This window comes from Myotis yumanensis, unplaced genomic scaffold, assembly GCF_028538775.1.
Source record: "Myotis yumanensis isolate MYYU_CA2020_CCGP unplaced genomic scaffold, mMyoYum1.0.hap1 SCAF_13, whole genome shotgun sequence".
In the NCBI taxonomy this organism is placed as follows: Eukaryota; Metazoa; Chordata; class Mammalia; order Chiroptera; family Vespertilionidae; genus Myotis; species Myotis yumanensis.
The window spans coordinates 54563913-54634608 of NW_027223764.1; the positions used below are offsets into that span (position 1 = coordinate 54563913).

Sequence of the window (70696 nt, forward strand, 5' to 3'; positions counted from 1 at the left end):
GAAAACAGATGGCTCACTCTAATCAGGGTCATTTCAGAAAAGCTTCATAAAAGGGCTCTTTACAAAAGCACAGGCAGGACAGTTAAGCAGATGCAAAGTCAGGCACCCGCTGCCTCTGGACAGAGCCCGGACCTTACCGCCCAGCCTGTGTGACCTGGTCTGAAGGTCCCAGGGACTAATCCTGACCTCTCCTCTCCCGCTTCCCTCACCTCCTGCTGCTGCTGCAGACGGCAGTGCTGGCCAGGTTGGCCCGGGGAGTGGGCCTGGGTCTGGAGGGTAGCAGATATTCCGCAGTCTCCCCAGAATCCCATTCCATAAAGTAACCTCTTTGGGTGGTGTGGTCTCTAAACAGGATACTCATTTAGCCCAGAATGTCCCCCAAAACCCCTCTTACCGCCCCCCCCCCCCCCCACACACACATCTAAGTCCCTGCAGCCAGTTCTAAAGGAAATTGAAGGAATAGAATGAAATCTGTCGAATACCCTCTGAGAGTTGCATTAATTGAATGATAGCAATGACAACACTAGTAGGGTGATAAGAGGCTGAGTCCACAGTGATGGGCTGGGAAGTGGAAAGGAGGAGGGTACCCGGTCTGGAAACAGCAAATGGGCTGGATGCTTGCCCCCATCATGGTTCCAGGCCTGGTCTCCACCACTGTCTCTGGACATCCCTCCCAGCCCTCCACTTGCCAACTCTGTGCTCTCTCTACACCAAACATGTCAAACTCAAAGGCTAACATGGGCCAAATAAATGAGGCATGTGGTCTGCAGGCCGCAAGTTTGACATGCTTGCTTTACACCCTCTGAAAGCTCCCAGTGCAGTCAGATGGGGCAGCAGGCAAGGCAGGTGTGATCAGGGGTGGAGGCCCAGAGGGTTCTTGGAAGCTGTTAGAGAATTTGAGTTTGATTTAGCATTTAAACAAGCCCTGTGGCTCTGTTGATGGTTGGATGGGGGGGTGGAGCTGTTCATCTGAGGGATCATGGGTGAATCTGTGTTTTGGGCTGCAGCACATGTGTGATACCTGAGACAGGATGACTGGGAGAAGAATATATTCAACCTGAGCAAGAGGATTGTGAAAATCAAGATTACGGTTTTGTCCATGCAAAGTTTGAGATGCTTTTGATATCGAAGTAAGGAATTAAATGAGTTTGAAACTCAGCTGAGAAGTCAGATAGCAGATATTCCCATGGAACTCTCAGCACCTGGACCTCAGAGGTGGCCGCTCTGAGGACCTCAGCAGCTGGGGTTCGGGTAGGTTCACGTTCTTCCTCATCAACTGGAATAATTCTGTCTCTCCTGCTCTCTCTCTCTCTCTCTCTCTCTCTCTCTCTCTCTCTCTCTCTCTCATTCTAGCAACCCCAGGTCAAGTAAGAAGCCCAGAATGGGCGGAAACACCAAGTGGGTCTAGGATGCTGTGTTTCTAGGCATCGGAACAGAGCAAAGGGTGTGGAAATAAATCAGAAAGAAGGGAGACTGGGAGCAGCTTCCAAGCTGGAGCCCAGGCCCTGTGCTCACTGCCAAGCCCTGGATGGGATAGTCTGGACCAGGGTTCTCACCAGACTTCTTAGGGCCCGCCTGAGAAAGCATGGCGTCAGCCCCACCCAACCCCACAAAGTCTTCCATTCCACAGGGAGAGAGAGAGAAGAAACCAATGGGTCTGAGATGGTGGGTGGTTTCCTTCAGCGATAAGGGCCAGGGCTGCCCCAGTTTCTGACTGCAAAGGCTCAGGAACAAGGAGGGGTTTTGATAGGGTCTCATAGCTAGTGACAGAAGTGGAATCAAATTTTACATACATGACCTTCCCTCCCACCCCAGCACCATTGTACTTGATTTTGTGGAGGGCCAGGAGTCACAGGGGCATCCCTCCTGGGCCCCAGGACGGAGTTGGAGGAGGGGAGGCACTGGAGTGTGAGCAGGCTGAGAGCAGGCCCCGCATGGGCGGGTACAGGCTGGGAACCAGGGAACCCAGGAACAGCACTAGCACCCCACCCAAAGAGGCACTGAGGAGATGTTTAAATGAGAAACCAAGATGATAATCCCCTGGTCTTCCTATCACCTGGATAATGTAGCCTTTTTAAAATTTTTGTGGATTTTTTGTTGATGTTATTTCTAAATTTATCTTTATTGTTGAAAGTATTATATATGTCCCCCTTTCCCTCCCATTGACATCCTCCCACCCCCAGGCCTTCACCACACTATTGTCTGTGTCCTTGGATTATACATATTCTATATGATAAAAGGCTAATATGCAAATTGACCAAACGGTGGAATGACTGGTCACTATAATGCACACTGACCACCAGGGGGCAGTCGCTCAATGCAGGAGCTGTCCCCTGGTGGTCAGTGTGCTCCAGAGGCAGTGTTAAGGGGCAGGGAGCCCGGCTTCTGGCTGAGTGGTGCTCCCACCGAGGGAGTGCTGCTCAGCCAGAAGCTGGGCTTACGGCTAGCGAGAGCCTCTCCTGCCTCCAGGGCAGCGTTAAGGACCCCTCGGGGGATGTCCAACTGCCGGTTTAGGCCCACTCCCCTAAGGACATACCCCGAGGAATCCTGGACTGCGAGAGAGCGCAGGCCGGGCTGAGGGACCCCCACCCCCAGTACACGAATGTCATGCACCAGGCCTCTAGTACACATATAAGATCTTTAGTTAATCTCTTCCCACTCACTACCTTCCTCCGCCTTCCCTCTGAGATTCATCAGTCTGTTCCATGCTTCTATGTCTCTGGATCTGTTTTGCTCATCAGTTTATTTTGTTCATTAGACTCCACATGTGAATGAGATCATGTGATACTTGTCTTTCTCTGACTGACTTATTTCCCTTTGCATAATACTCTCCAGGTCCTTCCATGCTGACTCAAAGTGTAAGAGGTCCTTCTTTTTACTGCTGCATAGTATTCTAGGTTGTAAATGTTATTATACAGCTTAAAAAAACCACATTTGTCATTGATTTTTAGAGAGAAGGGAAGAGAGAGAGAAAGAGAAAAACATCAATGTGAAAGTGAAGCGTCACTCTGCTGCCTCAGGCAGGTCTCTTACCAGGAATGGAACCAGCAACCTTTGGTGCACAGGATGATGCCCAACCAACTGAGCCACACTGGCCAGGGTGGATGATGCAGCCTTTACTACCAGGTTTGCTGAGACCAATGAGTAGAAGTTATGGCTGACCAAACTCAGCTCTGTTCAAGAGAGGATTTCACAATAATCAAATCTGGGAGAAATGTCCTGGACCCCCTGGGAGAAAGGAAGCTCCCTACACCAGAGTGAATGAGTGTATGTGGGGGGGCGACAGCGAATTAGGGTCCACTCTCCAGAGGCTGAGCTACTTCCACTCCTGAGGTCTGGGGTTCTCTTACCTCATGGCCTCGGGACAGTACAAGGTCAATGCCTATGCACCATGCAAAGCCTTCAACAAGGCGGAATGCCTGAGGGCCGAGCACAGGCTCTCTCTCGCCCTGCAGTCCTGGACTGAAGCACCTGTTAGCCAGTTACTGCTTAGGTCTCACCCAGACCTGCTCAGCCAGAAGCCCCGGGGGTGTAGCCAAGAAATCTGTGTCCTGGGAAGCCCTTGGACAATTCTGATCATCTCTCAAGTTTGAAAACGATTGGTCCAGAGAAGTGACTTCCCACAGTGAGATTAGCTTCAGAGCAAAAAAAAAAAAAAATGCTACCAACGGATGCCACCTCAGGCCCTGATTTCATCAGTGACAGCCTGGAGATCAGACCCTGGAGAGGAGCTCAGGCTAAGAACCCCGCCAGGCCCCACCGGGAGCACCACTGCCTCTGGACTTGGCTTTCACCCCTCTGCTTTTCTGTGTTTCTTTCCCTAAATGCACTTTTTATAAATATATTTTATTGATTTTTTACAGAGAAGAAGGGAGAAGGATAGAGAGCTAGAAACATCGATGAGAGAGAAACATCGATCAGCTGCCTCCTGCACACTCCCTACTGGGGATATGCCCGCAACCAAAGTACATGCCCTTGACTGGAATCGAACCTGGGACCCTTCAGTCCACAGGCTGACGCTCTATCCACTGAGCCAAACCAGTTAGGGCCCTAAATGCACTTTTTAGATTTGCTTTCTTCTCTTTTCTTTTATCTACTCACTGAAAATGAGTTAGAGCAATAATCTCCTTTCTAAACATTCACAGAAAAAAGTGCTAAACAGGATAGATACTTGTCAGCAAGTCCTTGGCGGGTTTTTACAAGTAGGTTAAAATAGTATATTCCACTATTCTTAATGCTTCAATCTGTAGTCCTGGGAAGTTATGGTGTTCTGTATTAAACTTGCTAAACAACATTGTTTTTATTTTTTAAACATATTTTTATTGATTTCAGAGAGGAAGAGAGAGATAGAAACATCAATGATGAGAGGGAATCTTTGCCTCCTGCACACCCCACACTGGGGATAGAGCCCACAACATGGGCATGTGCCCTTGACTGGAATCAAACCCAGAACCCTCAGTCTGCAGGCCAATGCTCTATCCACTGAGCCAAACCAGTTAGGGCAGCAACATTGTTTTTAATAAAATCAATATGATAGTTTATGTAAATATAACATATTGACATATATTGCAAATGTAACCGCATGGAAGTGTTTAGAGAAATATTAGCTTTCCCTATTATTCGAATTATGATCATTTGACCAAGGCAAAATCCTCAGGGCATATGGCAACTGCAGCAAAAAACAGGCACCACTTTGTGAATAGTTAGCATGTGTCAGGCTTGCTGCCTTCCGTCTTGGGATGGTAAGTAAGGCTTTGACCAAAGAGAAGGCAGACAAACTTGGACTTGACTGTGTGATTGGAGAGACTTCCAGAGAAGAGAGGCTGCAGATCAGCCAGCTGCGCTCAGAGGGTATCCTGTCGGGAGCAGCTGGGATGTGGAGGCACGAAACTGTCTGCTCTTGGAGCTGGAAGCCAGTGGGAGGATGGGCCACAGACACTCAGCAAAGGAATGATGGTGCAGAGGACTGTGCTGGTGAAGGAAGGGGGAGGGAGCAGGACGGTTAGCAGAGAGGCGTCTTGGTGGACAGGAGGGTGCAGCTGAAAAATAGCAGGAGTCCTGGGTAGAAGATCTAGGAAGAGGCCTTCGACAAAGGGAAGGGTATTTGAGGACCCTGGGGGAGGCAGGAGGCAACCAGTATGATTGAGGATGGGGAGGGGGATTGGGACAGAGCGGGGAGTCATGGGAAGTTCTTAAGGTTTCAAATAAAGGAATGGTGTGACCTATACAGAACCTTTTGATTGAGTGCCTACTTTGACCAACTTTATTGGGCAGGAGAGGGAGCAAGAAGCAAGGTGAGGCTGGTCTTTCTGCTCCAGAGTCTAAGACCTTGCTACCTATGACCTTTTTAATGTTCTAGGAGGAAAGAAATTGATAGCATCCAACATTCTAAATAACTCTAGACCAGCCGTAGGCAAACTATGGCCCGAGGTATTCATTTGAAATGAATAAAACTAAAACTAAAAAAAAAAAAAAAGACCGTACCCTTTTATGTAATGATGTTTACTTTGAATTTATATTAGTTCACACAAACACTCCATCCATGCTTTTGTTCCGGCCCTCCAGTCCAGTTTAAGAACCCATTGTGGCCCTCGAGTCAAAAAGTTTGCCCACCCCTGCTCTAGACCATTAAAGGCTCCCCTCACATTGTTTAAAACTGAATGTTTAATATTATTTAATAAATTCTACTGCCCACCCATTTCAACCTTGCTTGTTTTTTCCTTTATACTCTCCTCACATCGCTTCTCACCACCATGCAGGTGACCTCTGCTGGCCATACCCCAGGGGTCAGGAAGAGTCTGCGTTCTGTCCCTAGTGCTGGGAGGGCAAGGGGCCAGGAACCTCCTCTCATCTCACGAGGCATCGGACGTGACCAGGCAATGGCAGGTCAAGGCCAGAGACGCCCCCAAAGGCTGGTGGCAGCAGCCTCTGGCTCATCCAGTGTTGGGGTTTGGCTGGGTCTCTGAAGTGGAGTTTCTCACATGTGTCATTAGTTCCTGTCACAGCTCCTGTCAGGATGCCTTTTCTGTATTGTGTCCCTTTGATACTGAGCAGTGTGAACCTGTAAACAAAAACAAGGGGGATGCTGCATTTCAGTGCTGGGACCTCATGAGTTTGATCGACTGCTGTGAAAAGGCTCCTGGTATCCTGGGGGCAGAGGAGAGGGAAGTCTTATTTCTGAGCTGCATAAACATGTGTGTGTTGCCCTCTAAGCAACCTCTAGATGGAACCATCCTAAAGGTGGGGGAGCCTGGAGAGGGCTCTGTCTGTCATCTGTCTATTTAACTTGGAAACCGTTTTGGGAGGAGAACATCTCTGGCTGCTCAGAGAAGAATCTCTGTGTTGGTTGCACGGGGACCCCTGGCAGCTCAGCGGGTGCGATGGATTTGCTGAAACTGGAACAATTGGGAGTGAAGGATGAAAATTGGGAATTTAAACTCGCAAGAACACTATGTTCAATGCTGTGGAGATCTGTGCTTTGTGAATCATCAGCAAAATTGAGAAATGGTGAAATCCAGATGAAAGATTTTCAGTTCACAGATAAGGGAGCACAAACGGACTCCCAACCACGTCCTTGGCAGCCGACTTACGACTGCTTGCGCTGTGTGCCAGACCTCAGGGGATGGCGGCTCTCTGGAGGGTGGGTGGCCCAGCCCTCCCAAAGCTGCAGGGCAGGGAGCTGCAGTGGGCAGTGGTTACATAACCCCAGCGTTTGTTTAAATATTCAGTTCAGCAAGTCATTAAATGTTCTCACAATAAGTTAGTGGCGGCCCAGGATGGGGACTTAGGAGCTGGAACTTACATGAATCTGGCAGAGCTGGCGACTCGCCCTGATGGACCCAGGGCCAAGGGGAACAGGGCCCAGATTCATTAATTAAGACACGGGTTTGATGACAAATGAAGGACATAGGAGGCTGCTTGGAGAACAAAGGGGCAGGCCTGCAGGTTTTGAGGGGCACAGCCAAGAGAGAACCGGGCTTAGTACTGCCCTCTCTGGCGCTCAGGAGATCAGCTTTCCGGGTCCAGTACCCTGCTGATCCCTAAGGCCTGGGAAGCCCCTGGCTTCCTCCCTGCTGTGCCCGGTGATGGAGCCCTGTATCTAGAGCAGCCAGCCCCAAGTCTGCGCCTAACCAGCTCCTGGGGACCTGAGCTGGAATCGTTTCTATCTGTCTTCCCCCCATTACACTAGCAGCCTCTGCTCTGGCTCCCGCCTCCCTGCTGACTGGTCAGGGCAGGGTCTGAGCCTCCCTTTTGTCAACCCCAGAATGCACTTCCTTGGCCCAGCTTCCTGAGCCCATGCTGCTGATGGGTGTGTCTGTCAACACTGTCACATGCAGAAGACACTTCCATGTGGCTCCTGTGTGCCTGTCCCCTGAGAGCATGAGTCCTGTCACCCTGGGTCCAGGGCAGGCCCCCAGAAGGTGGAAATGTACCCAGTGCCCTTTAGGCTCCAAGTTCTCCCCCAGGTCATCACAGCCCCTCCTTCCCCAACCCCCCTCCTGCATCTCCGCCTGGTTCTCTGCCTGGCTCCACTGGAACGCACAGGAAGGAGGACTAGCTGCTGACACAGGGGCTCAGTGAAAACACAGAAGCAGGTGCTGCCACTTGTACATGCATGGTTTTGGAAAGGGCTGTAACTTGACTGTTCTCTCATCAGTACAACAGGAACGCCAGCTCCCAGCAGGAAGCATGGGGCATTGGCTGGTGTGTGCTGTGCCCAGCTATGGGAGGGTACCTTGAACTCACCTGGTATTCTTACCTGCACCGGGTACAGCCCTGCCCCCACTTTGGGGCCATCCAGGGCCGCCCCATCTCCCACTTTATGACCCCAGATGAGGAACTGCAGACAAGGAGGCCAGAGCGTAGGGAGGCTCAGAGACCTCCCCAGGTCTCAGGTGTGGTCCGTGACAGGGCGTGCATTGCGCACAGGCCCAGGGATCCTTCGCAAACTGGGGGTTCTGGGCTGTCCTTTTCCTGGGCCAGGTTCCCGGGCTTGTATCTGGTAAAATGGGGAACCCAGGGCCAGGCTGGGGACTCGGCTCCAGGTTCGGGTGGAGACAGGCGGTGGGGGCCGGGGAAGAAGTGGGACATGGACCCCAGGTGGAGGTTCAGGCTCTCCTGGAGGGAGAGGAGGGGACAAAGCAGGAAAAGGGTGGGAAGGGGCAGCATCCTTTGCCATTTTAGGCACACGCTCCGCATACCTCAGAAATCCATTTATTGTTTGATTAGGCGGCCATTGAATTTATCATTCCAACTAGGACATTCTGAGAGAGAAAGGGACCCATTGGTCATTTCCTGGGAACACAGGCTGACACTGGGATTGTCTGGGCCCCTCAGGGTACGTGGTTACTGAGTTCTTTAAGGACTTTGAAAAGGTATCTGATAAGCTGGCTTGCCCAGGGGACGATGCCCTCAGAGGGGAATCTTAGGGTTCAAGTCCTCTGCTTTCTGGAACCTCTGGCTCCCAGCCCCTGCCCTTTGCACCTTCCTGGGTGCAAACCAAGCACCCAGGCCCAAGAGGACCAGGCGCGCTGAAGTCAGCAGGGCCCCTGAAGAGGCACCCTGGTGGGGCCTGGCCTGGCCTGCTGCCAGCTGGGAGCACAGGCCTGGAAGCTACGCGGAAAGTGTCTTGAGGGTGAGCTCTGTTTTGTTTTTCTAGAAAATCACAGCCTTTTCCAGAGAGCCCACAGATGAGTGGCGGGGGCCTCAGCTGCTGGTCCTGCATGCTCCCTGCCTTCCAGAACCTCTGGTCCTCGCCTGTGCCAGGTCAGTGGCGTCTTTATAATACAGGTTAGTCAGATGCTCTCCTCTTGAGGGACTGAGTTCAATAGACTCATATCAGAGCACAGAGCAGGAGGCCCAAATAAGGGAGCAATGGGGACCATGGTGTTTTCGTTCTGAAATGTCACCAATTAATTGTAAAGCCTATAGCGCTTTAAGAATGGAAAAAATAGCCATTAGATGAATATTGTGAGTGTAAATGTATCCTGATTAGAGCATTATTTAAACTCCTCATGTCAAGGACGTCTGGTGTTGTACTCCAACTTCTTCCCTCCTGCCCAGGGAGGGGGTCACGGTCATCGTCGGGGTCACGGTCATCTTCCTGTGCGTTCCAGCGTCACGCCGTTCCGACCACAATAGACAGTAAAAATTGCATGTGACGTTGTAATACACACACACGCACGCACATGAAAATGGTTCTTTCTCTTAATAGGTGTGACATATGTACATGTTTTCCATACTATTCTCTTCCCTGGTTTTTTTCTAGTCAATTTCTATTTTATTTTTTGAAGTTGCTGCTTCTGAGAGGCTATATGACTTCACAGCCTGAGTTTGCCCACCATTTCCTCTAGATGGACTCTCATTTAAACTCCAGAAATGCCTTTGCATACAGCAAACTCAGAGCTTAGTCCACCTCTGCCCAAGGCACCGCTTTGCAAAGTGCAAGAACTGGTGGCTTGGTTCACTGGAGCCAAGCAGCCCAGGGTCAGGCCCAGCTTCCAGACCTCCTGGCTCTGAGGCTCAGAGGTCCTGCAGCCGCCTTGGGTCCGCTCTCTGTGTCTATCACCCAGGAGAGGGCTGGGCTCCGGTGGGGTGTTGGGCAGAATGAGACAACCATGCTGGGGCCCTCAGTGGGCCTGGCCATCCCAGGCTGCCCTGGAAACATCCCCCGAAAACAGAGCGCCTGGCCAAGGTGTTTGTCTCCCCTCCTGGGAGCTCTGTCCCACTGGCTAAGGAAGTGCACAGTGAATGCAGGAGCCTCCAGTCCCCCTGCCTGAGCCCCGCCAGGCCCGCGGGCCCCTGGTAGGTGCTCCTGGAGGAAGAACTGCAGGAGCCAGTCCGGGGCAGCCTCACTCCAGGCACCCAGGCCTGGGACCTGCAGGAGTAGCAGGAGGGCTGCCTTCCCCAGCACAGGAATGTCCAGAATGGTTGCTTCCTCACGGCCTGCAAGCCCATGTGACCTGGGCTGATGGTCCCTTGTTCAGGGAAATGCCTGTAAGGAGGCCCGGACAAGGGGGGCCTGGGGTGCACCTGGGGCCCTCTGGACTGCCCAAGGCGGGTCACTGCTTTTCCTCAGCAGCCTCCTGGTGGCCGTGCAGAGCTGGGCACAGCCAGCCTGTGGCAGACCTTCCTGAGATCAGCCCTTCCCCTCACCCTTTCCAGGGGGCTGACCATCCCGCCTGGTGCTGGCTGTCAGCAGCAGCAGGTGGACTGAGGCCTTCATCTGGCAGGATCATGGGAAAGGTGTGGGGTCCCCTAGAAGCCAGGCAGGGACCCTGTGTGGAGCAGGCCTATGCTGCAGTCCCTACTCTGCCAATTCTCATGAGTCATTTGTGGAAGGCACAGCCTTGGTTTCCAGTAGAGGATCCCATTAATTGCCCTTTTACACTTGGCAGCATCCCTGGCTGGATTCCTGCTCCTCTAGGGCCCAGGCTGTGTCCCCTCCCCCAAAGGCCTAGATGACAGCAGAGCTCTCATCCTGGGCAGCTGCACTGGCTGTAGCTGTGTCCCCTCGACCCCAGCCCAGCACTGACCACCCTGAGCTCTGCACAGGAAGGATGTGCGGGTCCTTACATGGGGAGGAGCACTCAGAAGGAGGTGCCTCTGGGGGAAGGGATGATCCTCCCCCACCCTCACCCCAGTTTTATCTTACCTAATAATAGACAAACATGTAAATTGGCCGTACCTTTGCTACACTAACCAGCCAATCAGGAGAGTATGCAAATTAACCCAACAAAGATAGTGGTTAATTTGCATACGTAGGCACAAAGCAGCAGAGCGAAGACCGAAGGTGGCTCCGGCCGGAGTGAAGGCCTGGGTCCCGGGTGCCAGAGGAAAACCGGTGCCGGCAGCCAAGGGAAGGGAAAGCCTATTGCACGGATCTCTTCTTGCAACAGGCCTCTAGTTGAGAGATAATTGATATACATCACCATATAAGTTTTAGGCATAAAGTATGATGATTTGATTTATATATATATAGTGAAATGACTACCACAATAGGTCCAGCTAACATCATCTTCTCATATTGACACAATAAAGAGAAAAGAAGGAAAAAAAGAAAAGATGCCCTAGCTGGTTTGGCTCAGTGGATAGAGCATCGGCCTGCAGACTGAAGGGTCCCAGGTTTGATTCCTGTCAAGGGCACATGCCTGGGTTGCAGGCTCAATCCCTAGTTGGGGGCGTGCAGGAGGCAGTCAATTAATGATTCTCTCTCATCATTCATGTTTCTGTCTCTCTCTTCCTCTCTGAAACCAGTAAAAAATATATATTTAAAAAGAAAAGAGGAAAACATCAAGTTCTTGTGCACTCATAGGATTATACTCCTAACAACTTTCCTCTGTGTCATCCTGCAGCGGTAGCCATAGTCATCATATTGTACCTTACAATATGATGGAGTTTGGGCCTTTTGACCACCTTCCTCCAATCTCCCCTCCCCCAACCTCTGCCTCTGGTAACCCCGATTCTGATCTCTTTTTCTATTAATTTGTGTGTTGTTGTTTTTTAACCAATTATGGCTCAATAACATTCCATTATACTTATGGCTATCACAGCTTCTTTATTCATCCACTCATTCATGGGCATTTATGTTGTTTCCATGTCTTGGCTATTGTAAATAACGCTGCTATGAAATGAGGTGCAGATAATTTTCAAGTTAGTATTTTCCTTTGAACATATTCTCAGAAGTAGAATTGCTGCATCATGTGGTAGTTACATATTTAATTTTTTGAGGAACCTCTACCTTGTTGTCTATAGTGGCTGCACCAATCACATTGCACCAACAGTGCATGAGGGCTCCCTTCCTCCACATCCTCACCAGCACTTGTTATCGCTTGTCTTTTTGATGATAGCCATTCCAAAAAATGTGATAATATCTCATGACTTTAATTCGCATTTTCCTAATGACAGGTGATGCTGAGTATCTTTTCATGAACCTGTTGGTCTTCTGTATATATTGCCTTTCTTTTGAGAAATGTCTATTCAGGTCCTTTGTCTATTTTTTTTTTATTGGGTTATTTTTATTTATTATTTTGCTACTGAGTTGTATAAGTTCTTTATGTATTTTGGATATATGATTTGCAAATATATTTTCTCATTCCATAGGTTGTCTTTTCACTTTGCTGATTTCTTTTGCTGTGCAGAAGCTTTTTGGTTTAGTATAGTCCCCCTTGTTTATTTTTATTTTGTTGCTTGTGCTTTAGGTGCCGGTGTGGCCTTGAGTATGCCAATAAATGCACAACCTTGTGAGGTGAGTATGGGTATCTTTATTTTAGAGGTGTCCAAAGAAAGCATTACCAAGATTCATATCAGGAAGCTTTAGTCTTATGTTTTTTTCTAAGAATTTCATGGCTTTAAGTCTTAAATTTAAGTATTTGATCCATTTTGAATTAATTTTTATGAATGGTGTAAGTTATGGGTCCAGTTTCATTTTTCTACCTGTGAATATTCAATCATCCTGGCATCATTTATTGAAAAGACTATCTTTTCTCCATTGAGTATTTTTGGCCTCCTTGTCAAATACTAGTTGACTGTACATGTGTGGGTTTATTTCTGGGCTTTTAATTCCATTCCATTAATCTATTTGTCTGTTTTCATGTCAGTGCCATACTGTTGTGATGACTGCAGCTTTATAGCATAGGTTGAAATCAAAAGTTTGATGTCTCCTGCTTTGTTCTCCTTTCTCAGGATTTATTTGGCTATTGGGGATCTTTTGTGGTTTCATATAAATTTTTCTACTTCTGTAAAAAACCATTGAAATCTTGGTAGGGATTGCATCAACTATATAAATGGCTTTTGGTAGCATTGACATTTTAACAATATCCATTCTTCCAGTCCACGAACATGGGATACCTTTTTATTTATTTGTATCTTCAATAATATCATGTAGCCTTCAGAGTAGAGATCTTTTACCTCCTTAGTTAAATTTATTCCTGGTTTTATTGTTTGTGGTGTTATTGTAAATGGGACAAATTTCTTTATTAGAAAATTCATTATTAGTGTATAAAAACATTCCTGATTTCGTATCCTGCAACTTTACTGAGTAAGCTGGTAAATGAATTAATTGGTTAAAACTAACAAGTTTTGGGGGCGGAGTCTTCAGGATTTTCTCTATATAAAATCATGTCATTTGCAAATAGAGACAATCTTATTTCTTCCTTTCCAATCTTGATAATTTATATCTCCTACTTGCCCTATTGCTCTAGCTGAGACTTCTAGTACTATGTGAATAAGAGTGGTGTGAGTAGGCTCCTTTGTCTTTTCTGATTTTAGAGGAAAAGCTGTCAGTCTTTCACCATTGCGCATGATGTGGGATGAGTGAGTCTTTAATCTTGGCTCACATGAAAAGAACCATTATCCTTTGTCATGTTCCGGAGACTCCTAGAGGATTCTAGAAAAGGGACAGTGTGTGTGACCCCTGATATGTGAACATTGGAGTAAGATGAATTTGGGTCCAAGTAATGACTTACCAGTGTGACCCTGAGTATGGAAATAAGTGTACAGTCTTGTGGGATGAACTTAGATATTTTTATTTTAGAGATGAGCAAAGAAGCATTCCGATGTGTTAACGTCCTGTTAATTTATTGGGAAATCATTAGGAAATATGTCTTTAGTGCCTTCAGAGTGCCATTCACAAAGAAAACTAGTAAGCAAAACAGACTAAGCCCCTTTCTTCCAGCATTTGCTATTAGTCCTCTTTGTGGGGAAGCAGTCAACAAACAAGTAGACATGACAGGTGTGCTAGGGAGGAGAGCAGCAGAATAAGGTGGTCAGGGCATGTCAGGCAGGGGGGCTGCTGTTCAGGACGGGGAAGTCTACAAAGACTTCTCTAAGAAAGTGATGGAGAGTGTAGACTAAAGGAAGGGAGGGGGTAAACCATAGTTCTAGGCAGAGACCACCCAGTACAAAAGACCTCTGCCACGGGTGGGCCTGACCTGTTCAAGGGAGAGGAGGCCAGTGCGGCTGGCACAGAGAAGGGGTAAAGTCAGATAGGTGACAGGGGCCAGGGAGTGTGACTTCTGTTGGCCACTGGAAGGTCTGAGTAGGGGTTACACTCCTGCTGCTATGGAGAGGATCTCCCAGGACTTGACAAAGGGCCGGCTCAAGGGCTAGTGCAGAGATTCAAGTAGAAAACAGCTGTGGCTTGGACTAAGATGGTAGCCGTGAGAAGTGACTGGGTTCTGGGTATATTTTTAAGATAAATAATTGGGTTTGTTAATGGTTTAGTGCAGAGCTGTAAGGGAATAAAGATGACTATACGGTTTCAGCCTGAGCAACTTGAGGGATGGAATTGTCATTTGCAGAAGTAGGGATGAGCAGTTTGGGGGGGGGGAGTGAAAAATAGGCATTTTATTTTGCATATGATACATTTCAGAGGAGGAGCTGGGTGTACCAACCTGGAGTCTAAAAGCGAGATCACTCTGGATTCCTTAGTCTTTACATGGTGTTCAAGGCCAAGGGAGTGAATGTGCCCACCTTGAGCTAGAGGAGAATGTCTGAGGACTGAGCCTGGTGCCGTCTTTTGTTTAGATGTCTGGAGGATGAGCAGGAAACAACAAACAGAAAAGGACTGTATGAAGCCAAAGGAACAGTCAAGGGTGGTGCTGAGAGCCAACCAGAAAATGTGTTTCAAGGATGGTGATTAATGATTCAAAAGATGCTGAGAGACTGAGTAAGCTGGGAACGGGTAACTGACTATTGGATTTCCCCACAGAGCTTAGTGATGGCCTTGACAAAGAGCAGTTTAGTGGAGTGAGAGGTAGGGTCAAATTCTGCTGGAAGTGGGTTCAAGAATGAGAGAGAGTGAGAGAGCAGGGGACAATGTGGGCGATTCTTTTGAGAACTTTGTGTGAAGAGAAGCAGAGAAATGCTGCAGAAGCTGTAGGGGAGCACGGAATAGAAGGATAGAGACTAGGACTTTTTATTTTTACTTCGTTTTTACTTTTGATGGGAGATATGCATGTTTGTGTGTTGACATAGAAAGTAAAACATAATTCTGGTGACGGAAAGAGGGGGAGTCAGGAGAGATGTCCTTGGGATGGTGAGGCATCCTGGGCTCCACTTCCCAGTGCAGGGTGGCCTGGACCATGGCGCTCATGTGGGTGATGGCAGAGACGGTGGATACAGATTGAACAGACAGTGGATGACAGGCAAAGCCCATGGGAATCCCATTCTTATGACTCCCTTTTATTCTGACATAGAAGGCAGACCAGGCTGGGCATCATGCCGTGCGCTGAGGGGTTGCCGGTTCGGTTCCTGGTCAGGGCATATGCCCAGGTTGGGGCTTGATCCCTGGTGGGGAGCGTGCAAGAGGCAGCTGATCAATGTTTTGTTCTCACATTGATGTTTCTCTCTCTTTCCCTCTTCCTCTCTCTAAAAAAACAGCTGTGGCTCTGAGAGAGAGAAGAAAGTGTGTGATGAGCACCTAAAAGAGGAGCAAACAGGACAGAGCTGTGCGAGAGGATCCTGGCAGCACTGAGGATGCACTGCTGGCGAGTGTCACGAATTCAAAGAGACCAGACAGCAGAGATGCACTTTTCCTGAGCGCTTGTCAGCTGTAGAGGTGCCGGAGTAGAGTGACTGAGTTAGACTTAACGGAGATGGATCGCCCAGCAATGAGCAGAGACTCACTTTCGCTACAAGTCCAGGGCTCCTCCCGTTCAGCCTCCCACTCCTTGAGCACCTCTTGCCACTCCTCTCTCCCCCTCTGTTCACAGGAGAAACAGAAGGGCCAAAGGTGTAAGAGGCTTCACTCTGCTTTGTTTCTGTTTAGTTTCATGGGCCAAGAGTTTAGATGCAACTCATTTGCTCTAAAGGAAATGTTAACTCCTGAGAACTTAGAGCAACCTCCTTGAAATCTGAGAGTAGCTCCAGCGTCGGGTAGGAGCACCAGGGCTTGGCTGTGTCTTGCCGGGTGGCTGCCTCCCAAGGGCCTGTGGATGCCGCTCAACCTGAGGAATCCGCTTGCTCCTCAAATGCTGATTAAGCCCCCACCAAGACAAGCACTCTTCAGGGCACTGGGAACAAAGCTCCCCGTCCCCAGTAAGACAGTACGGAGCTTACAGCCTGGCAGGGGCTGCCCCAGGGATGGACGTGCCTACAACTGCTTGTCCCGGTTTGTTTTCCTCATGGGATGCACAGCCCATGGGGCAGACCCCATGACCCCTCCACACACCTGGAGCTGGGTCGAAGCGCCCCACAGGCTGGCATGGTCCAGCCATCTCACAACTGATGTTGGGCAAATTAGGTTGGTGTTGGCGGGTCCCTTCCAGGGGGGAAGAGAGTCTAGGCCATAAACCAAATCTGTGAACCTTTTATGAGGAGGCTCTAGGGCAGTGATGGCGAACCTATGACACGCGTGTCAGAGGTGACAAGCGAACTCATTTTTTGGTTGACTTTTCTTTGTTAAATGGCATTTAAATATATAAAATAAATATCAAAAATATAAATCTTTGTTTTACTATGGTTGCAGATATCAAAAAATTTCTATATGTGACACAGCACCAGAGTTAAGTTAGGGTTTTTCAAAATGCTGACACGCCGAGCTCAAAAGGTTCGCCGTCACTGGCTTAGGGGATGCCTCTGAGTCGTTTACCAATCCTAACAGGGCAGCAGGCACATCTCTGAATGGTCTTTCCTTGGAGTTCAATTGAAACCAAGAAAACAGGCAAAAAGACCCTTGGGGAGGCTGGGCAGGGGAAGGGGGTAGGAAGTCTCCAATATAATTGTGTGCACCAGCCCACGGCCTCCTTCTGCCCCACCTGCCTTGTCCGCTCTGCCTGCCTAATTGCCCCTAGTGTGGATATGTGGGTGCAATGAGCAGAAATCCTCATTTTAGCTTTCAATCAGGGATTTTTTAGAGTATACAGACCCCATGAGAAGGACAAATAGCTGGACCACTCAAGGGACCTTCCCAGCCACTCCTTCCCCCTGTGGGCAGCCCCATCTCACCTCCCTCTAGAGCTAACAGGTCTCTCATCCCCACTTCTCTCTCCAAACCCATTTCATCCAGTTGTAGCTCCCTCTGCTCCTCTGTCTCTACTACCCACACTTCCCTATCCAGGGTCTCAGCTGTAAGCAGAGAAGCCTAGGGCCCCGAAGAGGTCTGAACCCCAGCTCGGTGCTCCTGGACAGAAAACTGGGCTCCCATGGGAGCTGCACCTCTGGCAGAAGAAACTCCTGTTTCTAACTCAGAGCTTGGCCTCACATGGGCTCTCACTGGCAGTCCCCGTGGGTCAGGTCACCCCCAAAAGAGCCTGCTCCCCTCAGGGCTCAGCTTCACCAGGGCTGGATGGCATTCTAGCTTCTCTGACTCCTTCCCCACCCTTAGCATGCGTTAGGAAAATGCTCCCTGAGCTGTAAGTCCACCCCCTGACTGCAAGGTCCATGAAGTCAGAGAGGAAGCTGTCTTGCCCACCACAGTCTCCATACCACCTAGAACAGGCCTGGCATGGCAGCTATCAACTGACTAGAACAGTAAGGACCAGCAGCCATGCAGGGCATGAAAGACCAGGGACTTTATTTTTGACTAGAGACCCGATGCAAGAAATTCATGCAAGGGGCTTGGCCCTCACAGCCCCCAGCTTCATCTGGAAGGTTGCTGACAGTCATTCTACTGTTCAGTCTAATTAGCATATTAGATCTTTATTATATAGGATGCTACGTCATTGTGAAGAGTCTACCTCATTCTGAAAAGTTAACCCAGAGATTGCTCATTCCTAGAGTTATAACAGTGGTAGAGTGTGTGGACCAGCATGGCACAGGCTCTCGGGAACCTACAAAACCCCAACCAAGAGGCTTCTCCCCACCTGTCAGCTGAGAGTGAGAAGCTCAAGTTGAGTCACTCATAGCTAGTTGGTGTCTGAGCTTCGCTGAGGTCGAAGTAGAGGCAGGTATGGACTGATTCCAGTGTGGTGAACCCTAGGGGACAGCAGGCTGAAAGGGGGGAAATGGCTGCCATGCACACTGTTCCAGTCTAACCCTCATGTCTCCTGGTGCTACTAAGCCTAGGGTCGCAGCTGGGAGCCAAGACTGAGACTCAAGGCAAGGGGCGTGTCTCAGATCCCAGGGTGAGCAGAGAGACCAGGACTCAAGCACTGGCCTACTAGCCTTCACAGCCAAGCTTGTCTCATGACACCACGATGCCGCTCACTGTGGCCTCCTCTAACCCTTCTCTGGTCCTCCGGTCCATCCTGCACCTTGGCAACCACACTGTGGTCACCCTGTACATAGGAGGGAGGATCTGGGCTCAGTGATGATGCGGTCGCATTGAGCCTGGGACAGGAGAGTCTGGAGGACAGAACGCCCTGGGCTCAGACATCGGTGGTGTTTGTGTGGGCCTTCCTTCCCAGCATGGTTGACTGTGGACCAGAGAAAATGAGGTAGAAAGTGGGAAGGGCTGACCTCCGTGAGGACAGAGCCCTGCAGGTCAGCGCTGCGTGGAGTCCAGGATGGTGTTGGGCAGCCCTTGAGAGAGTCAGGGCCTGGCTTCCAGAGGGCCCCTGTGCGGGAAGAAAGGCTCTGGTGCGGGGTCCTCTCCAGGGCCCTCAGGGACGGGCCTGTTTGTCTCCCACTAAAGCCTGACAAGCCCAGGGTGGAGGTCTCCTTCCCACAGCCGCCAGCAAACACCAGGGCCCTCGCCCAAAGCGATCCCTTCTGAGCAGAGGGCTGCCCTGTCTTTAAGAGGGAATTCCAGCAAAGCCAAGGACACCTGGGGAGAGGGTGCAGCTTTCCCAGCTCAGGGTCAGTGGAGGAGGGGGGCAGGTGAGCTCCCAGAGCTCTGGCTCATGTTTAGCATTACAATGGCCTGTTTTCCACTCACCACCGCAGCTAGAATTACATGCCCCTGGGGCCTGAGGGAGGAAAACCAAGTCCCGAAAACTCCAAATGCTAACACTAATTTTCAAGCCGGTCGGCTGCTGCATTTGAGTACATGTCTTTATTAGAGCAATTATAAGTGCATATACAGTACATCTTTTCATGGATATGAAAGTAGAAATTGTTTCTCAAAAGGAATTGTTACTTATTAAGAAAGCACACTGCAGACAGGAAGCTGCCTTCTCCTGGACCATTTTCACATTATCTGGGAGATGCAATTTAAACAAAACAAGATACAGTATTTATCACATTGAACACTGAACCCATCCCTGCTCAGGGGCTGAGAGTCCAGCGAGGTTGGGGACTAAGGATTTCCCCGTGGAGTTTGTCAACTCGGCTATGTCAGTGGTCTGCTGAGAGGACATGGGTGGTTCCCGGGGTGGGTTCCCTCAGAAAGGGTCAGAGAAGATGTGTGGAGGGACGAGGACCCCACAGATCTCATCCAGCGGCGGAAGGGCACATCCCTGAGAAGGGCGATGCAGGCCCAGTGAGGGGGCCCGTGTGGCCACACAAGGCAGTATTCAGAAAAGGAAGGTGCCATCGAACCCCCTTCAGGACGCCCAGGGGCGCAGCGGCCTTTGCTATGCAGGCCCTCTGCTCAGAGAGGCAGGGGGCTCCTTCTGAGGCTCCTCGCTGGGTTCTCAGCACCTGGCTAGAGCAGGACAAAGAACAGTACGAACAACACATGGCACAGATTCAGGTTCCAACACACAGCACACAAGGGATCCCCAGTCCCCAGAGTTCACCCCACGTGATGCAGAGGCTGGCGGGGAAGGGCTGCCCTAGAGGTTATGCTGAGCCCGAGGGAAGGTCAGGTAGAGGCAGCGCTGGGCCTGGAGGAACAGCTGGGTGACGCTGATCACCTGGTGCACTTGACTTGAGTTTTGAAAGCAAGAGGGAGAGCCTTTCCTTTGCACAGGGACTATTTAAATGTGTGTGCTTTAGGCGGAAGGTCTCCTTTCAGGAGCAGATTGCAGGTACAGAAGTTGTTACACAAATAATTTTCCCTGCAGTTTCTACTCTTACCTATTTCCCCTCCTGTCAGGAGACACAGAAATGACTCTATATTTAACTGCAGTCAAGATTTAGGGCCATATTTCCTCTGACTTAGGGGTATAGTGGCTCTGGCTCATGGATTCCGGGGAAGATGCTTCCACATTTTCCATGGGAGTTTTTAACTATCTTGGAAGTGTTTTTAAATACCTAGAAAACGAGCCTCCCGCTAAAAATGCAATAATAATTTCATGTATAATTCAGGAGCCCTGTAGTGACAGGTTAATTTTAAAAGAGGGTTTAGAAACCAGTCTTGTCTCCCTTATAACTAATAAAGGCCCCCATGTTCTATGTTTCCAATAGAAGGTAGCCGCTTGGAAGAGGTGAATACCTGTTTGGTTGATGGAATGGCTTTGTAGCATGAAGATTCACTTTTAAGAAATACTTATGGAAATGCCTAACACCTGTTCCTGATAATCCAACGATTATTAAATCTACAAACACCTACAATTCAAATTCATTTCCCTGTAACGTACTTCCTGCCTGCTGTTTGCAGGGGCCTGTCAATGGATACATCCCTTGTTTTGCCTTCTTTTTTTCCACGTTTTTAATTTTAAAAACTTCACTGGATCTTCAATCAAAGAGGGAAAGTATTAGTGAGACCAAATAAAAAACAAAACAAGCAAAACCCCCTCAGTGCCTCCCTTTTTAAAAAGTGAAATTTTTAAGTTGTTTAATGTAATTCCACAAAATGCCCTCAGCAAAGGGAAACATCTCCAGCAGCAGCAGGGCTCTTTGCCAACTTCCCGCAGTCCGTCTAAGAGGGAGCGGGGTGGGCCGCCCGGAGGCAGTGGTGCCCAGGGCCACAGGCAGGTGAGGCATGATGGGCTGCCCGATGGGGAAGAGATGAGGTCAGATTTAATCAGGAAAACAATACCCAGGATGAAGTATTTTATGGATTGTGTTTTCAAAACCAAGATAACAATTCTTTTCTTGTTATTTCTGTTATTCTCAAAACAATGCTGGCTTGACCCAATAAAGACACAACTATCTGTAGCTCTGAGCTATCCCCACCTATGGAAACGTGAGGGTCCGCGTCCTTGGAGGTCAGCACTGCTGCACACTGGCTTCCCTGGGGCTCCGTCCATCCACCACGGCTTTGTGCTCAGTGAGGAAAACAAGGCCACCCCACCCACGTCATGGCAGCCCTAACCAGGGGCCAGGCTCAAGGCCCCCGGGCAGCTCCTCTCCCTCAGCCTCTGCATGTGGGGAACTGACAAGGCAGCACCGAGGACACGGCTTTGAACAAGAAAACAGGATCAGACAACAGACAATATTGCAAAGTAGACACAGATGTGCACAGCGTTTCCAGGACCTGGTAACAGAATACACTTTGGGTTGTTTCTTGAGGCCCAGTTTAAACAAAAGCTTTTGTCTTGAGAGTCCTTCCCGGGTCACAGACAGTCTCAGATGCACATGGTGATGGATGAGAGAGAGGATGATGCGAAGAGCGTGATGAGATGGAGAGGAGAGCGCAGATGAGGCCCCGCCCTGGCCTGGAAGCCCCTGCCTGGCCCTTTAGAACCTACCTCCCGCCCCCTGTGGCCGCCTTCACTGGGGTTTGCCTGTGCAGATGGGTCCTGACCCTCCTGGTGGCTCTGCCCCTCAGCCTGGGTCCCAGCCTGTGCAGCTCAGAGGCATACAACACTCAGGGACCCCTAGTCAGACCGGGGCTCCATGCTACAGATATAATAATGCACAGAAAATAATGGTTTTTGTCTAAGTTCCTATTTGTCACCAGTGACATTGGATAATTGAGCTAAATGAAAAAAAAAAAAAATCCGAATATATTTTGCTACATAATCAAACGGTGAAAGTAAGGTAAATTGTGCAAAACCAAGCCCTGGGAGTGCACTGGGCCCTGCCCAGCTGTGCCAGGAGACCAAGGGGCCCTTTCTAACACTGGCTTCGCCCGGCCTCCCACCAGGAGGCCTCCTGGGCGCTGACCCAGCCTGCGCCTCTCACATCTTGAACCTCCTGTTAACAAGAAGAGAGGGAGACACCATTAAGGCAGGTTCCCGCAGAGGCCCGGCCTCACATGAGGCGCCCAGCCCACCACGGCGGCAGCTCCTGACCTCCCTTCCGAGGCCCTGGGGAGGGGAGGGCGGTGAGAGACAGCATGGCCATGGTGAAGCACAGGGTGGCAGGGAGGTGGGAGGGGGAGAGGAAAGATGGGCAGAAGCATGATCATGGCAGATGAATGAGGGCACGGAGCCAGGCTGGTGCAGAGGCCACAGGACAAGACAGGCCTTCGCCCACTGCAGACCTCACACACCACTCACCTGGAGCAGACACGTGGACACTGCCCAGTGTCAGCCCGGCTCGGCACTGAGGCCCGGCTCTTCGGCTCTTCCCCAGCCACCTAGGACCCTTCCACGGGGCCGGGGCTATGCCTGCTTGTCGGACACAGTGAAGCCCAGGGCCAGTGGAGTTGTGTAAGGGCCGGACGATGCTGGCCTGCAGGTCCTAACCCTGGGCCAGCTCCCTTAGTCCCCGCAGCACCCCCTCCCCAGGAAAAGAAGGACACTGTCCCCCTGAGCACTGGTTTGTCACTGCAGGCTGGCCACAGCTTGACCTGTTGCTGAAGGGCAGCTGCTCCTGTGCTCAGGGAGGACCTGTCACCCTCTCTAGTAGAGGTGGCTGCTCCCACAGTGTAAAGAGCGAAGGACAGCATGAGGCACAGGTCTGCTCTTCTGTCTCGCTGGCGCATGTGCAAATTAGGAGCAGCCCAGCCAGGCTCCCCTGACCAGCTTCCTGCTGGCCACCCAGTGAACATCCTGATGCCTCAGAGGCGGGAGGGGAGTGGATGAGGAGGATGTGAGCCCCCACGCGTCCAGACACAGGCCTACTGCCCCGTGCTGGCAATAGGAGCGAGGCTGGGAGCCTTCGCCAGCTAGAAGGGATACAAAGACGCCTCTCCAGTGGCAAAGGGAAGCTGCGGTGCTCTGTGCTGTGACCACCCGGGGCACCTTAGAGCACCAGGGGAGAGGGAACCAGGACACAGGGGAGTCTGACACACAGGCGCCTTGCACTCTCTTCTCCTGAAACCCATCAGCTCTGACCTCCATCCCCTGCATCTTTCTGGATCCATGTGATGAAACTGTGGCCGGGGCTGGGGTGTGGGTGTGTTTATGTGTTCTGGGAGCGGGAGAAGGGCAGATAGGCGAGGCATCCTTTGTCAAAGCAGTGCTGACATCGGGGCCTTGCCCTCCCCCCTGACCCCCTCCTTCCGGTCCGAGTTAGAGAGACTTGGCAAGAAATCTCAGACATAATTCAGTAGGGAGGGCAGTGAGTGAAGTTCTAGAATCTAAACCTTGTCTCTTTAAGCAGATATTTCCCAGGAGTGATAACTGAGGCAGCTGTGTCCATCCTGCAACCTAACCGCAGGGTCACGGAGACTCTTCCAGAGGAGGGGGAGGGGAGCTAGGAGCCCCAGAGCTGCCGGCCCTTCACAGAGGGCTTCCACACCCGTGTAAGGAATCTACAAAATAAATTACCCGGCGCACCGAGAAGCACCTCAAACAGAGACCCACCTGAGCCTGGAGGGGGAGCCACTCACACAGCTGGCCTGGGGAAGGGGCTGGAGAAGTCCACCCGGGGGCAGAGGTGAGGGCCAGGCAAGGGACAAGGGCAAAGGAGCCCGCTATCACTGCGAATGGAAGGGCCAGGCCAGCTCTGCCCTGAGAAAGCCTGGTTGGGCAGCCCCACTGGCAGCAATGAGAGGGCAGAGGCGCATGCCCCCTGCTGGCCGGGGCCCGTGTGGGCGAGCAGACTGCGTTGGGTGGTGGCCAGGCAGGCGCATGCTGGTCTCAGACAGGAGCAGCCTGTAGGTGTGCCCCGGAGGGCTCATGGGCCTTCTAAGGGAGGGAGTGAAGGGCAGGTGGGAGGCTCAGAAACCCGGGGGATGATGGAGACCCAGGTCACTCTAGATAGAGTCCGGGCTCTTCTAGAGGGTCCTGAGCAGGGTCTCCACGCCCCGGACCCCAACCTCAGTCTCTGCACAACTACTGTCTTCAGAATTTAGCAGACCAGGAGGGTCTCAGTAAGCACAACAGGCAGGGCCAGCATGGCCACAGCGATGGCAGAGCGCTGCTCCCCTAGAGTCCGAGCGCCCCGGAGGCAGGGGCCTGCTCTGAGGAGGGTAGAGCCAATTTACAAAGCGCTGGGAGGGAAGCACAGGGCGCACTGCGGTCCAGCTCCGGGCGGCAGAAACTAGTGCTTCCTCCTCTGAGCAGCCTTTCTCTTCTTCTGTCGCTTCTTTTTTCCTATCTTTTCTTTTTTCCCCACTTTTTCTTCTCTGCGCCCCCTTAGATAAAATCAGTAGAACCATTAATAACGTTGAAATAAACAGGAGTCTGCCTCACTCTGCACAATATTAACACTGGCCCCTGGACTGGTGCCATCTGTCCTCAGGCCTGGAGGCCCCTGGGCAAGGCCCTGTCCATCAGCACCTCATTGAAGTAAAGTAGACATTTGCCTTAATTCACAAAAATGCGAGGCTTCCCCAAACCTGTGAACTGAGCACAGCAATCGCCAATTTGCCAACGTGACCCTGGCTCCCCTGTTGCCCGCGGCTTGCAGTGGGGAAAGGAATTCACATCTAAAAGGGTGTGAAGACTAACCAGGGCCAGGCTGGACTGCATCTCTGTCTCCCCCACCTGCTTTCCCAGGCTTCCTTCCTTCTCAACACAGAGCTGAGCTCTCTGTTTAACATAAAAAATCTCTGCATTGCACATCAGAGGCTCGAGCCCAGGGTTTAGCAGGCCTGCCAGGAGGAGAGAAGGCAGCAGCATCCCACCTTCTCCTTTCTGGATGTCTGTGGAGACCCCTGGGAATGGCTGAGATTGTTCTGAAGAATGAGGGAGAGAGCTGGTTAGCAGAATTTTATTAGAGCAACTGGCTCGTGACTGTCACATTAAAATGATTCAAGCTGAATGGTATTTAATGATTTATGGGATACGGCCACCTGTTCCTGGGAAAGCTTGATATGAACCATGGGCTGGAAGGATGGGAGTTGTACATGGGAAATGTGAGAGCTGGATATTATAAGGGCTGAGTCTCTAGCGATTACGTGGGGATGTTAGGAGAACCGAGGAGAAGGAAGGGGAAGAGGAATTAGTGAGTCAAATATTATTCTTCAGAAAACTAGCACCGCTGGTTCCATCGGGTTAAAAACAAAACAAAAACAAAACAAAAAACAAACGCAAAAACGTGAGTCGCAGATCGCATTTGCTCCTGGGCGAGGCCCGTGTGCTGGCTCTCACACGGGAACCCGGCAGGAGGGACCCACGGCACCTGACCCGCGGCCGGCGCAGCGTCACGAAGGCGGGAAACGTGTAAGAGCGCCATGTCTAACAGCTAACGGTTTACTTCAGGACAATAAACTCCCACATACAGTAGGATGCTTGGACCATGAAACAATTGGCATTTTATTGCTAGTGCATATAATGTCACATTCGATACAATCTTAGTACAAGTGAAAAAATACACTGTGGCCAACATTGAAAAGCTTCCATCACATTTCTATGTATTTCTTTACAAACTGCCAGTAGCTTAAGATAATAGAGAAATGTATCTACTGACATTCATATGGCTCCACTTCAAACGTATGAATTGTTTGACTATAAATATATTCTGAAATACATTTGTCTTATAAAGAAATGTTTAAAAAAAAGTGTGCACAAAAATATATAAAAAAAAATGCCTTGCAAAACATTACAAACACCACCAGGCCCATCTGTGGATCACATTTATGGGTGGAAATTTCACCTTGCCAGCATCTCGGATTGAGCTGTTGTGGCTTCAGGAGCAGGAGTTAGTGGTAAGAGGTGCTTTCATTCACTTAATTTTCACCTCAGGTTTCAGAAAACTTAGCATTTGCAGAGCCTCCGGGGCACACACATGCCTCAGAGGCAATCACTGAAACCAGATTCCTCCAAGAACGCTCTCAGGTTGAAACTGCATTTGGGTTTGCAGAGACTTGTCTCTCATGGGAAGGGGGGACATGGGGTCCCACGCCCCGGGAGGCCAGCTCCGCTTTGGGGGAGGCTGGAGCAGATTCTCACAGAGGGCCTGAGCAGGAGGGAGGGCACGGGGAGGAGGGTGCTGTGGGCCGCAGCCCCAGGTCACCCTCCTCCCCGAGCACGAGCGAGCGGAAGCGAGGTGAAAGCATGCGCTGGCAGGAGAGAGGCCGGGAATGGCAGGAGAGGGTCTGGGCACAGTCCCCAGTGATGGCTGCTGTGTGGAGCCCGGAGGTCCATGCCCTGTGCTTGAAAGAGGGGGTGCTGGCAGCTGTCTAGTACGGCCAGTGTCTGAGGGCTGCCCTGGGCCCTCATTCCAGGAGGGGTGCGCCCCACCAGAGCCTCCAGTCTCCCTCCATGCCTCCGCTTCTGGAGGAAGGCCACTTTTTTGAGCTCCATGCTTGGCCATCACCTGACTGTGCCCGGACTCCCCAGGGGAGAAGAGGAAAAATCCAAAGCAAACCAAATACAGATATTAAGTAATCATTGATTTTAAAAGGGATAACGAGAATGATGATGATTGTGATGACCACAGGGAAAGTGACTGGTGGGAAATGCTGTTGGCATAATACAATTTCTCAGAAAAACCCCAGCTGTAAAACAGCCAATGTGCAAGGGTCCGGGTGAAAGAATATAAGCTGTGATATCGTACCATAGGCTATAAATGCAGATGTCTATATGCCGGGCAAACCTCCCGCCCGTGCCCAGGCCAAAGCGCTGCCCCAGGCGCACACCTGGCCCTCGCCACGCAGGCCTTCCTCCCCACACCTCTGCCCTCTCAGGACTTTCACACAGTTTTAGCTTTCCTCCAGTGGCTCTAGTGGAAAGTCCTTTCTGGCGGTTGTGCTTACTTGTTTAAAGCTTTCTCCAGGTATTCCTGAATCCACTTCAGTTTCGGGTCGATGCACACCTGTCTGTTGTTGTTCTTCAGCTTGGCCCTGCAAGGACAGGAGAGGCGGGTGTGCACCTGCGCAGCGGCTCACCCACCGCCCACGTGGGCCCCTCCCTGGAGCCAGGTGCTGGCGTGGCAGAGTCCCCATAGGAATCATTGGGGTTGGGATTTGAGGGAAACAGAGCACAGAGCCTGAGAAGGAAGAGCAAGACACAGGGCACGCAAGGAGCCTGTGGCCAGATGTAGGGGCAAAAAAGTAGGACCTATCTGCAAGGTTGTGGGACCTTGTGAGGGTGGAGAGTAACAGCAGATTTTTGTTTTGGTGAATCATCTTGACGGTACAAGGAAGACAGAAATACACGTAAGCCCAGGGACAGTGGATGGAAGTTCAAATCTGGGAACCACTGTAGGCTAATTCTGTGTCCGCCAGACCTGAACTTGAGCACAAACTTTGGGGAGGCCAGTGTTTCTCTAGTCCAGAGGCACGGCCACTTCCTGTGCCAGAGGGAAGATGCTTAGAAAGAAGAGGCAAGGGCCACTGTGGGCACAGAAGGGCACTGAAGGGCGGCTTTGGAAACTCCTGCCTGGTGCTGCACTCAAAGTCCTTATGGTAATAACAGCTGCCTCTAATTATGCCAAGTTCAAGGCCGGACACTTGGCATGTGTCATTTCTCTAGCTTCATGGAGTCCGCCAGTTAGGTGTCACTGTGCCCAATAGATGCAACATTCCCGGAGGATGATGTTCAGACTTACACGATCTGAAGGGCACAGTTTGGAGTGTTGAGGATTTTGAGATGCTTGACGTTGGCTCTTGCAACGTGGCTCTCGAAGAATCGGCAAGGGCATCTGTAGCTCAGGCTGACCGGCTTCCCTATAAGAGGTAATAAGAACAAGGAGGCTTGTTATTATCCTGCCAGGCCTCAGAGACGCACACGTATCTGGGTGTGCAGCTGGGAAAGGATGGTAGAACGATGGTAGGATGGAGAGCGATGGGTGAGCCACTGGTGCAGCCTGGCAAAGACCTCCTCTTTGGTGGGCTCGGACTCAACTTCGCCAGGGCCAGAGGCCAGGAGGACCTGTGGAGAGATGGACCCTAGGAGAAGGGAGGGTGGGAAAATGACAATAAGCAGTCCCTGCTCAGATTTCTTAAGATAAAGAATGTTAATCATAGGACAGAACTATTTCAGTCAGAGGCACCGAGGTTCCCAGCTATTCTGTGCGAAAGTAACTCCCCAGAGCCACCTGGGAAAGTCTTCCCTGCTCAGACCCAGGTCCGTGAGCTAGCGCTCCTCCCTCCTCTGGCACCTGCCTCATCCAAGAGCATCACCCACTTCCTGGGATTACTGCCCTCCATGACCCCCCGCCCCCTGCAGTCTTCTCGCCTCATTTACCTTAAGCCCAGGCAACCACCAAGGAATCCTGGCTGGCTTCCTACCTGGGAGTCCCCAGAGGACAGGACAAGGGCCGACTTCTTTCCAGCTCTTCCCAGAGGCATGGAGACTATCAGGGTGGAGTCAAATATGGCTTTCATTGCAGGGACCCTGCGGCCTCCTGGGTTGTATTACATCTTTGTTTGCACATTCACCAATTTCCAAAATGCCATAATTGCCGCTCATTAGTGTAAATTAGCAAAGGGCTCCTGCCAACCCACCCTTAGCCTTTAAGTCTAGAATTGCAAGCCCGGGAAGGCTGGGATTTGTGAGGGTTTTTCCTGCAGATTTTACCCAAGCCCTACTTAATAACCCAAATTATTTGAGTTTGTGGATCCTTTCATCAGGGATTAAATATATGTCTGAGAATATTTAGTCCAGAGACTTTTTTTTAAGTGTCTTGTTTACAGGGCTCCCAGAGGTCTCCCGTTGGTTCTGAGGTTGTGCACTTTGTGGTAAGAGAGCTGGGGAAGCCACACGAAAGCTTGCAAAGTAGGGACTGCTTACATTTTTTTTTCTAAAGGCTGCATTCAGTTGAGAAACGGCATGGGGTGGCCAATTTAGCCACCAAGTCCTGGAAGAGCAGACCCCTGCCCCTAAACCAAACTCAATATCCTGAGAAACAGAAGGAAAAAAGCCCGGTTCAAAGCGTTCAGTGGACTCATGGTGCAGGAGAGCACGGAGCAGCCTTCACAGGGACCCAGATCAAACCCAGAAAATCCCTGACGGGGCCTGGCTCTCAGCAACCACACAGACACCTCCCTTCTGTCCTGCCTGGTAACCAGATCACCTGGAAAGCAAGCCCAGGGCCAGGCTAGGCAGCCTGGCTAAAGCAGGAGCCAGGTCCCCCTCTGAGCAGCCTGCCTCCTGGTTCCCTAGAATTCTCATGGGTCCTGCTGAGCTGAGCAGGGGCTGGGGCAGAGGTGAGCCAGGATAGGTCTCAATCCTGGAGCAACAGGGAGCTGGAAGGCGCATGGTATGAGCGCTGCGGGGGGAGGGAGTGGTGGCTGCTGCTCTCCAGTGTCCAAGGAGGTGTCCTGGCTCCACGCGGGGCAGGTCAGGCCTAGACTGGACTCAAAACACACGTTTTCTCATTTGCTCCTCTCACTCCCTTCATCCCTCTGGGATCATCCATTCCTTCAAAGCAATTCTTATTCCTGCTCCCAGGACCCAGCTGCCTGTCTATCAAGTGGGGAATTTCAATAGTTTAATATTATGATTATTGATTTTAGAGAGAAGGCAGAGAGAGGGAGATAGAGAAACATGGATTTGTCGTTCCCCTTATTCATGCATTCATTGTTTGATTCTTATATGTGCCCGACCTGGGATTGAACCTGTAACCTTGGCATATCAGGATGAGGTTCCAACCGGCTGAGCTACCTGGCCAGGGCCTCAATAGTTTTTTAAAGTGACAGAGTTCAAGTGCACTTATGGAGAAAACTCACGGCTGCGTCCACTGTGTCCTTTCCTACAGCTTCCTGTCACTATTTCTGACTTCCCCAGCTGTTTTGGGTGTGACATCACCTACAAGAAAGACACCTGACTAGCCCAGCTGTTACTGAGGGTTGGGACCTTCTCTTTATTTCAGAGCGGTTAGCAGAGCAACTTCCACTTTAATAAAGAGACAGACCCTGGCCAGACTCTCCGACCGAGCCTGGGAATGGGGCCCACCCTAGGTTTAAGCCCTGGAAGCTGGGGCACCCAGAACACCAGCTTCTTGGCTGAGGTCAGCCAGGGAGGAAGGGCAGGATCCCAAGCCTGAGCCTGCACAAGGGTATCTCCGGGAGCAGCTGTGTACTCAGCATCGGTACACGGGCCCCAGGAGTTTAAAAAAAATGCACCCTGGCCTGGGCATGCAAGGAGCAGCAGGCCAGCCTGGAGCCCAGCCCCCTGGACTGGACACTTGGCTGCCAAGAGGGGCAAGCGACCCCCCATATCAGCGATGCCCAGGATTCAATGACCCTAGTCCCTGCATTCCAGTCTTTTTGCAGCTAGGGCAGCAGCATTTCTCTGGAGAGAGGGGTGTGTGGTGGCGCCTCCACTCTCACAAGACCATTCAATTGTTAATTCCCAAGCCAGAATGCCTCCCTGACCTGGGGAGTCAATGTGGAGATCCCAGCCTAGGATACTGTTTCATCAGGAAAAACTTTTTAACTTGCCTTTGATCTGGTCCCTCTGCAGCTCTGACCAGCAACTCGCTACACTGTTAGAGAGCACTTTCCAGGGGTCAGCCAAGAGCCCATTAGCCCATGCCCCCATGCGAAGGCCGGCTCCCCCAAAACGGCCTGCCATGAGGCAGCAGGAGTCTTCCCCCGAACCCAGCCCAGTGCTCCAGGCCTGCGTCCTGCACAGACCCCAGCGGCACCAAGAGCACTCAGCAGCGGTTCTCAACCTGTGGGTCACGACTCCTTTGGCGGTAGAACGACCCTTTCACAGGGGTCGCCTAAGACCATCCTGCATATCAGATACTTACATTACGATTCATAACAGTAGCAACATTACAGTTATGAAGTAGCAACGAAAATAATTTTATGGTTGGGTCACAACATGAGGAACTGTATGTAAAGGGCCAGAAGGTTGAGAACCACTGACTCGGAGTGTCCTTCGTCCCTTTGCAGAGTCTGTTGTAAACTTCGCAGCCAAGAACAGAACAGGCAGCAAGGCCTTACTAACATGGTTTTGTTTTTGTTTTTTTGCAAGTTTATTTTGGTTTGCAGCAGCGGCGGTGTCCTGTGACAGGACAGGGAGATTCACGCTTCAAAAGGAAAAAAGCTCTCTCGCTCTCCCGGTGAAACTGGACACCACCTCGCACAATGGCCTAAGGCCTTGGCGATTGAACTTTGTGGCAGAGCTCTTTCTGACGTGGCCAGTCCCCTGGTTGCACAAAGGCGCATTTCTGCAGGTGTGTTTTGGGCACATGGGCAAATGTGACTGTGATGACCCCAGGGCCTCTCTAGAGGGACCCTGTGAAGAGACAAGGAGGCCATGGCTGGGTGCGTGCCCAGGTTTGCGCGTCGCTTCGGACCTCGGAGCTGTGTAGAAGCGCGGCCAGGTGGGTGGCGCAAACCCGACAGCTGCTCGCACACCGGGTGCCTGCAGAGTGAGCGCCGGCCTCTCGCGGAGGGACCGCCAAGCTCCTGCACCAGATCGCACAGCCTCCACACGCGCTTTGTCAGGCTTGCAAAGAGCTCTTTCCTACACCAACCACCCGCCGATCGATCCGACCTCCAGCCCTTGAGCCCACCGGCCTCTGGAAAGCGAGCCGGGCGCGGGAAGCCTCTAGCTCCGGGGTGGATGGGCAAGGGCCAGGTACGCCCGCCCCCCTCGGTTTCCAACTCGGTTCCACTCCCCCACCCCTCTCCGGCGCCCACTCAGAAACTCGCCCTCGGCGCGCTCACCCAGTTATCTGTCCTGCAGAACCTCGCTTTGCGCTCCCGCAACCCGAGCCCCGCTGCGAAGTGCAAAGCCGCAGGGCCCCGGCGCTAAGCTGCGCGCGGGACTCGACGCCGCACCCGGAGGGAGCGCGCCCTGCGAAATGGGCAGCGTCTTTCCTTGCAGAGCAGTTTGCATTGGGTTCGCTCCGGGCGGCGCGGACGAAGAGGAGTCGCGGCCCCGCGCGGAGCCCGGCGCCCTGAGCCGAGCCTGGAGCCAGGTGCCGGCCCGGCCTCCGCCGCAAGCACACTCACCGTCGCTGAGGCAGAGCGCAGCCAGCACCAGGGCCAGCACGGCGACGATCTTGGCATCCATGGCACGGGCTGGCGGCTGTGGGAGGACCAAAGCCAGACGCTGATCTGAAGCGGCTGCGGAGAGTGAAAGTGTGGCAGCCAGGGAGGCGCGCCCGACGCTTTAGAGGCTCGAGGGGGCGGGCGGGACGGGGAGGGGCGGGACGCGCGGCGAGGGGCGGGCCCGGAGCCAAAGCTGCTACCGCCGGGGGCTCCGACCAGCGTCCGGTCCGCAGAGCCGCTCCAACTGTCCCCTCCCTGCCACCTCTCCTCCGCGCCAGGGGCGCTCCGGGGCTGCGGTGCGCCCAGGCCTTTGGCCTCCGCGGGCTCCTGTGGGCCCTGCTCCGTAAGCCTGACTTGCAGTGAGGAACCCGGCCGCGCAGTGAGGCTGGCCTGAGGGCTCATTATTGTTCCCCGTGCTTGCTGCTCAGATGGAGACTTTTTGAGTGCAAAGGCGAGATCTGAATGAGAAGCAAAGAAAAACAAGGAGGAGCGGAGGGCGGAGGGCCGGCTGGGAAGGCTGCATCGATGCAGCAGCTAAGAGTGTATTGTGTTTGGAGTGCAAGACCTCGAGGTGACCTCCTGCCCAGGCCCACTGCGGGGCCCGGAAAGCTCGGCCTAAGAGGGCACGAGGCCGTCTTTGCAGTCAGAGCAACTCCCTCGCGTCCCAAGCCCACGCTACTGCTTACTAGCCCCTCCTCAGTTTCCCCAACTGTAAAACTGGGCTCTAGGTAAGATGTGCCACCAAAAGGACGGAAAGCAGATTGCCCGTGGCTCTTACAAAGTTCAGCCCCTTGCGCCTTGGTCTTCTCAACTGAGAAATGGGCTACTCACAATTCCTGGGGGTGAGACTGGGGAAATCGACGGAGAAGTCCTCGGTACTCATTACATGGAGGCCAGGAATAACTGTAAACCTCAGTGCGTTCTCTCCTCTCCGGGGAATGTCCTGCAGGACCCAGAGTGCTAAGAGGAGAATGCCTCTCTTTTCCTCTCTGCCCTCCCCTGACACGCCGCTGGCATTGGCCCCTATGGGCACTGAGAGAACTGCGGTGGAGCGGGAAGGGCTGCGGTGGCCACCACGGGAGGGGTGGGGTGGGGAGAGCGCTGTTTGGGGCCTTCCTGGTGCCACAGAAGCCTCCAGCCATGTCTCTTGCCCTTTCCCGCATAACCAGATAGTGGGGTGGATTCTGTCCCCCCCCCATCAAGGGAGCACGCAGTGGGGCAGGCCCCTGTCCCGGAGGAGTCCCGCAACCGGGACCACCGAGGAAGTGGGCGTGCCCACGGGCCGGGACTCTTCTCCAGCGGGGTGCCATCCGAGGGGGTAATGGGGGGGCGGGCGGCAGGAACCTACAAGAGCTTCAGGACTCTAGTCCTGGGGATGGGTGTCTTTTGTCTTTTTCTCGCCCAATTAGATGCGCTGTGAACTTGCACTCATTCTCCATTCACTCCAGGCACTGGGCCTGGAGCCTGGAACCCCCCTGCCTTGGTTCCTGCAGGTGAAGAACTGACAACCCAGTGGAGAAGACCGGCCTCCATCTCTTTGAGGCAGAGCTGGAGCAGGTCACCTCCGAGCCTGGCCTGCTGCCAACACACTGAGCGCAGCGGCTGGCTCGGCTCGGGCGCCCTCTGGTGGTGAAGTCTCGCCCCGTCCTCCCCTAGGTCCCTCTCCCTGCCTCCCGTCTGGGGGAAGGGGGCGGGGGTCCTAGAGGCTCAAGCTAAGGCTCTCCCCCACATCCCTATGTTGCTGGATAAAGGAGGCAGGCCAAGATTTAGGGGCACACCATGCGTCCGGAACCCGGCGTGAGCTGCGGGGTGCCTCGCCTGCCAGTCTGACCAAAGCAGAAGTCAAAGCCTCAGGCTTGCTTCCTTCTTGCCCCCAAATCAGTGTGGGAGAGGCCGCGTGGCTGAGGCAGAGGGGAGCCAGGGCCTCCTGGCTGGCGGTGTCCTGAAACCCCAGGACCTACACTCCAGAGCCCACCACCTCCACTGTTCAGACTTACTGAGCACCTACTAGTGCCAGACACATGTCTTTAATACCGAAATATTTTAGTAAAGGAAGCACAAAACCCCTGTCCTCATGGAGTTTACATGGGGGGGGGTGTGTGTGTGGTGGGGGGGGGGGGGGCACTACACCTAACTAATTAAGCAGAGAGTTTATAGAAGGTCGAAGGTCATTAAATGCTATGGAAACAAGGAGTTGAGGAAAGGGGATGGATCTTAAATAGGAAAAGCCAAGGATCTGTGTTTTAGATAAAAATTCCCACAATTTTTCAGTTGGCAAGCTATTTAAATTTAAAACTGTGCAGGCCAATGCTCTGGGGCCAGGGGCCAGCAGACTGTGCCTTTTTAACCTGGGCTCAGCCTCGGGGGCACCCCCAAATGCAGGGCAGCAGTGCCCACCGCCCTTTCTCCTGCCCTTTGCTTATGCCACCCACTATCTCTGCTTGAAAGACTTCAATTCACCTTTTTCTCTTTCTCTGCCAGGAGCTCTGTCCCCACCAAGACTGGAGCAATGCCCCCTTCTGTGAGACCCCCCGGATCTCCCCACTCAGCTTTCAGTTGCTGCCCCTCAGGACACCTGTCCTGTGGCCTTGGAGAAGGGAGGGAGGCAGGAGTCTGCCAGTTGAGGTAAAAGGCAAGTGCATGGCCTGAGTGTGTGTGATGATCTCTAAACCCCAGGTACCTGCTCCTCGGCCTGGGCTGTTCCATCCTTGAGGGTCCATGGATGGGCTTTTGAGGAAGAAACAGTGCAAAGTTGAGGGTTTGCACCAAATCATTGTTTTCCAACAAGATGACTTTAGGTGGTACTTGGAAAACATTGTTTTTCAAAATATAGATTTATGTATTTATTTATTTTTGTTTGTTTCTATTTATTTTAAAAGTAATAAGAAAAATATGCCTGGCACATTAAAGCAGACACTTAGGACTGATTTCATTTTTTAAAAAAATTATCTGATTAAGTTTTAAAAAGTAACTAGATTTGAACTGACAGCATGAAATCGTGTAGGCGGTTGAGGATATATAAACAATTACTGATACAAAAAGATCTGAAGTTTGAAAATGTTGCTTAAAGAACATTTTTTGTATTAGTTAACACTTTCTACCCCCCTTTTATTTTTTTTTTCACTTTTATACTTTTTATTTTCTTTTTTAAATTCTCAACAGAGGATATGTTTTTATTGATTTTTAGAGAGGGAGGGAGGGAAGGAGAGAGAGGTTGAGAGGGAGAGAAAATGGTTGCTTCCCTCCGGTATGTGCCCCAACCTGGGATCGAACCCGAAACCTAAGTATGTGCCCATAATTGGAATCTAATCCACAACCCTTGGGTGTATGGGACGATGCTCCAACCCAGTGAGCACCTGGGTTGTTCTTTTTAAACAAACCACTTGGGCCCAGACTAGTAAAATGAAATCATGTGAGGGAGGTATGGCATCTTCCTCACTCCTGTCTTCCCGGTGAGACGAGAGAAACCTCGCTAAGGAGAGCTCAGGTCCTAGGAAGAGTGTGAGGACTCATGAGATCTCACCCCTGGCCCTGGGTACCCTGGCACTTCCACCCCAACTGTGAGTCCTTCTCCCAGTTCTGAGTGTGGCCAGGAGGGGCACAGCAGGAGACAGCTACATCCTATCCACCCACCTCTGCTCTCCGACCTTTAACATCTCCCACTGGAATTCGTGAGTAGGTAGAGGTCCTACCTGGGACAAAGGGGACAAATCCTTGGAACCTTAATGCTGACGTCTGTGGAAAGGGTATACTAGCTCTCAGAGTTGGTACTGGGACATACTAAGTGTGAAACCCCTTGGCACAGAGAAGGACCGTGGGAAGATATTGACATAGTGCCTTCTCTGAATTTGTCACATTTGCTTCTTTGCCTAATATCTCAGCTTTGACGTCAAGGGCCCCAGGCTCAGGGTGGCAGAAGGCCCTGGCCAACAGGGAAGAGCTTCCTGGGGCAATAGCATCATTCTTTGGGACCAGCATCTTTGGATTCTAGAACATCAGCAAGGCCTTGGGAGCTTGTGCAGGGACGTACTTCACTTCCATGACAGAGGTCTAGGGTGCCTCTTAGAGTCCTGTTTCTGGGCCAGGGCTCAGCAGCTGTCGGCTGGCTATGCAATCCCCAATGGACCTCTGGAGCAAGTTCTGTGAGCCCCAGGCCATCACTGAGGGAAGGACCCAGGGAGGCGGAGCTGGGGATCCTGCATGCAGGGCTCTGTGCTGGTCCTTGCTCACTGGGAGCACAGCCCTCCTAGCTGAACGGGTACATCCTGTAAGCCCGATCTTCTGTCTAAGGTGGCTGTGCCCAAAGGCCTTGCCTTGACTGACATTCTGAAAGCAGGGGTCGTGTTTTCTGGGACAGTCTTCAAAAGTATGGACTATCAGGGCTAATGTTCTAGGGCAAATGAGACCCAAGGGCCCTGAGGGTTCTGGGCCTTGACTCTAGCCCCCACACTAGCTTTCACACTCTGCCTCAACTCTGCCTGCACCCCATCACAAAAACAGTGAGTCAGGTCCAGATTTGCTCTGCGGTGCTTAACCCCAACGCTCTCTCCTGCTATCCCTGCCTCTGGGGCAGACTGATGTCAGCATCTGAGGTTCCATGGAAGGTTCTAGAATTGAAGCAAGCATCAGCCCCTACAATAAACCCAGGTAATAGGAACTGTGAGTCCTGGGAGGATATGCAACATTTACACAGGCGTAACTCAGACTTACTAGTATACACCTTCCACCTCCTTTATCCCCACATCTACCTAGAGGTGGATTTAACATTAGCCCCGCTCCTTAGATTTGGGAGCTAGTCACACAGCTACCCTTCAACAGAGTCAGGCTGCCATCAGCGCAGCCTGGCTCCAGAGTGAGACGCCTCCTGGTGAAGGACAGAGGGTGGGTTTGTCATGTAAGACACAGTATGCCCAGTTAAATGCGATTTTCAGATAAATGACCCCTTTTTACTTTTTAGTGTAAATGTGTTCCAAATATTGCATGGGGCGCACTTATACTAAAAGGAATCATTCTTTGCTCATTTGAAATTCAAGTTTATCCAAGTGTCCAGGATTTTTATTTGCTGAGTCTGGCAACCCTTCGCCAAGTCTTCGCTCTTCCCAACACAATGGGTCCCCCTTCGAGGGCTTCCTGCCTGGGCCTTCAGTACACGGGGCCGAGGGTGGGAAGAGCCTGGGAAGGCAGGCATTGTGGAGTCTCCCACTTTCTCAGCAGGGGATTTCTTACACTTTAGTACCACAGTGATTTCTTATGTTGGAAAAGGATACAGCAAAGCAGCACGGAAAGGATCTTGTCTTACCCTCCTCTCTGCTTTCAGCAGTTTAACCCCAACCATGACCTTCCAGAGATAGTCCTGGCCACACCTGAGGCCAGAAGAGGTGGGGAACATGGATGGGAAGCCCCACCCCTGACACTCCTGCCTTCTGTTTCCAGCAGCACACAGGCCACGTATAGAAAAAGAGAAGCCATCACCCCACAATGAGTCAGGTGCAAAGACATCCCACTAGCAGCCTGGCCCAGGGCATGTAAGCGGGAGATGGACTCAGGTGGGGAGCATTGCTCAGCATCTGGAAGGTACCCGTTTCCCCACCGCAAAGCTCCAAAGCAGATGGGGAGGTTAAACAAATTAATGTTAAGATATTTTTGTTTGGGATATTTGAAAATTAGGCTTGCTTTCCCTCCCTCCCTCCCTTCCTCCCTCCCTCCCTCCCTCCCTCCCTCCCTCCCTCCCTTCCTTCCTTCCTTCCTTCCTTCCTTCCTTCCTTCCTTCCTCTTTCTTTCTTTTTCGACAATGCAATCCAGGATGCTGACTGGGAATTTGGGTCTCACCCTTGCAGCCTAATTGGTTTCCAGCTTCTAGCAACCATTCTCTTCTTAGATTCCCAAGATGAAGTTTCTGTGTTCCTAGCCAGGCTGATTGATTACGGGTACTCCCTTTGTCTTTCTAAAGTACTCAAGTTTTGCCTCAGTGCTTTAGAGCCCTAGACTGTGTCATCAAGAGGTGCTATACTTCCTTCAGAAATCTCAAGTCTAACCTTCTATCCATTCACCCACCCTTTCACTCACCCATTCATCCATTTATCCATTCTTCTATTCAACCACCATCCATTCAACCAACCATCTACCTGTCTATCCATCCATCCATCCATCCATCCATCCATCCATCCATCCATCCATTTATCCATCCATCCATTCATTCATCCACCCATCCACCTACCCATCCACCTGGCTCTCCCTTCTGACCACTTCACAGCAATCATCCCTAGGTGCTCCAGCCCTGAGCCTTATTCCCACCAGAGACAGAAAGATGTGCCTCCCATTTTCTGGACCACAAGGGAAGAATAATCTAGCATCAAGTGGCCAAACATACAGCTACCCAGCTTGACACAGACTGAAACCTTTGCCCTTGTCCTCGATGAAGGTATAGCCTCTCTGAAGGGCAGGAATAGCCTCCTGAGGTGCCCACCCAGGCAGGAGCCAAGGAGAACATCTGAGCACTCTTTACTTTCTAGTGCCCAACCCGTGATTTTCTTTCATACATTTCAAAAAAAGAAAAAAAGCAAATAAAAAAGACTTTGTTTCTCTGTTTACCTCTGCATTTAATGAGCAGTTGTTAACATGACTGAAACCATAGGATGATTTTTGCCAATGGAAAAATCTCCCTACAGGGGCAATAAAACAAATATTCAGGATGGAGAGAGGCAGTCATAAAAGTCATTACCCGGCTGTAAACAGAGGCGGGTGGTGGTGATGTATTACCCCTGTCTCGGCAGCTTTCAACAAACTTCTGAGATTCCAGGAGGGAATCTGACCCGAGGCAATATTTACTTCTGTGGCTTCTTCAGCAGGTCAGTGTGGGTATAATTCTGTCTACCAGTTGACTGGAGCTGAGATTTTGAGCAGGAAGCCCAACCCCCAGGGCTCATAACTCAGGAGGAGTCAGGCACCCTGCCCAGAGCATGCCAAGAAAAGCACATTGCACTGTCGTGGCCGGAAGGAGTGAGGGTCTTTGCACACCAGACCATTATCAACCAGATGGATGGCTTTGGTTTGCACCTGGTTCAGCAGCACCACTGGTTGGTGCAGTTCTTGGCTGTGTTGCGTCCCAGAGCTCTCCGAAGGCCCATCTCTTTGATATACCACCATGCAGAGCGAATAGTCATAGCCATATGGCCATCTCATGCAACCTCGGTAGAAAGAGCCCATTAGAGCTGACAAAGATCTTAAAATCTGAAGGGAATTCAAAGCTTAAAATTATGTCTCTCCCCAGGGACCAGGCACCAAGATGCCTCTCGAGGCAGCCACAGTTAGCCTGTGGGTCCTGTGTACAGGTATGGCCAAATGTCAGACAGGTTCTGTCATTGCACAGACAGGACACACCGCCAGCTGACCTGGCTCCCAGCAGCATCATAGGGTCAGGTGCTCACCTCCCTCTTCAGATGCAGAAGCCCAGGCTCAGAGCGAGAAGGGACTTCTGAACATGAAGTTCACTGGCAGTGCAGACTCGGCTCAGACCAGGGCTCATGGTAGGGCCTGTGTGTTATATTACATTTACATATTATACAGAGTGGGGCAAACGTAGGTTTACTATTGTTGGTGAAAATAATATAATAGCTAATAAGTAATAATGCAAGCATTAACTTGTATATACACAACTGTAAACCTACTTTTACCCCACCACATATATATTTATAACATATATAAGTGGTGGCTGGGCATATTTGATTTTTTAAGTTAAATATATTGGAGTGACATTGGTTAATAAAATTACATAGGCGTCCAATATACAATTCTATGATACATTATCTGTATAGTGCATTGTGTTTACCACCCAAAGTCATTCTTCCATCACCATATATTTGACCTCTTTTACCCTTTACTACACCCATATCCCTTTCCACCATACTGTAGTCTGTGTCTATAAGTTTTTGTTTGTTTGTCTTGTTCTTCATTTGTTGCTTTCCGTTTTATGTCCCACATATGAGTGAAATCACATGGTTCTTGACTTTTACTGTTTGACTTATTTCACTTAGTATGATATTCTCAAGATTAATCCATGTTGTCCCAAATGCAGTATTTCATCTTTTCTTATGGCTGAGTAGTTTTCCATTGTGGAGGGTCCTCAAAAAAGTAAGAATAGAATTGCCATGTGATCCAGCAATCCCTCCTCTGGATATTTACCTGGAAAATTTGAAAACATTTGTTTGCAAAGACATATGTACTCTTATGTTCATTGCAGCTTTATTCAGGTTGGCCAAGATATGGAAACAAGCAAAGTGTGCTTCAACAGATGATTGGATAAGAAGAAGTGGCACATATCTATAATAATATAAAGGTAATATGCTAATTAGACTGGACGTCTTCCAGACGTCATTCTGGACGTCCTTCCTGATGAAGCCGAGGCCAGAGGGAAGCCAGCTGGGTCCTGGGTGCCTGTGGGTGACCCGGGAGAAGCCAGCCGGGGTCCTGGGTGCCTGCTGGCGGCTGGAGGAGGGAAGCCAGGTCCTGGGTGCCAGAGGAAAGCCAGTGCCAGCAGCCAGGGGAAGGAAGGCCTACTCTTGCATGAATTTTCATGCATCGGGCCTCTAGTTATTATATATTTTTGAAATGTGTGCCCTATTTTCAATACGGCTCTTGTTGGTTTACCAGGCAGCAATCATGCACATTTCTCTATCTTACTGAAGGGAGGTGTGGTTCTCAACCCATTTTGCCCATGAGAAATCCAAGGCTCAAAGATCCAGAAGGTTGTCCAGGTGGGGACGCAGGCCCTGGGGTTGTCACACCCTCAGCAGCATGATGTCTACAGGCTGATGCAGATGTTGAGGGGACTGGAAGTGCCATGAGGGAGGAGCAGCTCATTCAGTGTTAGATTTGATCTTAGCAAGACTGGGAGAACAATTCACTCTCAACTGCCACTGCCTGGCTCCTGTAGGCTCCCTGTGGTTCTGAAGCCACCTCAGTCTCCACATGGACTTTTCAGGCAGGTGTCTGCACACAACTGGTCTCAAACCTGCTGTCAAGGAAAATATTCTGAACCCTCACTGCTCACCTCTACTTACCCCCTTGCTGTTTTCAGCTTGGCCCCCCAACAGGTTCTTAAATGGGAGTTTGTTTTCTGTAAGCTGCAACCTCTGGAATTTGGGTAATCATGGTTTCTAAGAGAACCAGCATGTCTGCAGGCCACAGATCCAAGGGAGATGGGAGTGAAGATAAATTGGTCTCTTTACCCAGGGCCCCTCTCTTATTAGCATTGGGGGAAGGGGAGGGGAGGAAAAGGTAGAAAGAAACCCTAGAAAGGGTAGAGCCTGAGAGGAGGACCAGGGAGGGAATGTTTTCCAGGAATGGCATCTCAGTCAAAAGAAGAGGGTATCAGTCCACTTGCTGGAATAAGCCTCTGATTCCAGGACCTCAGGGAGAGCAGTGAGGGCAGGGGCAGGTGTGGGGCTGCCACCAGCTCCTCCCTCCATCCCTGAACAAGTGCAACCATCTCCCACCCAGGCCTTTCTCTTACCTCCCCCTACTCAACCAGTTCACTGTGTGCCTCTTCTTGCCCCAGAGTATATCTGGGTCCAAGAGGTAGCCCAGGCTGTTGAGCATCTGGATTGATTCTGGGAATGAAAGGGACCAAGAAAAAAAAAAGAAAGAAAGAATCATATTTATTCAGAATGGCATAAGTGCTCTGTATGTACAAAATTTGACCTCTATCTCAACATTTGACCTCTACCAGGTTACCAGAGGGTATATGTGTTTAGTTTGCAGATAAGAAAAAGGAAGAATCTGCACTGGACAAAGAGCCACCTGCCAGGCCTCACCATGGCCTGCTCCCCACTTCAGGCTCAGTAGGACATGCAGGGTCCATGCCGGGAGAGGAGATGGCACTCAGTGTGCTCCAGGAAAGAGCTTTGGCCTCCCTGGCCTGGTCACTCCATCCCCCCAACAGTCCAGTGAACTGCTGAGCTGATGGGAAGTTCAGCTCAGTGAAAGCCAAGGAGAAAAGAGACATGCTCAGCAGCCAGCCACAGTCTACACCCAATACCCAGCCCTAGGGCAGGACCCATTTGGCTTCTGTGGCAGCAGATTTGGGGTGCTTTGGAGCCCAGCATGGGTGTGAGCCCCACACTTTTTGCCTTGGGAAGTTGGCTGAAGGAGGGTGGCTTGATGGCAAGAATGGCCAGCCAGCAGCCATGGGAGGCTCTGTGCTCCTCCCTTAAGCCTTCTTCCTTCTGGGACCTCCCTGGGGAAAGGACCAGGAAAGGACCTCTTCCCGTCTTTGGGTGCTCAAAGCCTCCCTGACCCTCTCTCTCCACACTCCTGTGTTTGCTTTCCCTGAGCGACCACACAAACCAAGTCATCTTGGTGTTGCCATGTCTCCAATCCCAGCAATCACACCTGAGCCCGAGACTGGCCCTGCTGGCTCCCAGTGCATCCTGAGTGCTCTGCGGTGGTGAGGGCACACTTCCTCCCAGCATTCTCCCAGGTCTTCCTCCTTTCCTTTCAGAGGTGACTGAGATCCTGGTGGGAGCTGAGCCCTAAGGCTATGGTGTTCATGCAGAAGTCAAAATGAACAACCCAAACTCCCTGTACTGCCCGGAGGACAGTCCTTGGAGCCCAGCTGATGCCTGTGGGTGGTTGCACATCCCTCTGTCATAGCTGAGGAGACTGGGGCCCAGGGAGTTTGTCACCAGTAAGTGGAATGGGTGGGATTTGACCTCACACTCAACTACAAACCCTATCCTCTCCCTTCCCTTCGATCCATACAAGTCCTTCTCCGGGTGGGGGGAGGGGCCTTCTCAGTGTACTGGGCCTGGGGTCTTGAGTTTCAATAAGAATACACATGTGTCCCAGGAGAGGAGCAGGGGGGATGGTGGAGGGCAGTGGAGAGGCAAACGCAAGAGCACTCTGAACAGTTGGATGAAGGAGGGTGTTGACCGATGGTCACTGGCACCGATTCAATGCCAACAGGAGTCCCCAGTTTAGGGTGTGGTGAAGAACACCTTGAACAGCAGGGCTGTGGGACAGCTCAGTTGTGATACAGCAGGGCTGTGAGGCAGCACTGGACTGGGAGGCTGGGCCAGGCCCTCTCCAGCTAGACAGCTCGGCTCCTCCTGTGTGCTCCACTCTGCTCTGATGAGACATCTGTGGGTTCCAGCTCAGCCAGGGAAATGCAGTCTCCAGTACAGGGGGAAAGGGAAAGTGTGCTCTCAGAGGCATCAGGGAGCTGGTTTATATGGACAGAAGTTTCCATCCCTGGTTTTTGATTGACCTGTCCTCCTGCACATGAGGACCCCAAATCCTCAAAGTTTGATTGGCCCAACAGGCACTGTCCTGGTTAGTCAGAATGGAACCGCCCGGATTGATTGAGGTACACAGCTCTGATTGGATGGGGAAAGCGTCAGTTCTATTGGTTGTAATGATTCCAGGAACTCCTTTATACGGGCTGGCTCAGAGGGCAGCAACAGTGCAGGCAGGCAGTGCCACTAGGCCTCCCCCTGAAATGCAGTTTGCATGAGAGGCCCCTGTGTAGAAATGGCTGCTAGTCCTGTTTGTTTTTTTAACTTATTATTATTATTTTAATTTGAGTCCAGTTAGCCACTAGGAGTCCTTCTTAATAGATGTCTTCTTTCTCAGGGTTCACAAGGGCATATTCGAGCCAAATGTCAAACACTGCAAAGGTGTAAAGCAGGGGTCCTCAAATTACGGCCCGCGGGCCACATGCAAATACAAATATTGTATTTGTTCCCGTTTTGTTTTTTTTACTTCAAAATAAGATATGTGCAGTGTGCATAAGAATTTGTTCATAGTTTTTTTTAAAACTATAGTCCAGCCCTCCAACAGTCTGAGGGACAGTGAACTGGCCCCCTGTTTAAACAGTTTGAGGACCTCTGGTCTAAAGACTGGAGAGGAGGGGCTGGGGGTGGGGGCAGAGGACAGGGTGAGGACACTGGGAGGCACGCTGGGGGCAGCAGGGGGCATGATTTAGTGGAATAGCAGGTGCGGGAGCGGCGGGGCAGCTTGTGACCAGGTCCGAGACCTTGAGTGTCTGAGCAAAGAGTATGGAAACATCTTCAGGCCTTGGAGCCCCTCCCTCCCAGCCGGCGGGCACAATGGGTTGGCATCTGCAGGAAATGGAAACCCTCCTTCCTTCCACTGAAGCCCCCGCCTCACAATGCCCCTGCTCCCGAGGCCATCTGAGGAGCCCCAGATGTCCAGCTCTACCCCTCACCCGTGTCCCCGACTCAGAGCTGTTCAAGGATGTGCTGCTGGGGCAGCCCTAAAGTTGCCAGCAGGCATGGGCTGAGCTCCACACCTCCCGAGGTGCCCACTGCCTAGTTGCCAAGGCAGAAGCTGTGCTCTTCCCTGTGCAGCATGGGGTGGGCCCCACCTCCTCACCTGCACCACCAGGGGGACGTGCACCAAGAGCTCGCCCTTTGACAGTTGCAAACACATGCAGAAGGGCCTGCCCAGAAACCAGAATGTCCCCTGCAGACCCCCCGCCCCTCCACCTACAGCTTAATGTCTCTTTGCTCTTTTCTCTGGACGCCCTCAGCCAGCGAGTCCAGCCAGTCCGGCTCCGGCAGGACCTCTCCAGGGTGACTTGAACCTCCATGGTTGGCCCACAGCTAGGATGCTGCCGAGTTCTGGAGGCGACAGAGCCCTGAGAAGCCTTGAGCCCTGGAGGATAGATTTGACCTTAGCAATCGGGAGCAGAGACTATGTCTTTTATTATGTATTTTTGTAACATACACCAAGTCTTCTTGTGGCTCAGACCCGAGGAATGGAGGAAAGGAATTAGGATGGGCAGAGGGAGAAGTGGAACTGTTATGCAGCCTTAGGAGCCCTGACCCTGCAGGAACAGGGCCCTCATGCTTCTAGCAGGTGGGTTGCTGGAGGCCACTGCTCTGGGAAGGGGCATGGCCATGGGCAAGGCTGCTCTCTCCAGGGAAGCACAGCTCCTGACAGGGCGGCCGCCAGGTGGCCACCAGCCAGAGGCACCTAGTGCTTGGAAAACAAGTCCTCAGGCCGGAAGGGGAACCTGTGGCCCATCACAGCATTCACCTCAGTGAAGCCCGTGCCTTCCGCCTTCCCAAGCTGTATCTCAGGAAGGACTTTCTGTTAGGAGGGGACCTGGGAGGGGAGGTGCTGAGCATGGCCTGGGAGAAGACCCCCGCACACTGCGGGCCCGTGCTGGTGGCCAGCTTGGACAGGCTGGGTGGGTGGGACCTCTGTGAACTCTCAGGGTGGCCAGTGCACTTTTACGGGAGATCTTTTAGACTCGTGGTTTGGCCTGTTTTTAGAGGAAATGTAATTTTAAGAAACATTCATAATGGAAACAGCAGGAATATAAAAATTCCGCCAGCTTGTTAGAGCAGCATGACTACAAACCTTGTGCTAGGATTTTTGTATTCGTCAATTTTTACAGTCACAAGTGACTGAAACTCAACAGAATTAGTGCAGGCCGGGGCTGGGGAATTTACTAGTTCCTGTAAATAGACCCGGAGAGAAGGATAGACCGGGCTCAAGAAAGGCTGGGTCTCCCTGCTTCCTCTCTCCCCTGCCCCATGTTTGAAGTGAGGGAGGGCAGTCGCTTCAGAGAAGTGGAGCAGAGAGAGAAGTGGAGCAGAGAGAGAAGTGGAGCAGCTTGCAGGAGAGAGGATGGCTGGGAGCTCTTTCTGGGCTAAGGCTGCCCTAAAGCCCCCCAGCAGCCGCCCCCGCTGCCCACTGGGGTCCAGGCCCCCGTCACTGAGGTGACAGCAGCTCAGCCAGGGTTGCTGTGTATCTGGGTTGCTTGGCTCCTGTCCCGATCCTGCCGGACGGCACTCCCACCTCCATCCAGACCTCAGCTGCTGGGGTGTAGGTGAGGCCCAGATCGGAGAGGAACTAGCGAGATGAAGAGCAGGGAGCTGGCACGTTCAGAATCGGCTCTCGGCTCTCGAAGCTGGCCTTCTCCCTCCCTATTCCTCACTGCTGGATGTTTTTTTCTTTATCCCAGTAGGCTACTCAGGATGTCCGGTCAGGGGCAATAAGGCCCTTCCGCTGGGTCATATGACTTGGCAAGGCCCAGCATGGATGAAGAATGGCACTGGGGGACCCACATGGCTGCTTTGTGGGTTTTGGAATTCCAGGCCCACACAGGCCCCTTAATCCAGAGCACACAGTAGACAGTGCCAGACAAGGAGGGCATGGGTGACACCAGCCACCAGGTGACCCAAGAGTGAAGGTCTGAGTATCTCCAGCAAGTCCTCAAGGTGCCCATTCTCTTCTGGCTACCACTGCTTTAATGTCAGTGGGGTAGGTCATTGTATGAGACACAGCAGTAGAAAGAAATGGGGAGTTGAACTTGGGTGGACGGAGCATGTACTATGCATTGGCTGGGAAATAGGTATACATTGCCTACTTTAATTGACAAATGAACTCTATGAAGCAAGCAATTCTATTGCTATTTGTTAACCTAAGAAAAAAATGGGTTTAGCAATGTCAACTGATGGTCACTGGTGCCAATTCAATGCCAAGGAGTCCCCCACTTGGGGTGCAGTGCAGAGGAAACTTTATTTAGTGCAAACAGCTCAATGGTCATACAGCATGGCTGCGAAACAGCACAGCGCTGCAGCTGCCTCGGGCCTGCTCCTCTTAGCTAGGCAGCTCAGCTCCTCTCAGAAGAAGTCTTTGGTGTCTCAGCTCCGGCCAAGGAACTGCATTTGGTGGGAAGTGTGCCCCCAGAGCTAGAGGGGAGTGGTTTATGTAGATATAAGTTCCCACCCCTGGTTCCTGATTGGTCTGTCCACATGCAAATGAAATGCCGAATCCTCACAGTTTGGTGCAAAGGCAATGATTGGTCAGAATAGAGCCATTCTGATTGGTCATGGGGATGGGAAGGCCTCATCCTATTGGTTGAGAATGGATTCCAGGAACTCCTTTGTAAGGACTGGCTCACATGGCAGAAGCAGTGCAGGCAGCAGCTTAGCTCCGACCTGCAGCTTGAGGCAGAGGCAGACAGTCCAGCACAAAGGATTCTCTGTGAAGTGCCGTTTGCTGAGAGGCCCCTGTGTAGAGATCGCTGCTAGGCTCTGCTGGTTTGTTTTGTTTTTTTCTTTCAGGGTTCACAGGAGACATTAACTTGCCCAACCCTAGAAAGGGTGAGCGGCCAGGATTGGAACCCTGGCTGTCTGAGCGTGTGAGGGCCACACTGCCTGTCTATTGGACAGCAGCTCCACCTGCTGTGGTTCAGTCCGGCACTGACAGTGCTGAGCCTCCGTGCCAGGGTCCTCACTTACAGACAGCGTTAACCACAGCCTCTGCCACAAAGAGCAAGTGTATGTACAGCAAGCTGTGTAAACTGCCAGGCGACATGCACGTTGCACATTGCACAGTTCTTACTCATCTCCCTGGACAGGGGCAACGCGGACCACTGGCCTCTCCGCCCACAATGCAGTGCGTGTTCACCTGCAGGCGGGCGGTTTTGCAGAGGAGGCCCTGAAGGTGAGGCGCAGAGGTGCGTGAGACCTCACAACCACTGTGGCACATCATCTGCCCTCCTGCTCTTCATGCCCTAGTGCCCAGAGGATGCGAAGCATGGAGGATACGTCTGTAAGGCCACTCCAAGAAGGGCTTGTTAAATGGACTGGGAGAGAGGGCGGTGGCCTGTCCAGAGTTGGTAAGCATGGGGAGTGGATCTGACCCAGGCCCCCCAAGGTTCAGTGATTTGACCAGGAGAGGGATTAAAATAGCTGATCCCCAAGCCCCCTGGCCTCTTGTCAATCCTGGTGGGCCCAGCAGTGCAAAGACCTGAGCAGAGAAATCCTGCCCCTTCTCCCGACTTGCATGCACCCCCAGCTAGAGACCTTACAGGTGCAGAGGCGTCTCCTCCCCAGTGGGGCCTGGGAAGCACCCGCCTGTGGATTTACTTCTCTTTAAAGGAGCCCAGCGCACTTTAAGGTAGATATTTATATTTCTGTGTGTTTCCTCCCCAAGAAAAGCTCAAAAGGCGCCTAGACATTCCACACCCTCTTTTCAAGGCCCATTAATAAGGAGCCTGCCTGCGGCCAAATCATAAACATGGCAAACTCCATAACCACCGCGGCCAGCAGAGCGAGGGCTGCATTAGGGGGGATTTCAGTGAAAGCTGCGCGGTTCCTAAATTCATACCAGATGAGTTCCAGAGGATTAAAGTTATTACAACGAAGCCCCGGGGAATCAATCATGCTCTGCCTGTAACCTTGGTTTACCTCCTCATTTACACAGATCACTTTCTCCAGGGCCTGGAGGAGGATGCAGAATCCATGGAGTTAAATGTAGCAAAAAACAGAGGGACAAGCGAGAGAAGGACAACATCACAGCCGCAGCTGGGTGGGTTCAGACAGCCCTGGGCAGTCCTGAGCCCCATGGGAATGCTTCCGGTTTGAAAGCCCCAACAGCGGAGACATGCTACCTGGAGGGTGGCAGGGGTAGGGCATACGGGCATATGGCTTATTTTGTGACTTGTCACATTGGGGGTTGGGAGCACAGGAGGGGAGGGTGCCCTCCCTAACTTCTCAGCCTGCCTGAGGCACGTCCCTGGGGGTGGGCATCATCACAGCTTGATAAGAAACAGGCTGAGAGCTGCAAAGAGGCTGGCTAGGCTGTGAAACACGGCGCAGCTCTTTGTCTTTTCATGCTACTTTGATGTTCTCACTTTTTACACTTTTTATTTTTTTCTTGAAGAGCCTTCCAATCATCTAAGAGAAATCTCCTGAGTGTTCCAGGCTCCTGACTCCCCAATGGCCCTGTCCCTCCTCAGAGGAGAGGTCTCTCTCCCCTGGCCACTGCAGTCACCCCTCTGTCCACTGCACCCCTTTTGTGCCTCCACTCAAAACAGAGTCCAAGACAATTCAGAGTAGTTTCAGCCTCTCAGAGCCAGACCTGCCTAGATTCTTGGCCTGGGCATCACATATTATCCCAGCCCCTCCTCCAGCTTGGCCAAACCTGGGTGTTCAAACTCTGGGTCCTGGCACCTGTCCCGAGGACTCATCCTGCTCATGACATTGACGGAGACCTTCCTGTCCCTTCAGATAAGACTCCACTCTCAGCCTCAGAAACGGAGTTGGACTCAATGACCAAGCAAGATGCCCAGAGAACCTGCTGACATTGGTGCCATGCCCCCTTTGACCTTCTTGCATTAAGCTAATTATTATTATTAAATATTATTAAACTAGTGCCCTGGTGCATGAATTTGTGCACATTGAAAGGAAATTAATTAGAAGGTGGCCAGCGGGGAGGGACTGGGCAAGATGGGCCAGACACGCCCTGGAGCCAACATCCTGCAGTCCCTCCCTGGCCAGCCACATCTGGGGCGGCACCGCCTCTCAAAGAGCATCTACAGAGTGAGTGGAGTCCCTCTGGCAGGTGGGGTCCCTCCGCCTGGCCTGTGGAAATCAGGCCGAAACTGGCTCTTGGACATCCCCCGACGCGTCCCTGATTGCATGAGGGTGGTTCTCTGGTGAGGCACACCAGAATTGGGCTCTCTCCTCTCTGGTTCCAGGGTGCTTCACCTGAGAACTGCCACTGCTAAGTCACCGCAGCTTGGCAGCTCCTGCATTGAGCATCTGCCCCCTGGTGGTCAGTGCACGTAATAGCTACCGGTTGGAGTGTCTGTCCCCCTGGTGGTCACTGTGCATCATAGATACTGGTTGGAAGATCAGATGGTCACTTAGCCTTTTATATATATACTAGAGGCCCGGTGCACAAAAATTTGTGCACTGGGGGGCGGGGGGAGAGGGGGTCCCTCAGCCTGGCCTGTGCCCTCTCGCAGTCTGGGACCCCTTGGGAGATAATGACCTGCTGGCTTAGGCCTGCTCCCGGGTGGCAGAGGGCAGGCCCAATCCCTAGGTTCAGGCCCTGGTCGGGCTCAGAGCAGGGCCGATTGGGGAGTTGGGGCGCCGCCACCTGTCATGCACAGAGCAGGGCGGATGGGGAGGTTGCGATGCCACCCCTAGTCACGTTCAGGGTAGGGCCGATTGGGGGGTTGGGGCACTGCCCCGTCACACTCAAGGCAGGGTCGATGGGGAGGTTGTGGCGCCACACCCTGCCACGCACAGAGCAGGGCCGATCAGGGGGTTGGGGCGCTGCCCCCTGTCACACACAGAGCAGGGCCGATCAGGGGGGTTGGGGCTCCGTACCCTGTCACACACAGAGCAGGGTCAATCAGGGGGTTGGGGCGCTGCCCCCTGTCACACACAGAGCAGGGTCAATCAGGGGGTTGGGGCGCTGCCCCCTGTCACACACAGAGCAGGGCCGATCAGGGGGTTGAGGAGCTCCCCCCTGTCACGCACAGAGCAGGGCCAATAGGGGAGCTGGGGCACCGCCCCCTGTCACATACAGAGCAGGGCCCGTGGGGGGGGGGGGCATAGTTGAGGCGCCACACCCTGTCACACTCAGGGCAGGGCCGATGGGGAGGTATGGCTCTACCCCGTCTCACATAGAGCAGGGCCCGTGGGGGGGGGGGGGGGTTGGGGTGCTGCCCCCTGTCACACACAGAGCCGCAGGGCAATCAGGGGGTTTGGGCGCTGCCCCCTGTCACGCTGATCCCGGTGCCGGGAGGCCTCGCGGCTCCGCTGATCCCGCCCGGCAGGGTCACAGGTCCGGGTCCCAGATCGCAGACAGCCTTGCCTGCTGCCGCCTGCCTTCAGTATGCAAATTAGCCGCCATCTTGTTGCTTCAGGGTGGGGGTCCCCACTGGGGTGCCTGGCCAGCCTGGGTGAGGGGCTTAGGGCCGTTTTCAGGCTGGCGGGCGACTGAAGCTCCAAACCTCTCCTTTTTTTCTTTTTCTTTTTTATTCTTGCATTTATTTACCTTCTATGGCTGTCACTGGAGCTGAGAGCCGGCTTTCTCTCTGAGGCTCGGCTGAAAGCAGGTTTCTGGCCTTTGTTTTCTGTATTCGAAACAATGTTGCGACTCCAGCTCTGAGATCCCGGCTGACTGACAGGAGCTTTCTGGGCTTTTGTTTATCTTCTATAAATGTTACAATGTTTCCAACTGAAGCTCAGAGGCCGGTGGGGAACGTTGGAGTCCTCTGTCACTGAAGGAAGCAAGCCTCCCTGTTCGCATCAGCTGCCTGGCTGCCGGCCGCCATCTTGGCTGACAGTTACTTTGTATATACTCACTGATTAGCCAATGGGAAGGGTAGCGGTCGTACGCTAATTACCATGTTTCTCTTTTATTAGTGTAGACTAGGGGCCCGGTGCACGAAATTCGTGCACTGGGGGGGGGGGTGAGTGTCCCTCAGCCCAGCCTGCCCCCTCTCACATACTGGGAGCCCCCAGGCGTTGACCCCCATCACCCTCCAATCGCAGGATCGGCCCCTTGTCCAGGCCTGACGCCTCCGCCAGAGGTGTCAGGCTTGGACAGGGGACCCTCATTTCCCCCCGATCACTGGTTCTGCCCCCTGCCCAGGCCTGATGCCTCTGGCCCAGGATTCAGGCCTGGGCAGGGGACCCCCCTCTGTTCCCGATCACCGGCTCTGCCCTCGCCCAGGCCTGATGCCTCACCAGAAGCGTCGACCCCCATCACCCTCCGATCGCCTGATCGGCCCCTTGCCCAGGCCTGACGCCTCCGCCAGAGGTGTCAGGCTTAGACAGGGGACCCCCATCTTCCCCCGATCACTGGCTCTGACCCCCGCCCAGGCCTGAGGCCTCTGGCAGAGGTGTCAGGCCTGGGCAGGGTACCCCCAGTTCCCCACGATCTCCCGCTCTGCCCCTGCCTAGACCTAATGCCTCTGGCCAAGACGTTAGGCCTGGGCAGGGGACCCCCAGCTGCTCACGATTGATGACTCTGCCCCTGCCCATGCCTAACGCCTCTGGCCAAGGCCTTAGGACTGGGCAGGGGACCCCCAGCTCCCCGTGATTGCAGGCTTCGCCCCTGCCTAGACCTAACGCCTCTAGCCAAGGCGTTAGGACTGGCCAGGGGACCCCCAGCTGCCCAGGATCGTTGACTCCACCCCTGCTCCCCGTGATGGCTGGTTCCGCCCCTGCCCAGGCATTGCAGGTTCCGCCCCTGCCCAGGTCTAACCCCTCTGGCCAAGGCGTTAGGTCTGTGTAGGGAACCCCCAGCTCTCCAAAATTGCAGGCTCCACCCCTGCCCAGGCCTAACGTCTTTGGCCAAGGCTTTAGGCCTGGGCAAGGGATCCCTAGCTCCCCGGACTGCCAGCTCCATCCCTGCCCAGCTCCCATTGCTGGCTCCACCCCTGCTTTCCACTATCACTGGCCGGGGCGGCAAAGGCGCCGGGTTCTCTGATCACAGCTGGGGGGAAGGGCAAAGGCGACCCCCAGGGCCGCCTTTGCCCTGCCCCCAGCTCTTAGCTCCCCCCTGGGTTTCCGATCACTGTCAGTGGCAGGGGGCTTCTTCCGTCCCAGCATTGTGCCTACATAAGCAAATTAGCCACCATAATTGTTGGTAGTTAACCACCATCTTGGCTGGCAGTTAATTTGCATATCGCCCTGATTAGCCAATGGGAAGGGTAGCGGTCGTACACTAATTACCATGTTTCTCTTTTATTAGATAGGACTAGAGGCCCAGTGCACGAATTCGTGCACAGGTGGGGTCTTGAAGGGAGTGGGGGGGGGGGGGGGGCGGGATGTGATGGGCCCTCCGGGCGGGCGGTGGGATGCCCTTGCTGCCCCAGGATCTGGATCCGTCCTGCTGACATTTGTGCCAATTGTCAGGAGCCACCTGGCAGCCACTTTTATATCCTTTCTTCCTTGTGGAGCATCTAGGAAGGGGAAGTGGCCGTGGTGCCCGAGGCTGACTTCTAGGAGGCCGGCAGTGCTGTCAGGATCATAATGGCAGGCCAGTCTGTCGGTGCCTGACCCATTCTCTGGCAATTGGACCTGCAGGACTACTGAGGGAGTGAGTTGCTGCCGCTGGGCTGGTGGGCCACCAGGACAGGTTGGTCAGCTGAGCAGTGCTCCCACTGTGGGAGTGCACTGACCACCAGGGGCTGCCCCCTGGTGGTCAGTGCACATCATAGCGACCAGTCAACTGGTTGTTCTGGTCGTTCGGTTGCTTAGGCTTTTATATATAGAGATATATAATTCCCAAACTGTTCCCTGTTGTTATTGTTATTAAGCTAATATTTAATTTCCCGCTTAATGCTTCAATATTTAGACAGTTATTGTAGTTTTCTTTTTCTGTGCTATCTCTTTTAGATTTTGATATTGGAACTGTATTAGCTTTTAAAAAATAATCAAGATACTATTTTTTTCCCCTATTTCTATGCTCAGGATCAGTCCAAATTCAGTTTTTGTAAAAGTTCACTCAGAAAAGTGCGAACAAAGTAGTTTACAGGGTGTGGTCTTTGAAGACTGTTTGGTTTGGTCTTCAGGCTTTCTTCTCTCTTCCCGAGTCCACTTTAATTTTGTGTTTCTTAGGAAAGATACTCAGAGTCATTAATATGTGTGTATAATTCTGTTCTTTCTTCTTCTTTATACCTACATTTGGATGTCTGTGCTTGCTCTTCTTACTCTATTTTTTCCTTCTTCCTTCCTTTTCCTCTTTCTTTTCCTAGTTTATTTTTGTTTTCCTTTAATGGACTAATTAATATTCTATTATACTCTATCCTATCCTATTCTATCTTATTCTCCAAAAGAACCACCTTTTGTCACAATCAATTATATGCTGTTTTTTTGTCTTAGCTTCTTAATTCAGTTATTATTCTATGTTTAATATTTTTAGTGACTTTAATTTTTAAAAATTTATTGAGTAGAATTCTAGGTTTACTTGTCTTATCTTTTATTTTTATTACTAAAATGTTAATGGATACACATTTTTCTATGATTGCAGCTATAACAATATTGCAAAGATTTAGATAAGGAGTGTTGTTTTAAGGAAGTTCCACGAGCTGTCTTAAGGTTTTCTGTGACCAAAGTATTATTTAGGGAAGAACTGTTATAATTCCCAAACTGTTCCCTGTTGTTATTGGCAATGACTAACCTTTTGTTACATATTTCTAGTTTGACTCTTGATGCTAGAGAAAGTGGTTTCTGCTATTTTCATTGTATTTTTTTTTTTTAGTTTGAGATTTTCTTTGTGAAATAATATAAGAAAGTGAACAATAAAAAAGAATGTAAACTTTATGTTTGCAAAGTGTGGAAACATGTTCATATATAAACATGTGTTTATATAAATACTAGAGGCCCAATGCATGAAATTCGTGCAAGGGGCTCAGCCCTCGCAGCCCTGGCTTTGTCTAGAAGGTCATCTAGAAGGATGTCCAGAAGGTCATTCGGCTGTCCGGTCCAATTAGCATATTTCACAGACAGGAGGGGTGAGGTCAAGGGACATCCGACTATACCAATAGATTAACAGTGTTTCTAATAGAGACAAAAAAAAATGCTGAAGCTAAATCACAGAAAGTTATTGAATCAGAATCTGACTTTGCACCAATGATCAGCACAGGGTGGGAACAACTAAAATGGGGTTTTCTTCTCTAGTTTCACAAGGTCACCAGCCTCTGGCCCTCGCCCATCCATGCTGGAGGGCACTGGGGACACAGAATTCTTTCTGTCAGCCAGACCCCACTGCCCTGGTGTGGCTTGTTTGGTGAAGACTCCTGTCCCTGAGCAAAGACCCACCTGTGGTCTATGGGAAGGCTGGTCTACAGAGACTGTGGGATGAGGTGAGACTTGCTGTGTTGATGATTTTTTTCTTCTTTCAAGCTTGAGCTATTTAGATTCATTTGAGAAATTACTAGGCAGAGGCTTGGCAGCATTCCCTTGAAAGGCCATTTTTTTATTACTTCCAAATCCTCTGTCTTCTCCAGGATGTGACTCTGCAGCAGGAGTGTCTTTGGCAGGTTGGGGGTTCTGGCTTCCGCCTAATGTCCCGCAGGCCCGGGCATGGCTGAGGAGCCACACCTCAGCACTGCAGGAGGGACCAGTGAATGGGAGCCTCTGGTCTGCAGCCCCAAAACCGATGGCCAGGCTCTGAATTCCTGTCATGGCTGCTACCAGCCAGGCCATATGTACTGTCTTTGTTATAAATACCCAATTCAGACACTGAGATCCTTTGTCTAACTTTAATCATTATTTAGTACTATTTTGAGATAAGGACTTGGAGGTTGCTATGTTAAGTGAAATAAGCCAGACACAGAAAGACAAATGCCGCATGATCTCACTTATGTGTGGAATCTTTTTGAAGAGTTGAATTCATAGAAATAGAGAGTAGAATGGTGTTGTCAGGAGCTAGGGAGGTGGGGGGCGGGGGATGAAGAGTTATTGGTCAAAAAGTAAAAAATGCCAGTCATCTAGGATGACTAAGTCCTAGAGATGCAATGAACTGCATGGTGACTATGGTAATAATCCATACTGTATACTTGAAATTGGCTAAGAGTAGATCTCAGGTGTTCTGCACACACAGAGGCACACACCATCATAACTACCTGAGGAAGCTGGATATGTTAATTACTTTAACTGTGTACCTTCACTGTGTAGATGTATATCAAGACATCATGTTATACACCTTAAGTATATACAGTTTTTATTAAAAATAACTAAAAATTAAAAATACCTCACTACAAAAAAGCTTTATTTGAAACAGAAAAGATTTACTTCTTTAAAGCAAGCATTTATAAACATTTAGAGTATATTTTCTTGTGATCTTGATTTTATTATGAAAAAGTCCAGAAATTCCTGGGAAAAATAATTAATGGCCAATATTCAGGATGGAAAGTTTAACTTTCATTGAAGAAGAAGCATTTAAGTTCATGTAGACAGTGAATTGGCCTCTGGAGCAATGACACTGTCCTCAGGAGCCTCGACCATCTGGAGAAGCAATTTCCACATGAAGTTCGTGTTACATGATTGCGTTTTAGTGTTTTTGGTTTAGTTTCTCATGAGAATTTTTCTTCTTTTGGTGAAGTTGTTTAAATTTTGATACAGCTTCCGTGGTGACCAGATTTCCAAATTCTCACTGTGAGAGAGTCGATGCCTTGCTTATACGTAGATGGTTCCTCCTGTTGATAGAATTTAATCTCCTGAAAATGTATATTTATTTTTTTCTAAAATAAATTGCTGTTCTAAATTTGAAGGACTACTTATAGATTCTAATGAAAAAAATGCTGGTATAAAAATCACTTTTGTTTTTCCTTCTCTCCTTCTCTCTCTTTTGTAGGCATGAGTGATCAGAGGATTAATTAATTTAAAAGACTTACTGTTTCATCTGTGAGAATTTTGTACAAGACTATTTCCTTATTTGGTAATTTTTCATTGTTTAGATAGAAGCAAAAGATGGATTTTAAAGGTTAAAGTCACTACTCTAGGGGGAGACCAAGATGGCGGCGTAAGTAAACACCGGAGACCGCTGCCGCAAACAACCATTTCAAAAATACAACTAAAAGACTGAACGGACATCACCCAGAACCACAGGAAGGCTGGCTGAAGAGAGACTCTACAACTAGAAGGAAAGAGAACAGCAAATCGAGGCTCAGAGGCGGCGCAGTGTGGAAAATACAAAGGTACCGAGGTGCGCGCACAAAGCGGGCTGGTGGCTGAGGGCGCGGTTGTCGTTTTCTGTCGGGAGTGAGTCTCAGACTCTGGGCTCCAGATCCGGGCGAGTCTCTAGGGACCCAGACTCAAACGGGAGAAGCGGGATCCGGCATCAGTTGGAACCTGAGGGCAGCTTTCTCTCCGAGGTTTGCAGCGGCTGCCGGGGTTCTGAGAAGCAGAGCCTCTGGGAACGGGACTGAGCGTGGCCATAGCTGCTCCCTCCCCCCGCCCTGTTGAGCCCGCCCCGCCCAAACTCTGCGCACAGCCATTTGCCGATCGCCTCAGGCAAAGGCTGGATTAGCACCTCCCCAGAAGGCAGACGTTTTCCATACAGCTGATTCCTATAGCCAGTCGGCCTGGGGGTCAAATCCCTCTAGTGTTAACTACAACAATTAAGGCTTGGCTAGAACAAGACTGCGCACAGAGACCACAAGGGGGTGCACCAAGAAAGCATAAAAGATGCGGAGACAAAAAAACATGACAGAAATGGAGGATATGGAGCTAAGAATCGCAATTTTGAGGGCTTGCCATAAATTTGTGCAGAGCCTCACGAAAACTAATGAGACCCTCGATGCTATGATAAAGAAATTAGAAAGTAAGCATACACGGACTGAAATAAAGAATATTATACCCAATAGCAGACCAGAGGAGTACAATAATCAAACCAAAGATTCGACAAAAAACACCCAATTGGAAAAGCAAAATGAAAAAAGAATCCGAAAGTGTGAAGATAGTGTAAGGAGCCTCAGGGACAGCTTTAAGCGGTCTAATATCAGAGTCATTGGAGTGCCAGAAGATGAGAGACAGCAAGATATTGAAAACCTATTTCAAGAAATAATGGCAGAAAACTTCCCCCATCTGGAGAAAGAAATGGACTTACAGGTCCAAGAAGCGCAGAGAACCCCAAACAAAAGGAATCCAAAGAGGACCACACCAAGACACATCATCATTAAAATGCCAAGAGCAAAAGACAAAGAGAAAATCTTAAAAGCAGCAAGAGAAAGAGGCTCAATTACCTACAAGGGAATACCCATACGACTGTCAGCTGATTTCTCAACAGAAACTTTGCAGGCCAGAAGGGAATGGCAAGAAATATTCAAAGTGCTGAATACCAAGAACCTACAACCAAGATTACTTTATCCAGCAAAGCTATCATTCAGAATTGAAGGTCAGATAAAGAGCTTCACAGATAAGGAAAAGCTAAAGGAGTTCATCACCGCCAAACCAGTATTATATGAAATGCTGAAAGGTATCCTTTAAGAAGAGGAAGAAGAAGAAAAAGGTAAAGATACAAATTATGAACAACAAACATGCATCTATCAACAAATGAATCTAAGAATCAAGTGAATAAATAACCTGATGTACAGAATGAACTGGTGATTATAATAGAATCAGGGACATAGAAAGGGAATAGACTGACTATTCTTGGGGGAAAAAGGGGTGTGGGAGATGCGGGAAGTGACTGGACAAAAATCATGCACCTATGGATGAACACAGTGGGTGGGGAGTGAGGGTGGAGGGTGGGGTGGGAGCTGGAAGGAGGGGAGTTATGGGGGGAAAAAAGAGGAACAAATGTAATAATCTGAACAATAAAGATTTAATTTAAAAAAAAAAATAAATAAATAAATAAAGTCACTACTCTAATTACACAATATTAGGAATAGTGTAACTTGTTATTAATCAATATCCCACATCTTGTAGATTTTGCTTTGATCAATAAAGTTTTATCAAGTATCTCTGGTATTTTTGTTGTAATGTTGGGCCACTCTTCACTTGAAGGACTAGACATAGAACTGAAAGATGAATGCAATTATTCAGAAATTTCATTCTATGAGTGAACAACTTTTAGAGTAAAAGAAGGAAGTGCTAATTTTTGCCTAAATTAAGGGGGGAAAGGCAGCTTTGGACACTGCTTCCAAGCAGCACACTTGCATTTAACCAAGTGGTCCCCCTTTCTCCATCTCTGCTTCCCTCCATGCCTGCTTAGACTAAGTTGAAAGAAATCTCTACCTAGACTATTTTTCTATTTTACATATTCTGTTGAAATACATATTTAAAATAAAATATTTTAAAGAATCTTTTAATGCTTGCATTAGGGTTTACAATATTCATTTTAAAATATTGTGAGTTCACTTAAACTAATATTAACCATCTCAAATGTTGTATAAGGATCTTTATTTCCAACTAGAGGCTCAGTGCATGGAATTCGTGCACTGGGGGGGGGGGGGGGCTCAACTCGCCTGCACCCTCTCACAGTCCAGGAGCCCCAGGGGATGTCTGACTGATGGTTTAGGCCCACTGTCGGACATCCTTAGGGCTGCTGTGGAGGCAGGAGAGGCTCCCACCACCTCCACTGTGCTTGCCAGTCATGAGCCCAGCTTGTGGCTGAGTGGCACTCCCCTTGTGGGAGTGCACTGACCACCAGGGGGCAGCTCCTGCATTGAGCGTCTGCCCCCTGGTGGTCAGTATGCATCATAGCGACCAGTCATTCTGCTGTTTGGTTGATTTGCATATTAGCCTTTTATTATATAGGATACTTCTCCCTATTGTTGTCATATATTTTACTTTTACATAGCTGTAAATACACAATACATTGTCACTTTCATTGCTTTAAATATTCAGTTATCTTTTTGAACAATTAAAAAGAAGAAAATAAATTTTGTTTTACCTTCATTTAGTCCATTTCCAATGCTCTTCATTTCTTTGTAAAGATCCCAATTTTCTAAACTATATCATATTTTACTTCTTACTGGAGAAATTATTTTAATATTTCTTCTGGAGGGGGTCTGCTAGGGTGAATTATCTCAGTTTTGTTTGTCTAAGAAAGTATTTAATTTTCCTTCATTTTTGGAAGATATTTTTACCAGCTATAGAATTCTGCATTGACAGTTTTTGTTTTTTCCCCCCAGCATTTAAAATATATCACTCCATTGTAATTGTTTTTCATCAGAAGTCTGTTCTAATGTTTATCCTGTTGCTCTGGAGGTAATGTGACATTTTTCTGCCTTCAAGATTTTCTCTTTGCTTTTGGTTGTCAGCAATTTGAATATATGTTTAGGTGTTTTTGTGTGTTTCTTTGTGTTGTTTTGATGTTTATCCTGCTTGGTGATTTGTGAGCTTCTTGAATGTGTGATTTTGTTTCTGTCATTAATTTAAGAAAATGCTTGTTCTTGGATGCTGTTTCCTTAAATAGTTTTTTTACTCCATTGTATGTCTCTTCTCCCCAAATCCTAACGATGAATGTTTTAGAATATTTGATATTGTCCCACAGCTCTTGAGTGTACTTTATTTTACTCTTTATTTCTCTTTCTATTACAGTTTAGATCACTCCTGTCAGCCTATCTTTACATACACTATTTCTTCAGCTGTATTATATTCATTGATGTCTTAACATGCTGAAAGCGTTATTCAACTGTGTTACTGTGATTTTCATTTCTGGCATTCTACTGGATTCTCACTGAAATTACCTCTCTGTTCTTGCTTGTCCTATATTTTCTATTAGAACCTTTAACATATTAATCATAGTTATTTTAAATTGATTGTTTGACAGTTTCAATTCTGTGTCATATCTGAATCTGGTTCTGATACTTGCTTTGTCTCCTCCAGTATGTTTTCGTACTTTTTCATATGCTTCCTATTTTTGTTATTGTTGTTGTTGTTGTTGGTGGTGGTGGTGTGTGTGTGTGTGTGTGTGCGCGCTTGGATATGAGCATGTCTTTCTTTGGGCTGGACCTTTAGAATGGGGATTTGGGTTAATATAGTCAGGAGTTGGGTTGGGCTTAACCTTTGTTGTTGCTGGGGTTACCACAGTGCACCGGAGACTTCAGATGCCCCTGGCAATGCCCTGTGTTTAGGGAATGGGCTAATATCCTTAGCGTTTTTCCCACTGTATGTACCCTACTTGGTGTGAGATCTAGCTTTGTGTGGTTCTTCACTTTATGTGGCTCCTCAGAGAAAATCTGTTTGTTGTCACTCTCCCAGATACAGTTCACTGTTACTTTTACTCAGTGTTTGTTAGCATGGTGGTGTGGAATGGAGAAATGGGTGATCTCCGATGTCCTGGTGTAGCCTTAGTCTCAGGTAGGCACAGTGAAGCTGGGTGACAGGGGTATCACCTTAATAAGTATTCCTTTATTGATTCAGCTATAATGATGGATCCAGCCTATTTTCCTGGCTTTCTCTAGGAATAGAGATTTACTTTTGCTGTTCCATTCTTCCATCTGGGTCTCTACTGGTGCCCAACTTGGCAGTATGTGTTGCTCTTTCTCTGAAGATTAAGGCTGCTGTTACCCTACCCTACCCAGCATGGTGAGTGAGACTATCTCAGGATTCTCTGAATCACCCCTGTACCTGATGGGATTCATGGAGGAAAAGCCTGCAAGAGGCTGTCTACACCCCTACATCTCCATTCACTTCCCCTTCCCGGGAGTGTCTACTTTTTATGCTAGCTCAGATGTGGTATTTATTAATTCATTAAACCGTTTGAGTTAAATCTTCTTGCCAGGTCATCTGGCACCTGGTGGTGTCTGCACACATCTGTTTCTCCCTAGAATGTGGGCTGGTTGTTTGACCTGTGCCCTCAGCTCTCTGAGGGTGTTAGTTCAAGAAATGTCATTAATTTTTTATTTGTCCAGCTGTTATCTTATTGTGAGGGTGATATTTTTTCAGCTCTGCACATCTCTTGAGCTGAAACTGGAGGCCCTTTCCTCCCATCTAAACATATAGCATGCAGCACTTTCTCAGCGATCTTCCAGAACTACTGCTGTCCTCATTTTCCTGGAGAGCAGGCCTCTGTGAACTGGCTGGGGAGGCCCTCTCCTGTTTTGAAAATCACATCTGCACATATCTGTGTTTGCCAGAAACTTCAAGTTGCTCAGCAGTCTCCTGAGCACTATAGTCTTCTAGTTTTGGAAAAACTTGGGAAAATAAGAATGAAGATTGAGTTGTGCTTTAACCAGAGCTTATGTATTCCGACATGAGGATGCTGGCTGGAAGAATCATTATGAAAGGAATGGGACCAGTGCAGAAACCACGCTGGGCCACTGGGATGGTCAAGGTGAGGCCAGAGCGGTTGTTATTGCCCTGGTGCCGGAGCACGGAGTCCTAGTTCCTTGGAGAAGTTCTTGCAATAGCACTTTGAGAGAGGAAGTAAAAGCTTCCTCTTTTCAGAAAGCCATATCATAAACTCCGTCAGCAAAGTTGTTTGTAGGAAATGGTAGAACAAATATTATTTAAGCAACAGTGTGGAGAGATTAGGACTCTGTGCAGCCAAAGCATTAATTTCACCTGAGGGAAATGAATTTGTCCAGTTGTTGAAGAATGTTAAATACTCCAGCTCTGGGAAGGGACCTGAGACTGTTTGGCACATACCCTCACTGAGGGAATGATGGAAAGTGCCTTCCCATAGAACTAGGGGGGTAGGAAGTGGGGGCTCAGAGGAGGGCATTTTGGGATTCGTTTGCAGTGGTTGCAATAACCAAGTACCTCAGGCAGGCGGCTTAAACAACTGAAATGAGTTGTCTCACAGTTTGAATCTAGAAGTATGCATGCCATTGAGGGGTCAGCAGGACGTTCCTTCTGAGGTTTGTGAGGGAAGGATCTGTCCCTTGGCTGGAAGATGGTCATCTTCTCCCTGTGTCTTCACATCGTCTTCCCTTGACGCTGGCTCAGTGTCCAGATTTCCTCTTTTTCTAAGGACACCGGTCATATGAATAGAGGCTATTCTGCTCCAGTGTGACCTCATGCTGACTGACTAACTGCATCTGCAAAGACCCTGTTTCCAAATGCGATCACATACTTAGATGCTGGGATTAAGACCTCAACATATGAATTTTAAGAAGCACATTTCAAACCATAACACTCCTCATTTTAGACACAGGCTGTTGAGACTCAGAAGGAGAGTGAGGATGGAGGGGAGCATTCAACTCAGATATTTATTAAGAATCAACCATGTGGTGCTGTCTGTGGCTAGCACCGTGATTACATTCTCTAGCTCATGTTCTAGTGAGGAGATAGTGACAATTCACAAAAGACAAGGGCAGTTCCGGGGGATGGGGGTGAGATAGTTATTTTCAGAAACTTAATGAAGATGATGCCCTAGAACGAGAGGTTACCTGTGTGTGTGTGCTGGGGGGAGCTCCTCCAGGTAGGGAGGCCAGGGAGAACTTGGTGAGAAGTGATATTTTAGCTGAGACCAAAATAAAAATGATGTAGCAGAAGAGTGGGAAAATGTCATGCAAAGACCCTAAGGTGGGAACGTGCTTGGTGTGTCTATGAAAAACTAAGCAGAGAAGCCTTGCTGCCGTGGACACAGGGAGGTTGACTGAGATGAAGCTGGAGAGGTAGCCAGGAGCCAGATGGTGCGGGAAGAGGGGGGTGTCATGCTAACTGCACAGGGAGCCAGTGGATGGATTTGAATGTGGTTACTTGAGGTTATTTACTTTTAAAGAAGAGCATTCTGATGGGAGGGGGACATGCACAGACAGAGTGTTCCATGAGGTTCCTTCTAACCTCCCATCCCATGGCTCCATCTACTTCCACTTCTAGGTCAAGGAGCTAGGCATTTAGCTACGTCTGTTTCGCTCTCTCAAAACATCACGTGTCCTTTGGTATCTACTGGGTCCTGCCTCAATGGCACTTGGCTGTTGAGCTGACTCTGGTTTCCCAGCTGAGACCAAGTCCTTTCTCCATGAATCTGGGAGCATGTGGCCCCTACTCCGGGTACTTTCATGTCCCTCCTTGTGGTGGAGTTATGTGTGCGGCTTGTTCTCCTGAGAGAGAGGCATCTTTGGTCTGGTCTCTGTGGTGGACAGGACCTAGCCTGATTCCTTCATGTGGTAAAGGCTGGGTCAGTGTTTGAGGAGAGGAAAGAAGAAGGGTGGAAGGAGTGTTAATCCAATACTGTCACCCTATGGGGTTAAGGTGGCACCATGAGAACCTAGGAAGGGTGTGTGTGCCTGTGTGGAGTCAGGGTGCGGCTCTCCCTTCCTGGACAGCACACGTACACTCTCAGTGAACACAGGTGGGTGCAGAGCCAGCCGGTGGGCCTAAAGCAGGCGTGGGGATCCAGCCCGTTTGAAATGAATAAAACTAAAAAAAAAAAGACCGTACCCTTTTATGTAATGATGTTTACTTTGAATTTACATTAGTTCACACAAACACTCCATCCATGCTTTTGTTCCGGCCCTCCGGTCCAGTTTAAGAACCCATTGTGGCCCTCGAGTCAAAAAGTTTGCCCACCCCTGGCCTAAAGCCAGCTCTCCTGCTCTAACTGCTGGTGGAGCTCGTGGGAGTGTACACTAACAAACACCCCTACAATCTCAACTTTAAAGGAAGACATTGTTAATTACGGACTCCAAGGGAGGCATCTGAGAGTGCAAAGTGCTATCATATTGGGGCTAGGATGAAGGGGCCCAGGGATCTGATTCCCTAAATGCACAATTAGGTTTTCCATCTGTGGGTCTACACAAAGTAGGGACACACCCTGGGAAGCAACAGGAGTCCTTGGAGTTGCATGATTTTAATAGTGCATTTCCCTTGCTCCTATTCTGGTCCCTGGGGTCTTTCCAGGCCCGCAATGCTGCCTGCCACCTACTGGCATTTACAAAAACATCAGCATCTTTTGAGAATTATCTGGCTGGTCACCCAGCCTCACACCAGACTCCAATTCCCTCTATTTACTGTGTGTAGGTTTCTAGGTGGAGAACACTAAGAAGACAGAATTGTTTTTATATATAAAACTAAATTCAAGCCAGTAATTGTTCATCAGAAAATTGGAAGAAAAATGCAGAGCTGAAGGTCATTGTCAGGCAGTTTTCCTGGGCTTGTCTCACCTGGTGTCTGGACTGTGAAGTTCTCTTGGTCAGCTAATGGGAACGCCATCAGCCCAGTTTCAGGAAGAGCAGGGGACACGGAACAGCAAGGAGCTAAACAAAGCACCCCCTCACCTGCCTGCTCCATGGTAACCATGCCCACCATTAGGATCCCCTGCTCTTTTAGAAGACATAGATGGCTCTTGTACACTTTAACCATTAGTCGTTCCAAAGTGGCAGACAAGGGAGCACCAGATTGACTTTCCACAGGTGAGTTTATCTACTTGGTTGCCCAGGTAAGACTGCTATTGTCTATAGTAAAACTATAGTCTAGAAATGCTTTCTACATGCATACTTATCTATGTCATTAGATTTGGTCTGATATAAGAATTAAAAAAATAGACACATGATTATTGACAGGAAGTTGCGCACTGAGTTGGGGGAAGAGAGAGCCAGCTGACCATGCAGGCTAGTCAGGAAAAGGAACACTTCTGTCCTAGCCACGCCAGGTTAGTTAGAGAAGCACGGGGAGGCATTTTTGGACTCTCCAGCAGGGCCTGAGTCTGAGTCCACCCGCCACTTCCTCCACCACAGGCAAATCCAGGGTCTCTGAAAAGCACTCCACAGACTGGCCTCAGGGTCCACAGCTCAGCACCCCTTCCCAGAGCCCAGCAGGCCTGTCTCTCTGACCACAGCAACGTCTGTGCTTCAGGCCCCGCTTCCTCTCTTTGCCTTTCTCTTGTTCCTCTGAGTCACTCTCTGGACACTCTTTCTTAGGGCCTGATGATGTAAACTTTCCCCCTGAAAACATGAAACTCCACAATTGCCCATCTTTGACAGTCACCTTGGCAGCTCCCGGGACCTTCTGCTTTAAGATTTGCCATCTAGATGGAGGCACCCATGTTTCTATGGGCCCTTTCCCATGAGAGCCAGCCAGGCCCCAGGTCCCTGCATCATATTTATTGAGAATTCCCTGCACGGAGTAGCAACAACACGGGCCTGTCCTTCTCTTGCCAGGCATTTTCTAGACCTTTCGAGAATGATTCTGCCCCTTTCTTTGCCCCTTGCTGGAATACACACAGATACATGCATTTGTGTACTAGTAAGTCACCACTTCTCAATGCCTTTCAGGAAGAGACATCCAACAGGGAAAGTTAGGCTGCGGAGAATAAAAGCAATCCAGCACTCGAAGGGAGAGGGGTGAAGGGCCGTAGGAGAGTTCTACAGCCGAGGAGCAATAATGGCTTGTGTAGATCCCAAGAAGGAAGATTCATTTGATGTGAACTCTGAGGAGGAAATTATCTGTCCCGACGGACTCCCCGTGGTAAAGTGAGGGCCCACATTTTATGATAGTAAGAGTCTAGCAGCCCTTTGCTGACGGGCGCCTCCTGCACGCCACCCCTGGAAGAACCCCAGACTGAACTCTCTGCTTCCCCCACTAGGCCCTGTGAGTTTATGCTGTCTGAGCCAACAACTGTGGGGAATCCCTGGTTTTGTCTTTCATCTTTTGAATAAAGGGCTGAGACCTGCTCTGTCCACTCAGAAATGTACAATTTGCATCTTTGTTTGCATCTATACTGACCAATCAGACTCACAGTTCAAATACTTCATGTATATAAAATGGCAAGTTTCGCTATAAAAGCTGGCCTCCCCTTTGTCTCATAGCCCTGCCTGTCTCCTGAACTGCAGCTCCTTTTGGGCAAATAAATGCTTTTAAGTCTTTATTACAATCTAAAATCCACCTTGGTTCACATATGCTTCCTGGTAGGTGAAGAGTAAATCACACTTAGCTTCCGAAGAGTCCAGCCTTGTGGGGCCTTCGTGGCCTCTGCGATCCTGAACGGCTGTGGGGAGGGTGCTTCAGAGGCAGGAGAAGCCCGGCTCCATCCAATGCTTCAGTCAAGTCCAACTGCATCATTCACGCGCACAGCAAACCCTGGTTCAGTGTCTGCAAACAGACATTGAAGTTTCACATTAGCAAGTTTCGTAGTTCTTGTCTGAGTTTCAAAATCTAAGTCATTATAAGGTTTAGAGCAGTGGTCTCAACCTTCTGGCCCTTTAAAAACAGTTCCTCATGTTGTGACCCAACCATAAAATTATTTTCGTTGCTACTTCATAACTGTAATGTTGCTACTGTTATGAATCGTAATGTAAATATCTGATATGCAGGATGGTCTTAGGCGACCCCTGTGAAAGGGTCGTTCGACCGCCAAAGGGGTCCCGACCCACAGGTTGAGAACCACTGGTTTAGAGAAAGGGGTGTTTTCCGTCCCTGATGAACAATCCTCAGTCCTTCTTGTATCGTCACATCCATAAGCCACAGTGAGGGTGACTGCAGGAGGATTTGTGTGAGCCACCCACACAGTTTGTGGGGAGCGGACAAGAAGAGGCCCTTCCTCGGGATATGGCCAGTTTGTAAACCAAATCCTAGGGCGCACTCGTGTTTACTGTGGCATTCCCGCTGGATTTCTCCACACTGTCCATGGGAGACACCAGGCTGGTTTCACTCTGAGTCATTTATTAAGCCAGTTACGAATTTACACAGGGGCTTGCGCATCTTTATTTTCTTTTTATTCAGAGGTTCACAATCAGACTTTCAGGATATGACAGGGGTGCTCATAAAAGCATATAAGTCAAAGGCCACAGTTTCTTTCCTTCTGAGCTGATGGGGCCAGCTCTCCAGCCACTGCTCATTGCTCATTCATTTGTTCATCCATTTATTTGTTCACCCATTCATCCATTCATCCATCCCACAAGCATGACGGAGAGTCTACCTCATATGGACCCAGCAACAGGCATATATAAATTACTAGGAATTGATGCCTGCCCATCAGACACTCCCAACAGAATGGACAGAAGTTCAGTAGACAGACTACCCATAATGCAGTGGTAAGTGTAAGTCAAAGGTGCCAAGGACTCCCTGAGGGGTAGCTTATGGCAGAGTACACGGGAAGTGCCTGGAGCTAGTTGGGAGGCTGCCTGAGGATGAGGTGAGATGCCTGGGCTTTGCCTAACATGAGGGTGGTGTTGGGCATTCTGAGCTGAAGGGCAGCATGAATGCAGACAGGAAAGCAGCACAGCGGGTGCCTTTGTGGGCTGGTAGGAGGCAGGACTTGCCTCTTGTTTGCGGAGAGACCAGGAAGTAGGGCCTCCCTCATCCCCTTCCCTGTAGGTATCAGACATGAACAGACCAATGCTGCTCCACACAGTACTCCCTCCCACTCCCCAAGGTACAGCTGGAGCCCAGGGTGTCCTCCTCTCTCAGGCTCCCTGACAGCCCTCCCTCACCCCTGGCTGCCTTAATGCTGCACAACAACTTATTCTTTTAAATTGATTTTTAGAGAGAGGAAGGGAGAGGCAGAGAGAGAGAAACATGGATGAGAGAGCACGACACCAAATGGTTGCCTCCTACATGGCCCCCACCAGGGATAGAGGCAGGCACTTGCTCTGACCAGGAATTGAACTAGCAACCCTTTGGTGCCCCGGACAATGCCCAACCAACTGGGCCACACCAGCGAGGGCCCGATGACAACTTCTTGCTTCCTGCACTTAGCTCCTCACCTCCCGGCTACTGGGTTGTTATTTCAGTCTTAGGTTTCTGCCTCCTGTCCATGAGCTTTGTTGGAGGTAGACTCTCCAAACCTTTAAATATTCTAGTCCACCCCCTACCCTTGACCAGCCAGCACATGCCTCATAATGACCAGGACAACACACACCTCAACATGTGAACTGCAGATAATTAAAAGAAGAGTCTCTGTTTGGGAGTTCATTTCGTCCTCAAAATTCTCTTCTCTGGAAAGAGAAGGCATGATGAACTGCAGTGCAGTCTGTAGGCTAACCAGGGGGTTGTGTGCCGGTGCTGCCACCAGTTTTCAGCTTGACAATAGGCCCTCTAAGACATCTGACCCTAATGTTTACCCGGGACTCTTTTTTGAGACCTCACTGCTTACAAAGAAAACAAGGCTGGGCGTCGGCTCCGGGCAGCCCTGGGGGTCCACGTCTGGAATGGAGTCTCTGCCAGGCTCTGGTGCTGATGGATCCGAGTGGGAATTCCTCCGCACGCCCACCACTGCCTTGGTGGCCCGGGGCTGCCCCTCCTTCAGGGTGAATTTAAGAAATGATTATTACTTTGGCCAACAGCCCAGCAACAAATATGGCTTTTGTACAACAACAGCCCACAGGCCAAAGACTGTGATTTCTTCTTCAATTAGACACCGTAACTTGATAAAACGGACACAACAGAACCGGAGTTTAGATCCAAGCTTGCCTTTTACGGGGCTCACGAATGACGCCCTGAGAGAAGCTGCTAGAGATGCCCATGGCTTATGTGGGTGCCTGAGGCTCCACAGACTAAAGCTTCCACAGACAGACAGAGGAGTGATATTGGGGACAACCCAATGAGGTCATCAAGAGCCCCTTACAGGGGTGCCAGTGGGAGGGACAGAGCAGGGCTCTGGTGGTGGTTCCGTGATGGAGCCATGGCTCAGCTTCTCACCAGATGCCATTCAAGCTCTTCTGGGAGCTGGGTGAGGTGATTCCCACCCTGCGGCTCACTCAGGAGAGCATATGAAGACATCGATGGTGAGACCCTGCAAAGGGTCTGGGACACAGGAAGTCAAGCCTCCGGAATTCATTTCCACACAGCCCCTGCTTGTGTCCTATGTCATCTATCCTCTAAGGTGTCTGCTTTGTGCGTCTTACAGACCATGTGGACTTCCTCTGGCAGCCCCGCTCCCACTGGCCTTGCCCATCATCACTGGACCAGAGGAGGGCGAGTGGGAGCTCTGAAGAGTCAGAGCAACTCTGGGAGGGGAGGGGGTACTCCTATCTCTGAGGTGTCTTGTGGGTGAGGCTGGTCTGGTCATAAGTGTGATCCTCTGTACAGTTAGGGCCACGCCTGGAGCCCACAAAAGACTCTATCCTGTCCTGGTACTGAGTGGGTGAAGCAGAATAGGGGTGTTGATGCCCAGGATGTGGGATAGTACCTCATTTCATTTACATCTTTCTTGAGAAGAGACAAGAGGATCCCAGGTATCGTTCATGGCTGCCGTATTCCTGCTCACACATATGCCATGGCTAGAAGATCCACGTGTTCTGTTGGGATAGGTCTGTCTCTCCGGCCTTCCATGATGCTCTGAGAAGGGCAGTATTGGGGTTTCAGTGGGGCTGCGGAATGGAGTGGTGGACACAAGCTGCCTGAGCTGACAGAGACGGGCCACCGTGTGTCAGACAGGGATGCCACAGGCTTTGGGGCACACCTGGATGGCTGCCTTCAGGGCCAAAAAGGCGCACCATCTAGCTGGCTTTCAAGATCTGAGCCCAGGGCCATTGGATTCCGGCCCTGATACCTGTGGTCCTCTCCCAAGGTGCCTCTGGCCTCTGGTCTTGATCCTGGCAAATGCTAGGTTCCTCTCCGCTCACTCCCCCTTCCTCCCACCACCCATTAGGAAATGGGCCAAAGCAGACCACCAGACCTCGGGCAGGCCATGGGCTGTGGAGCCCCATGGAGGCCACTGGCCCGTTCCTGTCTTTGAAACCTGATCACTCACATCTTGGGTTGGGACCAAAGTTTGGAAGTGGGTCACAGGAGGCCACAGCACTGAGCTGGGTTTGTGAGAACAGACGTCTAGAGGAGGAGAGTGGGAGATCAGGCAGGAGTAGCATGAATCCTCAGGCAGGGAGGGGATTGGGAGGCTGTGCTAACATTGGCTCTGCCAGTGGGAGAAGGCCATCGGGGTGTCCCAGGTCAGCTCAGCTTCAGCGAGGAGCTTGAACTGGTAAATGCTGTGCAGCCAGTTGGATATCTGGCCCCATGGACATACATCGTGATGGCCTGTTAAGGGCAAGCAGGCACCTGCAGTGGCCTGGGCATCTGGGGACCTGAGGGTTCTCCTGGCCCCTGTGTGGTTCTGACCCGCAGTGCCTTACTTTGCCTGAGGGGAGAGGCCTGGCCAGGCTCTGAGGAAGCCGGATCTGGCTGAGAACCAAGAGCATCTCCCTTGGTCTGCCTTGCTCAGGGGCCTCCAGTGCCAGGTGTGCCGACTGCAGCCTGGCAGTCTGAGGAGCTGGCTGCAGTCTGATGTGTGGCTGGGGCTGTTACGTGCAGGGCAGTTGGGGAGCTCAGGGTCTCCTGAGAAATCCCAGTCCTAGAAGCCCCTCAGTGGGGGGATTCCCAGGAATGATGACGCCCATGGAAATGGCTTCTTACCCTGCCCTGGTAGTCCCCATCTCTGGGGAATGAGGCTGAAGGGTCAATGTTACTCTCTGCCCAAACTCCTGGTCCTGGAGTACATATCCCTGCTCCCTGCAAGGTGGAGCCAGGGGAAGAGGAGGTAGAAGTCAGGCCCTGGGTGCCCTCATGGGCCTTTGGCAGGACGGCA

At 50.6% G+C, this 70696-nt stretch overlaps 1 protein-coding gene across 3 annotated transcripts; it reads right to left on the reverse strand.

Annotated features, from left to right (window-relative positions):
• Positions 1-18915: 18915 nt before the first annotated feature.
• Positions 18916-32091, reverse strand: CXCL12 (C-X-C motif chemokine ligand 12). Of its 3 annotated transcripts, none has more exons than XM_070433147.1 (4): positions 31955-32091; positions 27592-27709; positions 26798-26884; positions 18916-21903 (listed from the first exon to the last, which is right to left on the reverse strand). In XM_070433147.1, exons 1-4 carry the CDS (start codon positions 32013-32015, stop codon positions 21888-21890), a joined length of 282 nt encoding a protein of 93 aa, XP_070289248.1. In that variant the 5' UTR covers positions 32016-32091; the 3' UTR covers positions 18916-21887. The 3 variants fall into 3 exon arrangements, with proteins under 3 accessions (XP_070289248.1, XP_070289247.1, XP_070289249.1); XM_070433146.1 differs by lacking the exon at positions 18916-21903 and adding an exon at positions 21910-24232; XM_070433148.1 differs by lacking the exon at positions 18916-21903 and adding an exon at positions 25329-26101.
• Between the last annotated feature and the right edge of the window lie 38605 nt (positions 32092-70696).

Excerpts from the sequence above, each read along its gene's own strand:
- CXCL12 (XM_070433148.1), bottom strand. The coding sequence starts at position 32,015 with ATGGATGCCAAGATCGTCGCCGTGCTGGCCCTGGTGCTGGCTGCGCTC. Across the intron at positions 27,710-31,954 it reads TGCGCTCTGCCTCAGCGACG|GGAAGCCGGTCAGCCTGAGC; the intron begins GTGAGTGTGCTT and ends TACCTCTTATAG. Across the intron at positions 26,885-27,591 it reads AACTGTGCCCTTCAGATCGT|GGCCAAGCTGAAGAACAACA; the intron begins GTAAGTCTGAAC and ends CTGTCCTTGCAG.